The sequence below is a fragment of the Scyliorhinus canicula genome, chromosome 10 (genome assembly GCF_902713615.1).
Source record: "Scyliorhinus canicula chromosome 10, sScyCan1.1, whole genome shotgun sequence".
Lineage (NCBI taxonomy): Eukaryota > Metazoa > Chordata > Chondrichthyes > Carcharhiniformes > Scyliorhinidae > Scyliorhinus > Scyliorhinus canicula.
Genome location: NC_052155.1, coordinates 7,538,145 through 7,610,233, shown reverse-complemented (window position 1 = coordinate 7,610,233; position 72,089 = coordinate 7,538,145). Strand labels below are relative to the sequence as shown.

The following is a 72,089-nucleotide window of genomic DNA, read 5'->3' as shown; positions in this document are numbered from 1 at the left end:
ACAATGTGCAGCGTGTACACACTCCCCACATACTCACTCCCCACATACACACACACGCTCACTCCCCCCCCACACACACACACTCACTCCCCACACATACAAACACCCTCACTCTGCACACACACACCCTCACTCCCCACACACACCCTCACTTCCCCCACACACACTCACCCTCACTCCCCACACTCACCCTCACTCCCCACATACACACACACTCTCACTACCCCTACACACACACACACACACACCCCCTCCCACACAGACACACCCTCACTCCCCACACACACACCGTCACTCCCCAGGTAGGGGTGGGAGTGGGGGCAGTGCCACAATGTGCACCGTGTACACACTCTCCACATACACACACACGCTCACTCCCCCCCCCCACACACACACACTCACTCCCCCCCCACACACACACACACACTCACTCCCCACACACACTCCCTCACTCCCCACACACACATCCTCACTCCCCTCACACACACACACATACTCACCCTCACTCCCCACAAACACACCCTCACTCCCCACACACACTCACTCCCCCCAACACACACCCTCACTCCCCACACACACACATACTCACCCTCACTCCCCACAAACACACCCTCACTCCCCACACACACTCACTCCCCCCAACACACACCCTCACTCCCCACACACACACTCCCCACACATACAAACACCCTCACTCCCCACATACACACACACTCACTCCCCCCCACACACATTCACTCCCCACATACACACACACACATTCACTCCCCACACACACACACAATCACTCCCCATACACACCCTCACTCCCCACACACACACCCTCACTCCCCCCACACACACTCACTCCCCCCCACACACACACTCACCCTCACTCCCCACAAACACACCCTCACTCCCCACGCACACACACACACTCCCTCACTCCCCCCCACACACACTCACCCTCACTCCCCATACACACCCTCCCTCCCCATACACACCCTCCCTCCCCCACACACACACTCACCCTCACTCCCCACACACACACACCCACTCCACCTCCCCCCCCACACACACACACACACTCACTACCCACAACCACTCCACACACCCACACACAGACAAACACTTACCCTCACTCCCCACACTCACACACAGGCAGCCTAACACACACATACACACTCAGACAAACACACTCACACCCCCCCAGTCACACACTCTCACATTCACACACACAGTATTGTTACTTCCTTCGCCAACATACTCAACCTGCTGATATTGAAATGCGCTTGACTTTCGCAAACATAAATTCCATTTAAATCTCTTAACGATGGAACCACATTTATTTCCATTTGGAGATTGCTGAGTGGGTTATCCCTGACATAAATCTCCGGATTATGTGGATTCTCTGAGAGCTGAAGTCCCCGTGTAGCTGAGTTCAACAGCGAGAGGTCAGGGCGAGGAGGAGGGAGAGGGAGAGAGCAGACATTCAACAACCAAGAGAGGAATTATTCCCAATTGTGGCTGAAACACAACCTTGTAAATGTTGCTGTAGGGATTGAAATAGGGTTTGTGACACTGTCTGGCCACTCAGACTGACCTTCACAGTAAGGTGGATGGCAGCAACTTTAAATATTAATCATTGCTGTTTCAATAATTAAGCCGCGTTTCCGCATACTTTCACCGGCCACATAGAGGGGACTGGCATTCCCTGGAGTGTAGCCGATCTAGGGGGGGGTTGCCTGATCGGAGTGTTTGAGAAGATTAAAAGAGTTAGCGAGAGAGGGCGGAGTTTTAGGGCCCTGTTACTGGGGGGGGGGGGGGCAGTGCCACAATGTGCAGCTTGTACTTCAGCAAAACGGGAAGATCCTGCCGAGGGGAGGGACCGGAAGGTTCCACTCAGAAAAACTACTTGGACCATAAGACATATAAGAGCAGAATTAGGCCACTCGGCCCATCAAGTCTGCTCCGCCATTCAATCATTTTTTTAAAATAAATAATTTCGGGTATTTTTTTTTCCCATTAAGGGGCAATTTAGCGTGGCCAATCCACCTACCCTGCAGATCTTTGGGTTGTGGGGGTGAGACCCACGCAGACACGGGGAGAATGTGCAAACTCCACACGGACAGTGACCCAGAGCTGGGATTCGAAACCGGGTCCTCAGCGCCGTGAGTGCTAACCACTGCGCCACCGTACTGCCCCCGCCGTTCAATCATGGCTGATATTTTTCTCATTCCCATTCTCCTGCCTTCTCCCCATAACCCTTATCCCCTTATTAATCAAGAACCTATCTATCTCTGTCTCAAAGACACTCAGTGATTGGCCTCCCCAGCCTTCTGCGGCAAAGAGTTCCACAGATTCACCACCCTCTGGCTGAAAAAATTCCTCCTCATCTCTGTTTTAAAGGATCGTCCCTTTAGTCTGAGATTGTGTCCTCTGCTCTAGTTGTTCCTACAAGTGGGAAACAGCCTCTCCACGTCCACTCTATCCAGACCCCGCAGTATCCTGTAAGTTTCAGTAAGATCCGCCCTCGTCCTTCTAAACTCCAACGAGTACAGACCCAGAGTCCTCAACCGTTCCTCATACGACAAGTTCTTCATTCCACGGATCATTCTTTTAAAAAATGTTTTTTTAATAAACAATTCTATTGAGGTAGTTTTTGGCTTTGTAAACAGTTACAGACATCAACAGAAAGAAAGCAAAAAAGGCAGAAATGTGCAAACATCCACATACATTCAATACTTCAATCGTAACTTACTGCACAAGCCCACTCCTCTCCCACCGGCACTACCCGCCATTTTATCCTCCTACTCTACTGTACACCCCCCCCCCCCCCCCCCCCCCCTGCTGACGCTCACTCTCCCGCAAAGAAGTCAATAAATGGTTGCCACCTCCGGGCGAACCCCTGTACAGATCCCCTCAAGGCGAACTTAATTTTTTCCATTCCCAGGAAACTCGACATGTCCGCAAGCCACAACTCAGTCTTCGGGGGCTTTGAGTCCCTCCACGCCAATAGTATTCGTCGCCGGGCTATCAGGGAAGCAAAGGCCAGCACATCGGCCTCTTTCTCCCCCTGGACTCCCGGGTCTTCCGAAACCCCAAAAATTGCCACCCCTGGACCCATCGCCACCCTTGTTTTTAGCACCCGGGACATGACGCCCGCAAATCCCTCCCAGTACCCCCTCAGCTCAGGGCATGCCCAAAACATGTGAACGGTGTTCGCTGGTCCTCCCGCGCACCTAGCGCATTTGTCCTCTATCCCAAAGAATTTATTCATCCGAGCCACCGTCATATGGGCCCGGTGAACGACCTTAAATTGGATCAGCCCGAGCCTAGCACATGTCGCGGTCGAATTTACCCTACTCAGGGCCTCTGCCCACAGCCCGTCCTCCATTTCCCCGCCTAGCTCCTCCTCCCATTTAAGTTTCAGTTCCTCCGTCTGGGACCCTTCCCCCTTCATGAGCACCTTATAAATATCAGAGACTCTACCCTCCCCTTCTTCCCCCCGAGAGACTATTCTATCTTGGATCCCCATTGGCGGGAGGCGTGGGAAAGATGGGACCTGTCTACGAACAAAGTCCCGCAACTGTAGGTACCTAAAATCATTTCCCCTTACCAGCCAAATTTCTCCTCCAAGCTCCACAAACTCGCAAAGCTCCCTTCCAGGAACATATCGCCCACCCTTCCCACCCCCGCCGCCATGCTCGAAACCCCCCATCCATACTCCCATCCAGGGATCATTCTTGTGAACCTCCTCTGGACCCTTTCCAAGGCCAGCACATCCTTCCTTAGATACGGGGCCCAAAACTGCTCACAATACTCCAAATGGAGTCTGACCAGAGCCTTATACAGCCTCAGAAGTACATCCCTGCTGCTGTATTCTTGCCCCCTTGGCATGAATGTTAACATTGCATTTGCCGCCTTAACTGCCGACTAAACCTGCACGTTAACCTTAAGAGAATCATGAATAAGGACTCCCAAGTCCCTTTGTGCGTTTCCCAAGCATTTCCCCATTTAGAAAATCTTCTATGCCTAAATTCCTCCTTCCAAAGTGCATAACCTCACACTTAATAATAATATAATACATTGTATTTCATTTGCCACTTCATTGCCCACTCTCCTCCTAGCTTGTCCAAATCCTTCTGCAGCCCCCTTGCTTCCTCAATACTATCTGTTCCTCTGCAGATCTTTGTATCATCCCAGACTTAGCAACTGTGCCTTCAGTACCTTCTTCCAGATCATTAATGTATATTGTGAAAAGTTGTGGTCCCAGCACAGACCCCTGAGGCACACCACTAGTCACTGGCTGCCATCCCGAAACCGACCCCTTTATCCCCACTCTCTGCCTTCTGCCAGTCAGCCAATCTCTATCCATGCCAGGATCTTACCCTTAACACCATGGGCTCTTAACTTATTTAACAGTCTCCTATGCGGCACCTTGTCAAAGGCCTTCTGGAAATCTAAATAAATCACGCCCACTGGTTCTCCTTCGTCTAACATCCTTGTTACCTCCTCAAAGAATTCCAACAGATTTGCCAGACGTGATCTCCCTTTGACAAAGCCGTGCTGACTCAGTCCTATTTTACCATGCACTTCCAAGTACTTTGCGATCTCATCTTTAATAACAGACTCTAAAATCTTACCAATGACCGAAGTCAGGCTAACCGGCCTATAATTTCTCGTCTTCTGCCTCCCTGCCTTCTTAAACATCCTCCGCTGGGGAGGGTCCAGAACAAGGAGGCATAACCTGAAAATTAGAATGAGGCTGTTTAGCGGGTGACGTCAAGGAACACAAAGGCTGCTGGAATCCTGGAACATTCTTCTCCCAAAGAATTGAAACTGGAGGTCAATTGAAAATTCCAAAACCGAGGTGGATAGGTTTGTCTTAGGTAAGCGTATTAAGCGTTACAGAACCAAAGGGCTTCATAGAAACCCGATCATGCAGAAGGAGACCTTTTGGCCCATCGGGTCTGCACTGACCCTCTGAAAGAACACCTTAACCTATTCCCTGTAACCCCACCGTAACCTGTACATCTGCGGACACCAAGGGGCAATTTAGCGCGGACAACCCACCTAACCTGCACATCTTTGTGCAGCGGGAGGAAACCGGAGCACCCGGAGGAAACCCACGCAGACACGGGGAGAACGGGTAAACTCCACACAGACGGTCACCCAAGGCCGGAATTGAACCCAGGACTCTGGAGCTGTGAGGCAGCAGTACTGACCACTGTGCCAGGTTAGATGGAGTTAGGGTAGAGGACAGATCAGTCATGTGGTAGAAACAGGCTCGAGGGGTCGGATGGTCTACTCCGGTTGCACAAAGGTTTTGATTTTGGGAACATCAAGAATGAAAATCTTCACAGGAGCCCTGGCCGAGTGAGAAATTTTGGGGAACACCCTGGATTTTGGCTCTATATCTTTTTCATAGAATTTACAGTGCAGAAGAAGGCCACCCGGCCCATCGAGTCTGCACCGGCTCCTGGAAAGAGCACCCTACCCAAGGTTAACACCCCCACCCTGTCCCCATAACCCAGTAACCCCACCCAACGCGAGGACATTGCGGTGGGGCTATGCAGAGAGTCCGTGAACCCAAAGCTGACCCCTAACTTCAGATGGGGTGGGGCTAAGGGATTTGGATTTCCCTGGACCCTAGCCTCCTTACAAGCAGCACCAGGATGTAGTGGTTCCACACACCCGTCCACTGCCCACAACTCCTGGATCAACTCTCACAGCCACCAGTGAAAGCTGCACTGGACTTACGCTGGTTTTTTTGTTCTTTTGTTCATGGGATGTGGGCGTCGCAGGCTGTGCCAGCATTTATTGGCCATCCCTAATTCCCGGTACTGGCTGAGGTTATTCATGAAGGCCCCGCCTTCTCAACCTTGACCCTCGGTCTGAGGTGTGGCGACCCTCAGGTTAAATCACCAGCAGTCAGCTCTCCCCCTCGAAGGAGAAAGCAGCCTGTGGTCATCTGGGATGATGGCAACTTTACAATTTTCAATAAGTCTTTGATTCTGTGTCATTCCACATTCCTGTGTCGTTGCACACCAAGAGGCAGAAAAGAGGATTCAGTTGGATGTTTGACATCAGCTGGCGTAGATGTGATGGGCCAAACGTTCTCCTTCCCCGAAACTACAAAGTTCACACACAACTAGGGAAAAATGCCTTTTTGTGAGATCCACTGTGATCTCCGCCAAGCTCCCCTCTCTGGCTGTTCAACGCTGCCTTTTAATCGTGTAGCAGTAAATTAAAAACAAGCTCGCAAATCCTTTCCTGGATCCAGATGCGAAACAATTGTTTGAGGATTAAGGGCAGAGAGATGATGAAAGGAGCAGATTAATGCAGCATGCAAGGTGGCAGGAACCAGCTGTTTCTCAGTTACAGCCCTCCGGGAACATTTTCAAAGGGAATTGTTCACACGGGTGGACTGTGCGGCTCCCGCATTAGGAGCAAGTCCAGATCGAGGTGAATCATTTTAAAACCCAGATTCCTGCTCCTTCCTGCCTTAAGTCAATTCGCGTTCAACTCCATGATATGTCCTTCCTAATTGAATGATATCCTGGGAAATAGTGTCAGTTACCAGTAAATATTAGTTACCAGTAAATAGCGTTAGTTACTTTAGAAAGTTGTCAAATCCAAATGTGACCAAATGCTCTTGGAATCATAGAATGGGACAGCACAGAAGGAGGCCATTTGGCCCATTGAGTTTGTGCTGGCTGATTCAAAGAGCAAGCCTGTTAGACCCCTCATCTGCCATTTTAGAATAGATGGTGGCACAGTGGCATTATTACTGGACTAATAGTCTAGAGGCCCAGTCCAATGGTCTGGGGACATGGGTTCAAATCCCACCAGAGCAGCTGGTGGAATGTAAATCCAATTGATAAAACATATGGTGTTGGATTCTCCACAGTCCCGCGCCGGAAACGCGGCTGGCGCCAGGGCGGAGAATCCACTTTCACGCCCTAATCGGGCCCGGCACCGGTTCGGCGATTCTCCGGACCCCGAAAATCGGCGTGACCGCGGAATTCTCCGACCCCCCGCAGGGTCGGGGAATCGCCGGGGCCGGTGTAAATCCCGCCGTGGCCGGAATTCTCCGCCACCCCGGAATTGGCGGGAACGGGAATCACGCCCCGCCGATCGGCGTGCCCCCTGTGGCGATTCTCCGACCCGCGATAGGCCGAAGTCCCGCCACTGTCAGGCCTCTCCCGCCGACGTGGTTTAAATCACCTCTGTGCCGGCGGGATTGGCGGCGCAAGCGGGCCCTTGGTTCCTGGGGGGGGGGGGGGCGCGGGGTGATCGGACCCCGGGGGGGGTGTCCCCACGGTGGCCTGGCCCGCGATCGGGGCCCACCGATCGGCGGGCGGGCCTGTGCCGTGGGGGCACTCTTTTTCTTCCGCCGCCTCCACCATGGCGGAGGCGTAAGAGACCCCCTCCATCGCGCATGCGCCGGTGGTGATGTCAGTGGCTGCTGATGCTCCGGCACATGCGCGGACCGGCGAAGGCCTTTCGGCCAGCCCCGACGCCGGGCAGCATGGTGCCAAAGGCAGCCGGCGGAGCGGGAGCCACTCCGGCGCGGGCCTAGCCCCTAAAGGTGCGGAGAATTCAGCACCTTTGGGGAGGCCCGACGCCGGAGTGGTTGGCGCCACTCCGCTATGCCTGGATCCCCCGCCCCGCCGGGTAGAATTTCGTCCTGGGTGGGAGGACTGACATTTGGTCGCTACCTGTACAGGGCTATCACAACCTCACGGTAATTTACATAACCCAGCTTGCTCATCCTGATATTTAGTTCCTTCCCTTCTCAAACATCTACATTGTGTTGAGGGAGGGCTGCACTATCTCTCACACCTTGATAACAACCCATGGCCCTATTTTGAATGTTCCGAAGGGTGGTACATTGGCGAGACCATGCAGACGCCGCGACAACGAATGAACGGACATCGCGTGACAATCACCAGGCAAGAATGTTCCCTTCCAGTTGGGGAACACTTCAGCAGTCAAGGGCGTTCAGCCTCTGATCTCCGGGTAAGAGTTCTCCAAGGCGGCCTTCGGGACGCACGACAACGCAGAATCGCCGAGCAGAAACTTATAGCCAAGTTCCGCACACATGAGTACGGCCTCAACCGGGGCCTGGGATTCATGTCGTATTACATTCACCCCCCACCATCTGGCCTGGGCTTGCGAAATCCTACCAATTGTCCTGGCTTGAGACAATTCACACCTCTTTAATCTGGGGTTACCCCTATCTCTGGATCTGTAAAGATTTAATCACCTGCAAATGCTCGCATTCTGAGCATTGTTTGGCATCATTGACTTTGTCTATATATATGTTTCTGGAACCCACCTCTTCATTCACCTGAGGAAGGAGCAGTGCTCCGAAAGCTAGTGTTTGAAACAAACCTGTTGGACTTTAACCTGGTGTTGTAAGACTTCTTACTGTGCTCACCCCAGTCCGGCATCTCCACATCATGCCTATTTTGAAGGCGAAGGAGGAGATTTCTCACCGATGTCTTGGCCAATATTTATCCCTTAGTCAACAGAACAGATGATCTGGCCATTATTGTTGTTTATGGGATCCTGCTATGTACAAATTGGCTGCCATGTTTCCAATATTTCAACAGTGGCTACGCTTCAAAAGTACTTCATTGGCTGTAAATCACTTTGGGACATCGGGCGCTGGTGAAAGGCTCTTTATGAATGCAAGTCTTTCTATTTATTTATTTTCTTGCCCCCCCGTGTTCATGATTATTTCATAGCCCTCCTCCCCCCCCCCCCCAGGATGTGTCCACGGACCCCCAGGGATCTGCGGACTCCAGTTTGAGAGTTTTGTGACAGGGTAAGATGGGTGGTCCACTTTCACATTTCTCCCAATATTTAGTTGGAGTGACTTTGCTGGTTGGCGAACATGTGACCTGCATTCCAGGCGATCCAGTTGACCATTGGTGAATTCCCAAGCTTGTTCTCTCTCTTGTTGCACCCTGGAGAGTGGAAATCCTGGAAAGGTCTCACCCCTTGTGCAATAAAGCTATGGCAGAAGGATGGAAAGACCCCCACCCCGTTAATGTCCTCCAAAGTGGCCCAGCAAACTGCTCAATTCACAACGATGAAAGAAAGCTCTCATCTCGGGCAGGATTCTCTGATCCTGAGGTTAAGTGTTGACGCCGCCTTAAACGCCGTCACGTTTCCCGACGGCGTCAGCACGGCCTCAGGATCAGCAATTCTGGCCCCTGTGCGCCGCGGGGTCCGCGCATGCGCAGTGGCACCGGCGCCGACACGTGCATGGGCAGTGGGTCCCTTCTCCACGCAGGCCCTGACGCAACGTGGCGTAGGGCTACAGGGGCTGGCATGGAAGAAAGGAGGCCCCCAGCCCGAGAGGTGGACCCCGTTCGCGGGCCAGGCCACAGTGGAGCCCCCCCCCCGGGGTCGGACCTCCCTTCCCCCCCCCAGAGGCCACCCGGGACCCTTCCATGCCGAGGTCCCGCCAGCCAGTAGCAGGTTAGAACGGCGCCGGCGGGACTCGAGTTCTTCAATATGGCCGCTCAGCCCATCCCGGGCTGAAAATCGCCGGGGGGGGGGGGGGGGGGGGGGGCGTAAAGTGGCCCCCGGCCGGCACCGCGCCAACAGTGCGCCAGCTGAGAATCGCGTCCCGGGCTGTGAGAATCCCATCCCTTGTCTCTGTTCTGGTCTCCATCCTCTTCAGACTACAACAGGTCAAGCTCTGGCTTCTGGGTAAAATAGTCCCACGAGTTGGCTACATTCTGCCTGCTGGAGTCACTTTATAACATCCCACTACAGAGTGGTGAAGGCACAGAAACAATCCATTTGGTCGAACGGGGCCTTGCGGGCTTCATTTCCCCTTTATTGTACCTGATCAACATGACCTTCTGCCTGAATATTCATCCAGCTCCACCAAAATGCATCTGGAATGTTCGCCTCAACTACTTCTGTGGAAGCCAGTTTCCACATTCTCACCACTCCCTGGGTAAAGATGTTTCTTTCTTCTGAATCCCCTGCTGGGTTTAATGCTGAGATGGTCATTAAGGAAAATCGGGATGGGACAGGGAAATGGAGTTGGGTTTGGGAGATCAGCCATGATCTTATTGAATAGCCAAATGGGCTCGAGGGGCCGAATGGTCTCCCTCCTGTGCCTACTTCTGATGTTCTTATTCACGGTCTCTATCTAGTTCTGGTGTCCCCCTTCTTCTCCATGTCTTCTTTATCAAAACCGTTTATATTCCTGATGGTCTCTGTTGAACAACCCTTTAGTCTCCCCTTATCTGGAGCCTGTTCAATCTTAGGTTTGACCTCTCCGTTCTGGCATCAAGCTCCTAAATAATTTCTGCACCTTCTCTGGTGCCTCTAAGGCTGGGGTCTTCTCTGGGGAAAGCGGTGTTGAGGCCACCGACAGTAGTGGTGATGCCCCGCTATCAACTCGATGATCCAGTCACTACCCCAGCACACAACTAGCAAACCGGGAAACCATCTTCACCCAGGGTAAGCCCCCGGCACTACACTGGCACTACCCTATCCCCCCCTCCCCCAGGGAGCGCTTACCTCAGAGCCCCCCTGAGAGTATTGATCACCAGCTGCACATCTTCTGACACCAGTCGAGCTTCCCGCTGTTCTGACATCACGCCGCCGCGGGTGGATTTTTTCACGTGGGGCTGATTCCGGCAGATGGGCCTGATAGGATTCCCTAAAGGTAAACATGCAGGTTGAATCTGTGATTAAGAAAGCGACTGCAATGTTGTCATTTATCTCAAGAGGGTTGGAATATAAAGCAGCAATGTGCTACTGACCCTTTATAAGGCTCTGGTTAGGCCCATTTGGAGTACTGTGTCCAGTTTTGGGCCCACATCTCAGGAAGGACATACTGGCACTGGAGCGTGTCCAGCGGAGATTCACACGGATGATCCCTGGAATGGCGGGTCTAACATATGATGAACGGCTGAGGATCCTGGGATTGTATTCATTGGAGTTTAGAAGGTTAAGGGGAGATCTAATAGAAACTTACAAGATGATACATGGCTTAGAAAGGGTGGACGCAAAGAAACTGTTTCCGTTAGGCGAGGAGACGAGGACCCGTGGGCACAGCCTTAGAATTAGAGGGGGTAAATTCAGAACAGAAATGCGGAGACATTTCTTCAGCCAGAGAGTGTTGGGCCTGTGGAATTCATTGCCGCGGAGTGCAGTGGAGGCCGGGACGCTAAATGGCTTCAAGGCAGAGATAGATAAATTCTTGATGTCGCGAGGAATTAACGGCTACGGGGAGAATGCTGGTAGGTGGAGTTGAAATGCCCATCAGCCATGATTGAATGGCGGAGTGGACTCGATGGGCCGAATGGCCTTACTTCCACTCGTATGTCTTATGGTCTTATAGGCGCAATCTAATGGGGGAAAAGAATCGGAGTCCGTTCTGGACAGGATTAGTGGGGGCCATTCCCGGTATGTAGCGGTGGGACCGACCCTGCTATCGGACGGAAATCCTGCTACTTTTTCGGGCCTCAGTGGGAGACGCCCCGCCCAAGGCCTGCACTCAGGGGGTCCTGCTCACCAAAAATGGTGCCCCGATCTCTCAATCCCCCCGACGTGACCCACCCGGACATCCCCAATGCCACAACTCACCTGCTTGGTGGGTGGGGGAGGGGGGTCCTTGAGCGCCCTCTCCCTGTGCCCAACCTCAGACAGGCGGGGCACTCCCAGCCCGATCTCTGACACAGGAAAAATGCCGCCTGGGCACCTTGACACCGCGGCACTGCCAGCCTGGGGCACCCCTGGCAGTGCCACATGGACACCCTTGGAGTGCCAGGGTGGCACCCAGCTGGCACCGCCAAGGTGCCCCAGGCTGGCAGTGGTATGGTGCCCGGGTGGCATCAGCAGTGCCAGGGTGCCACCCTGCCCAGATTCCAACCACCCGGCGTGGGAGACACCCTCCCACAGGTGCCGTTCCGCCTGGTCCCCCGTTCGTGGAGACCAGTGCTGAACAGCACCTGGCTGGGATCTCCTCGGCAAAGTCGGTAGGTCCCGCGGGCCGGTTAGATCTGTCGTAGGCACAGTTAAGGGAGTTTTTAAAACTCACTGAAATGTTACGTCTGGATCATGCCCGCTGTGAGAGGGATCCAGATCGCAACATCTGGCCAGATCTCAGTAGATCTCGAGAGGAGTAATGGCCGTCGGGAATCCCAGAAGAGGCCTAGAACATAGAACATACAGTGCAGAAGGTGGCCATTCGGCCCATCGCGCCTGCAGCGACCCACTTAAGCCCTCACTTCCACCCTATCCTCTCGCGGGATCTATCGGTCCCGGCCCGATTCCGGTAATTTATATAAGAACGCCGGGAAACCGCCCCTCACTGACTGGGGGCCGGGGCAGTTTCTTTCCTGGTTCGATGCTTCTTGCGATATTTTTCGCTTCCATCTCCAAACCCGCCCAATGAGGGCGGGAGGGGAAAATCTTATAAATGTGGGACCAGAACTGTTGCTCTTGAAGGTGGTTTAACCAAGGTTCTTTGCAGGTTTAATGTAACTTCCTTGTTTTGCAATGTAACATTGTAAAGATACATCCAATCGCCACCTATTACCCGGAGGTGCTGCGAAGATTTTATTCGACCACATCACTGTGGGTATGTTTGACTACCTCTCTGGTAGTGTTTACACACGGGCTTTAATGCTCCACGCTGAATGTTTCCCTGGTTCATAGAACAGGATTTGCAGTAGCTGCAGGAATTTGAGCATTTATTTCATAGAATCAGAGCATCGTAGAATAATCACAACACTGCTCAAATTGGCAGGAAAGCTTGTTGTCATTTAAATCCACGGCATTAGGGGAGACTTTGCAGTCTGATAAATCCAGACAGGGAGCACAATAGAAGAAATGGTTCTTAAAAATTCAATTGCTTTGTTGTTTGTTGAAGGGGGGCTTGGGAATTTAATCTCTTACGAAGTAAGGATGGTTGTAGAGGGACTGTAAGCGGCTCAAGAAGGCACCTTCTCCACGGCAACTCGGGATGGGCATAAATGCTGGCCTAGTCAGCGATACCCACATCTCGTGAATGAATACAGAAGGTAAAGTAACTCACTTTTGTAAATTAAGCTGCCCAGTGAACCAAAATGTTAGACTTGTTTAAACTGACAAAATGTAGGTTCTAACTGTTACCGGTGCAGATTAATCAAGTGTTTCTTAGCGTTTCAAATATCTCGGGCTGTGTTTTGGGAAACCTGTTTTTTTTTTCGGTCAGTGACTCATGAGAGGCCTTGTGCAGCTGCGGAACCCGCTGTTCAGTTTAATTGGATCACACTGGCCCGCTATCTTCCCCATGATTCCTGCGTAGAGCGAGTTACTCCATCGCTGGGGGGGGGGGGTTGTGCATCCAGTCCATTGCCCAGTGGTGAGACTGTATCTCCATACTCCTGTCAAGAGTACAGTGATAACGAAACAACTCTCCAAGTTCTGTACAGCTCGGGTCACGATGTGTCAGCGCGAGAGCAGCACACCAACTGGAAACAGATGGGAAATTGTGTCCATTTACTAAGAAATGGACACAAGTCTTGACAACCTCATAATAAACGACAAGGAGGCAACCAGATAGCTTTCCCCTCCCACCCCGCCCCCCATCCTGCATTAAAAGCACATTTCTCATGTCATGCACACTGTGACTAATTCCGGTCTGACATCTTTCAAACCACCTTTGGAACAAGTCTCCATTTCACCAGTACCGAAACAGGGGGTCCACACTATCTGTCCTGCAAGCTTTCAGCATAGTCCAGTTATGATGTAATCCTTCTGAAGGCATTGAAGCGCAGAGTGGAAAGCCCAAGGCTGTGATTGAGCTCCTCCATGCTCCTGTAAACTATCCCAGGCCCCTTCAGTGGGACAAAGAGGCCCCGAAGGAGGTTCACCAGAATGGCACCAAAACTGAGAGGCAATACTCACCAGGAACGTTTGAATGGACTGGGGGCAGGATTTTCCAGCCCTTCCTGCCAGGGATCTTCCAGGGCAAAGATAGGGGAGATGGTAGCATGACCCTAACGTCACAGGGCTAGTAGTCCAGAGGCCCGGGCTAATGCCCTGGGGACACGGGTTCAAATCCTACCACGGGTAGCTGGTGATATTTAAATTCAGAAATTGAGAGCTAGGCTCAATAACGGTGCCAATGACAGCTACCATCAATAATGAAGAATACTTGAAAAATTGAGAGGTAAAGGGAGGACTACTTAAAACAGTCTATATTCACTAGGGTAAATGTATTGGAAAAATATTAGAATTAAAAGTTGGGCTTTTCCTGCTCGAGTCTTAAAGGAAGTAGAAATATCTTGATTTGTGGTCTTCCTAAATTCCCTGGATTCTGGAAAGGTCCCAACAGATTGGAAGATTATTAATATAATACCCCTATTCAAGAGCGGAAGAAGACAGAATGTTCGGGTACACAGAGGGAGAATTCAGAATGTCCAATTCACCTAACAAGCACATCCTTCGGGACTTGTGGGAGGACACCGGAGCACCCGGAGGAAACCCACGCAGACACGGGGAGAAAACGTGCAGACTCTGCACAGACAGTGACCCGAGCCAGGAATCGAACCTGGGACCCTGGTGCTATGAAGCAACAGCGCTAACCCCCTGTGCTAACCGTGCCACTCTAGAATGCAACGGCGGTACATTTATAAAACCAGAATAACATCCAGGCATAGTCGACATGGTTTTGCGAAATGGAGACTGGGTTTGATGAATTTAATTGATCCTGAGGTGACTTGACAAGGTGGATGTGACGAGGATGTTTTCCTCTGTTGGTGATAGATAGGAGAGCGGGTAGTAAAGGGGACTTTATGCGTCAGAAAATGGGTTGAGTGAGTGGGTAAAAATTTGGCAGGCGGAGTATAATGTGGGAAAATGTAAACTTGACCACTTTGGCAGAAAGAATGGAAAAGAAATACTTATTTGACTGGGGGAAGACTGCAGAACTCTAACCTTACAGAGGGACCTGGTTGTCCTGGTACATGGATCACAGAACATTGGTATGGCTAGTGTAGCCAGTGATTAGGAAGGCAAATGGAGTGTTGACATTTGTTTTAATTAATTCACAGGATGTTGGCATCGCTGGCTAGGGCAGCATTTATTGCCCATCCCTAATTGTGTTGCAAGGGGATCCAATATGAAAATAGGAAATTGTTGCTACAATTGTAGAGGGCCTTGTCAGACCGCATCTGGAGTACTGTGTACAGTTTTAGTTCCCTTACTTAAGAAAGGATATAATTGCATTAGAAGCAGTTCAGTGAAGGTTCAATCTCTGATTACTGGGATGAATGGATTATCTTATGTGGAAAAGTTGAGCAGGTTGGGCCGATACTCATTGGAGTTTAGAAGAATGAAGTGATTGTATTGAAACATATTCTGTGGGGATTTGACAGGATGGATGTTGAGAGGACGTTACTCCTTGAGGGAGTGACTAGAACAAAGGCACAGATTGAAAATAAGGTGTGGGATTCTCCGATTGCCGATGGCGAAATCGCGTTCGGGCGATTGTCCGGAGAATCCGTTTATACGCCGACCTCGGGGGCGGCGCCGTTTTGAGGGGGCTATAATCGCTGAGTGCGGCGTACGGCGTCGAGACGTCCTCAGGACGTCACTGAGGCCCTCCTCCGATGCTCCGCCCCCGATGGGGCCGACTTCCCAACGGCGTAGTCGCGTATCCTCTCAGTTTTCAAGGACCTCGCGTGGCAGCTGCGAACTGTGTCCAGCGCCGGCACAGTTGGATGGGGAGGGGTGAGCCATCCCGCTGGCTGGGGGGGGGGGCTCCGAGGGGGCTACGGGGACTGTTAGGGGTTGGTCAGGGGGTGGCGAGGGGGTTTATAGTAGGGGGGGCACTATCTGGCAGGCCGGGTCCCCGCGCGGCAGGCTGCACGGCCCCACAGGTCGCCGCAGGCCGCCGCCATGCATATGGGACGGCCACGGACCCGGCAATTCTTCACCCATAACTGTAGCAAAGCTGGGGCTTTAACGTGGCGCAGCTGCTCCCCCCCCCCACCCCCCCACTGGGCGGAGCATTGGTGTGAGGGTGGGCGCCGACTTTTTCATTGTATAACTAGAGACTTCCTCCGGACATAGCCTCAAAATCGGAGAAATCCAGCCCTAAGGGGAGAATTTATTTCTCTCAGTTGGTTGGTAGTCTGTGGAATTCCCTTCCTCAGAGCGTAGTGGAGGCTGGGTCATTGAATACATTCATGGCGGAGTTACACAGCTTGATCAAAAAAGGGAGTCGACACATATGGGAGGGTTGGTGGGGGGAGCAAGCAGGAATGTAGATTAGAGGCCACAAACCACAAGACATAGGAGCAGAAGTAGGCTATTCGGCCCATCGATTCCACTCTGTCCTTCAATGAGATCATGATTGATCTGATCTGACAATCCTCAACTCCACTTTCCCACCTTATCATTATAACCTTAATTCCCGAACTGATTAAAAATCTGCCTCTCTCAGCCTTGAATATACTTGCATCTTTTCCTGGTGGCACCTTGACAGTGGTTTAGCACTGCTGCCCTCACAGCGCCAGGGTTCAATTCAGCCTCGGGTGACTGCCTGTGCGGAGTCTGCACGTTCTGCGTGGGTTTCCTCCTCCCACAGTCCGAAAATGCGCAGGTTGGGTGGATTGGCCGTGATAAATTCCCCTAGTGTCCAAAGATTAGGTGGTGTTATGGGGACAGGGTGGGGGAGTGCGCTTTCAGAGGGTCAGTGTAGTCTCGATGGGCCGAAATTGGCCTCCTTTTTTGCACTGTCGAGATTCGATGAATGGTGGAGCAGGCTGGAGGGGCCTGAATGGACTTCTTGTGTTCTAGTGCCGTGTATCGTTGGTTTGGAAAGTGAATGTTTTCCAGTATTGATGCTGGGATAAGCTCAATTTCATGGATATTATGCACGGGTAATAAGCCCCATTTCACGTTCTTAGCCTTTTGATTTGCCGGATTTTAAAAATACTTTGCAATTAGCAATGGGGGGAATCACTTGAAAAACAGCGATGCCTTGGAAACTGAAGGGAATATCAACAATGGCACCAAAGATCGGAACATATGAGCCATCTATCATCGACCTGAAGTACTGCCTGTACCCCAGTGTTGTGTAATTATGAATACAATTTATAACCTTATTGTCTCAATACTATAGTACGCAGGCACTTGTTTCTCGTTTGGGTTACGCAAACTCTGCTGTCAAATCCTTTAAGATCTGCGTGCGAAGATTTATTGCAGTCAGATAAAGTGCTGACTCCGGGCATTGTTCTTATTTGAGTCATTTTGATGTAGCAGTGATGCAGAGACCAAAGTTATTTTGACCCACTGGAACTAATTGGCTTCCATTGTAAACCTGTATCAATTTATCCCATTACCCGCTGTGTAAAAGATGACAACTGCAAATTCCCCCCCCCCCCCCCCCCCACCGAATAAACTGGTCAACATTCGTGAAGGAGCTATTCACAAATAGATACCCAGCCACAACATTAGTAATAGCGTAAGCACATCTGCATCCATTTAGCTACGCATTAGCTACACCTCCTCAGTGTGAGAATCATAGAATTTACAGTGCGGAAGGAGGCCATTCGGCCCATCGAGTCTGCACCGGCCCTCGGAAAGAGCTCCCTACACCTCCACCCTATCCCTGTAACACAATAACCCCTCCTAACCTATTTTTATGGACACTTAAGGGCAATTTAGCACGGCCAATCCACCTGACCTGCACACCTTTGGACTGTGGGAGGAAAGCGGAGCACCCGGAGGAAACCCACGCACACACGGGGGAAGAACGTGCAGACTCCGCACAGACAGTGACCCAGCCGGGAATCGAACCCGGACCATGGAGCGCAGTGCTAACCACTGTGCTACTGTGCCGAGAGAGAGGGAGGAAAAACTATGAATGGGATCTTCCACATGGTAAACAGCTGGTTCCATTGCAGATGTGAATACTTGCGATGCCAAGCTGATAAGTCTACAATCTGGGTCCAACCGTAATCGCAAATTGCTTAAAGTACCTGCATACTGGATTCTCTGCTCTGCATCAAACAGCTGCAATAAATATTGCCCCCTTTCTGTCTCCAGCCACAGCCAATTTGCGACTTGACAAGACTTAAATGTCACGCCTTGCCTCTTCTCAATTAACTCCAAACCGCTGCTTCTCACGTTCTCCAGTCTGTTTGCCTGATTTGGAAATAGTTGGGAGGCGTTCACCCTGAGGGACCTGAGAAGTGGAGACCGCGGGGAGACCAGGGGAGCTGGCATTGTCCTCCTCACAGCACAGAGGGTTTAAGGGGAGATTTAATCGAGGAATATTGAACCTTGAAGGGATTTGGTGGAGTAAATGAGGAGAATCTGCTTCCTTCAGCAGGAGGGTCAGGAACCAGAGGATGCGGATTGAAGGTAAGTGGCCAAAACAGCCAGAGTGGAGTTGAGGGGATTGTTTCTGTAAGAGGAGAGTTGTTGCGGAAGACGTTGTCTGAGAGGGCGGTGGAAGCAGGTTCAATAGGAACTTGCAAAAGGGAATCGGATAAATACTTGGAAGGGGAACCATCTGCAGCTGTCAGGGGAGAGAGAGCAAGGGGGGAATGGGACTAATTGCACAGTTCTTTCAACGGAACTAGCAGGGGTATGATGGGCCAAATGGCTTCCTTCTGCTGCTTTAGGTGTTATGATTCTCAGCGTGACTCTACAATCGCAGGAATACCTCAGTCAATCAGCCTAATTACAAATTATTTTAGGTTATCGGGTCTATCTCGCTAATGGGCGTTTTTTAAAAAACTGAGTGAAAACTGAGTACAGCCAAGACGGATGCAGCCTGCAGGTATGTAACAGCTGATTTTCCCAACCAATTGCCATGGGAAGAGTCCGGCTTTCTGTGCAAGTTCACATTGCTCACACTGGTCCCCACCAGCGGCATGCATATGGAAAATCCTCACTGCTGTGTATTGAAAATTGCATTGCTGTAAATTGCACGGTGCACTTTGTCCACTTGAGGCCACCATACCTGATGTACCATCGATTGCACGCGAGGCGAGTGATTTACCAAAGTCTGGCTTTAATTAACTAGAACACAGCTCTGCGATCGTCTACAGTGGAAAGGGACGATCGTCAGGCGTTTGAGCATTTATACCTCGTTAATAGAGGCGTGGTTAACTCAGCCTCTCGGCCAATCAGTCGAGAGGCACATGACCGACCAGGGCCAATGGTAAGCCGACGTTCTGGCCCAATGGCAGACGAGTATGCAGATCATATCATCACAATACCAAAAGATATAGGAGCCGAATTAGGCCATTCGGCCCATTGAGTCTGCTCCGCCATTCAATCATGGCTGATATTTTTCTCATCCCCATTCTCCTGCCTTCTCCCCATAACCCCTGATCTCCTTATTAATCAAGAACCTATCTATCTCTGTCTTAAAGACATACATAGAAACATAGAATTTAAGAGCAGGAGGAGGCCTTTTGGCTCTACGAGCCTGCTCCTCCATTCACCACGATCATGGCTGATCATCCAACTCAATGACACTCAAAGACACTCAGTGATTTGGCCTCCACAGCCTTCTGTGACAAAGAGTTCCACAGATTCACCACCCTCTGGCTGAAGAAATTCCTCCTCATCTCAGTTTTAAAGGATTGTCCCTTTAGTCTGAGATGGTATTCTCTGGTTCTAGTTTCTCCTACTCGTGGAAACATCCTCTCCACAGCCACTATATCCAGGCCTCGCAGTATCTTGTAAGTTTCAATGAGAAGGGGCAGCACGGTAGCATGGTGGTTAGCATAAATGCTTCACAGCTCCAGGGTCCCAGGTTCAGTTCCCGGCTGGGTCACTGTCTGTGCGGAGTCTGCATGTTCTCCCCGTGTGTGCGTGGGTTTCCTCCGGGTGCTCCGGTTTCCTCCCACAGTCCAAAGATTGCGGGGTTAGATGGATTGGCCATGCTAAATTGCCCTTAGTGTCCTAAAAAATAAGGTTAATGGGGGGGGGTTACTGGTATAGGGTGGATACGTTGGCTTCAGTAGGGTGATCATTGCTCGGCACAACATCGAGGGCAGAAGGGCCTGTTCTGTGCTGTACTGTTCTAAATCTAAATCTCCCCTCATCCTTCTAAACTCCATCGAGTACAGACCCAGAGTCCTCAACCGCTCCACATACGGCAAGCTCTTCATTCTAGGGATCATTCTTGTGAACCTCCTCTGGACCCTTTCCAAGGCCAGCACATCCTTCCTTAGATACGGGGCCCAAAACTGCTCACAATACTCCAAGTGGGGTCTGACCAGAGCCTTATACAGCCTCAGAAGTACATCCCTGCTCTTGTATTCCAGCCCACTCGACATGAATGCTAACATTGCATTTGCCTTCCTAACTGCCGACTGAACCTGCACGTTAACCTTAAGAGAATCTTGAACAAGGACTCCCAAGTCCCTTTGTGCTTCTGATTTCCTACTCCTTTTTCTGTTTACACACATGTACCAGCAGAGGATGTCTGCTGGAAAGAGAAGTTTTTTTCAAAAAAGGTTCCACGGTCAACAGTTTATGCAGTTTTAATTCTAAATGTAATCTTACTGAATATGTAACTGTTTCTGTCCGAGGAGCTTAACACTTTATAGTAAGTAGGAATTTACCTTGGGATGTCCAGAAGCAATTTACAGAAAATTTTATTTTTGAATGTAGAAAATGTAGCAATTATGTTGTGCACAGCAAGCTCTCCAAAACAGCAATATAATAATAAACACATCATCTTCTCGTTGTAACTTAGGTAAGGAGATTATCATTGGGTAGAATTCTGGGGAGAACTCACCAGTCGTCTTTGAAATAGTGGCCGTGGGACCATTTGCATCCAGATGATAGGACAGACAAGGTTTAACAACTCATCCCAAAAACAACAGCTCCAACATAGAACATACAGTGCAGAAGGAGGCCATTCGGCCCATCGAGTCTACACCGACCTACTTAAGCCCTCACTTCCACCCTATCCCCGTAACCCAATAACCCCTCCTAACCATTTTGGACACTAAGGGCAATTTCGTATGGCCAATCCACCTAACCTGCACGTCTTTGGACTATGGGAGGAAACCCACGCACACACGGGGGAGAATGTGCAGACTCCGCACAGACAGTGACCCAGCGGGGAATCGAACCTGGGACCCTGGCGCTGTAAAGCCACAGTGCTATCCACTTGAAATGAAATGAAAAATGAAAATTGCTTATTGTCACGAGTAGGCTTCAATTAAGTTACTGTGAAAAGCCCCTAGTCGCCACATTCCACCGTCTGTTCGGGGAGGCTGGTACTTGTGCTACCGTGCTGCCCTAAACACTGCAGCGCTCCCTCAGTTCTTGCCCTGGGAGCGTCAGCCTAGATTTTGTGCTCAACTGTGCAGGGCGGGACTTGAACACACAACCAGATGGCACAGCGGCATTTCTTTTGCCTACACTCATGTGGCAGATGACACATTTCTGGCCGTAGTGAGTGCGCGCTTCCTGACTGCCATATCGTGGAGGCCTCGCTGACCCAAAATATGGTTGCAACATGGTCTAATGTCTAGCCCCCCGTTTTAGTTCTCCAGATATTCAGTACCAAAGTCCTGGAACTCCCTCCCTAACAGCACGGTGGGTGTACCTACACCTCATGGTGAGAGGGGGGGGCAGCGGAATGCATTCTCAGCTGTCGTTTGAAGACATTGTGGAGAGTGGATTTCCCCATTATTTCAGTAGCAGCTACTTGCATTCATGTAGCACCTTTAACGCAGTGGAGAATCCCACGGCGATTCGCTGGAACATCACCAAAATGCCCAGCCACACAAGACGACGCCAAGACCACTGATAGAGTAGGCATCGAGGAGAATCTGAAAAGTGGAGAGAGCGGTGCAGAGAAAGAGTTAATTCCTTTAAGCCAAGACGTGCAACGGGAAACAACTGGAATCTTGTCGCGAAAAGGTGTTTTTTTAGTCAACCAATTTCATTCTCAGCAGTAAGGTGAGTGGAAAATTGTCGCGTCTGTCAAGCACAATTGAACTGATGAGCTCAAACAAATGGAAAGACCTTTCGCTGATTCGATTCTTCAGAACCCTGAGCTCCTTGTACATCAAGGTGCATTAACCAACCTCTTAATTTGAAAGATTTCTGTGGGTAATTGGCACTGTTGTAAAAATGTCTAATTTCACGATTCATGGGTGCGAGGAAAATGGGGATTGAAGTTTTCAAACAGAAGATCCTGGGGGCACCGGGCTTGTGGAGCTGGCAAACAAACCGAGAGCAATTGCCATTCGAAGGGTGACCTACGTTTATTCAATAAGGCCAGAGTTAGGGATGTGAAAACAATAAGAAAACAGCTGTTCCTCTCTTAGCTCCGTCGTGGAGCCAGTGAACCTGGTAAAATTGCGGTTGTCCCCATTAGAGGTATAGGGCTGGATTCTTCCGTGCCGCCGTCGCAAGATCGCCACAGGCAAAACGCGGACAGTGGAAAAGTCCAATGACTTCGGGCGGGATTTTCCAGTCGCCGGCGGGCGTGGCGTAGAATCCTGCCATATGCTATTTATGTCATTTCCCCAGATCAAAGAAAGGTTGAGAAAGAAGGCTTAAAGTACCCATATACTTTTCAGATCAAAATAGAGGTGTCCGAGTGTTATGGGCCAGGGTTTAGAGAACTGAGGGAATGGTGCACTGTCAGAGGGCCAGTACTGAGGGCCAGAGTTGAGAGAACCCCAAAGTGTATCGTGGAGTTCACCTGACCCACAACTTTACTAGATCGTGGCATGGGGAGCACACAGCCCACTCTACAGGTGTGTACAGCAGAAATGGAAAAGTAATTTTTAAACCAAAACAATGTTTATTCTATGAACTCAAGTTAACCTTTTTAAAACATACAGTGAACATCTTAGCAACCATCAATTCAAATACAACCCCCAAAGAATACAACACTAAGTAATCCTTTAAGCTTTCCTTTTAATATCCATAAGACTTAACACACCTTTTAACCAGAAGCACATTAGGTTTACATTCACGACCGAGAACATTTATAATTCTGAATTCACCAAATGATCAAGAGATGGTCTTTTGATGGCAGAGAGAACAGCAGTACACCTGCTTTGTCTGGCTTCAGCTCCCACACTGAAAACGAAACCAAAAGACAGACACACCCCAAGCTTTTCTCAAAGTGAAACTAAAAAGCAGAGCCAGAACTCAGCTCCACCCACATCTCTGACATCACTGCAGTAACATGAGCAGCCAAACATTTCTTAAAGTGACATTCTCATGACACCAGTTCGAGATGGATAGTTTAAGTATTTATGCTTTGTATGTCTGGAGTTGGGCTTCGACCCACGACCTTGTGATTGAGAAGCGAGAGTGCTCACCATTGAGCCACAGCTGGTTCGAAGGGAACGAACATTATCCACCATGAAGTTGATCGTATTTTCCAGAGCTGGCGAATTCACAAAAATGACCACTAGACGGACAAATGGAACAGATACCTGGGAACCCCACCACCTGGCGGTTCCCCTCCCAGTCTCTCACCACCTTGACTTGGAAATATATCGGCCGTTCCTTCACTGTCACTGGGACAAAATCCTGGAACTCCCTCCCTAACAGCACTGTGGGTGTACCTACACCTCATGGACTGCAGCGGTTCAATAAGGCAGCTCGCCACCACCTTCACAAGGACAATGAATGAAAATCGCTTATTGTCGCAAGTAGGCTTCAAATGAAGTTACTGTGAAAAGCCCTAGACGCCACATTCCGGCAACCTGTTCGGGGAGGCTGGTACGGGAATTGAACCGTGCTGCTGGCCTGCCTTGGTCTGCTTTAAAAGCCAGCGATTTAGCCCTCTGCTGGGATAACGAATGCTGATCGAACCATGACCTAATAAACTATTAAAAATCCAATTTGTCTCATTCCTCTCCCTTTCTCAAGACTCTGCAAAATAAAGTTTTTCCAGAATTTATCCACTTCTGTTTTGAGAGTTACCGGTGACTGTGCTTCCACCAGCCTTTCAGGCATCCCCTTCCAGGTCACAACACCCAGGCATAAAAACATTCTCATCTCCCCCTGGCTTTTTACTGATGATCTTCCATCTGTCCCCTCTGGTTCCAGGCCAGAGTCCCATTCCAGAACTTGAGCACAACATTTTGGCTAACACGTCCAGTTTAGTGCTGGCTAACATTTCCAGGCCAGTTCTGAAGGCGGGCTCCACCTTCAGTGGGGCCACCAGCCCTCTCTATTAAATCCCCTCTTAACCTTCTCTATTCTACGTTCTAAGCAAAACAACCCCCAGTCTCCCCACATTAACTAGGGTCCCTCATCCCTGGTCAAGCTGTCTCGAGTGAAGTGGCCAAGCTGTCTCTTTCAATTCAGGACTGTTCATACCTTGGCAGTCCCAATTCCAGGTACATCCATGGGGCCTCACGGTAGCATGGTGGTTAGCATCAATGCTTCACAGCTCCAGGGTCCCAGGTTTGATTCCCGGCTGGGTCACTGTCTGTGTGGGAGTCTGCATGTCCTCCCCGTGTGTGCGTGGGTTTCCTCCGGTGCTCCGGTTTCCTCCCACAGTCCAAAGATGTGCGGGTTAGGTGGATTGGCCATGCTAAATTGCCCGTAGTGTAAGGTTAATGGGGGGATTGTTGGGTTACGGGTATACGGGTTACGTGGGTTTAAGTGGGGTGATCATTGTTCGGCACAACATCGAGGGCCGAAGGGCCTGTTCTGTGCTGTACTGTTCTATGTTCTATGTAAGTAGGGTGATCATTTGCTCGGCACAACATCGAGGGCCGAAGGGCCTGTTCTGTGCTGTACTGTTCTATGTTCTATCCGACCTTTCTTTGTCAGTCAACAGGAATAGAATTAAATGTTAGGATACCCTCTGGAAGCGATCCTCAGGTGAAAGTCCGCCAGATAACATGTTTTTAATTCTTTCACGGGATGTGGGTGTCGCTGGCTAGGCCAGCATTTGTTGCCCATCCCTAAATGCCCTAGAGAAGGTGGTGGTGAGCTGCCTTCCTGAACCGTTGCAGTCCATGGGGTGGGGACACACCCACAGTGCCACAATAAATCTCACAGAAGTCTTTCTTCGGCCGTCAAATAGGACTATTTTTAAAACTTGGACTAAATGAAACTTTGCCCTCACTCTTACGTTAAGTTTAGTGGCAGTACAGATGACATTACAATATTGGTTTTAAGTCTGCGCTGACAATCCAGGTGCTGTACGGTGAAATTAAACCAAAACAGCCCCAGGGTTATGTTCAGCTGTCCGACCTCAGTCCTCAGCTCAGTCCTAAATGATCGCCCCCCCCCTTTTCCTGAGACTGCCCCCCCCACCATCCTGAGACTGCCCCCCCCACCCACCATCCTGAGACTGCCCCCCCCCCCACCATCCTGAGACTGCCCCCCCACCATCCTGAGACTGCCCCCCCCCACCATCCTGAGATTGCCCCCCCCACCATCCTGAGACTGCCCCCCCCACCATCCTGAGACTGCCCCCCCCCCACCATCCTGAGACTGCCCCCCCCACCATCCTGAGACTGCCCCCCCCACCATCCTGAGATTGCCCCCCCCCACCATCCTGAGACTGCCCCCCCACCATCCTGAGACTGCCCCCCACCATCCTGAGACTGCCCCCCCCACCATCCTGAGACTGCCCCCACCATCCTGAGACTGCCCCCCACCCCTATCCTGAGACTGCCCCCCCCACCCCTTTCCTGAGACTGCCCCCCCACCATCCTGAGACTGCCCCTCCACCCCACCATCCTGAGACTGCCCTCCCCCCCACCCACCATCCTGAGACTGCCCCCCCACCCACCATCCTGAGACTGCCCCCCACCCACCATCCTGAGACTGCCCCCCACCCCTATCCTGAGACTGCCCCCCCCCCCCCTATCCTGAGACTGCCCCCCCCCACCATCCTGAGACTGCCCCTCCACCCCACCATCCTGAGACTGCCCCCCCCCCCCCTCCTGAGACTGCCCCCCCACCATCCTGAGACTGCCCCCCCCCACCATCCTGAGACTGCCCCCCCCACCCACCATCCTGAGACTGCCACCCCCCACCATCCTGAGACTGCCCCCACCCACCATCCTGAGACTGCCCCCCTCACCATCCTGAGACTGCCCCCCCACCCACCATCCTGAGACTGCCCCCACCCACCATCCTGAGACTGCCCCCCCACCCACCATCCTGAGACTGCCCCCCCCACCATCCTGAGACTGCCCCCCCACCCACCATCCTGAGACTGCCCCCCCCCACCATCCTGAGACTGCCCCCCTCACACACCATCCTGAGACTGCCCCCCCACCACCATCCTGAGACTGCCCCCCCCCACCATCCTGAGACTGCCCCCCCACCCACCATCCTGAGACTGCCCCCCTCACACACCATCCTGAGACTGCCCCCCCCCCCCACCATCCTGAGACTGCCCCTCCACCCCACCATCCTGAGACTGCCCCCCCCACCCACCATCCTGAGACTGCCCCCCCACCCACCATCCTGAGACTGCCCCCACCCACCATCCTGAGACTGCCCCCCACCATCCTGAGACTGCCCCCCCACCCACCATCCTGAGACTGCCCCCCCCCCACCATCCTGAGACTGCCCCCCACACCATCCTGAGACTGCCCCCCCCACCATCCTGAGACTGCCCCCCCCACCATCCTGAGACTGCCCCCACCCACCATCCTGAGACTGCCCCTCCCCCCCACCCACCATCCTGAGACTGCCCCCCCCACCATCCTGAGACTGCCCCCCCCACCATCCTGAGACTGCCCCCACCCACCATCCTGAGACTGCCCCCCTCACACACCATCCTGAGACTGCCCCCCCCCCCACCATCCTGAGACTGCCCCTCCACCCCACCATCCTGAGACTGCCCCTCCACCCCACCATCCTGAGACTGCCCCCCCACCCACCATCTTGAGACTGCCCCCACCCACCATCCTGAGACTGCCCCCCTCACACACCATCCTGAGACTGCCCCCCCCCACCCACCATCCTGAGACTGCCCCCCCCCACCCACCATCCTGAGACTGCCCCCACCCACCATCCTGAGACTGCCCCCCCACCCACCATCCTGAGACTGCCCCCCCCCACCATCCTGAGACTGCCCCCCCACCCACCATCCTGAGACTGCCCCCCCCACCATCCTGAGACTGCCCCCCTCACACACCATCCTGAGACTGCCCCCCCCCCCCATCCTGAGACTGCCCCCCCCCCCATCCTGAGACTGCCCCCCCACCCACCATCCTGAGACTGCCCCCCTCACACACCATCCTGAGACTGCCCCCCCCCCACCATCCTGAGACTGCCCCTCCACCCCACCATCCTGAGACTGCCCCCCCCCACCCACCATCCTGAGACTGCCCCCCCACCCACCATCCTGAGACTGCCCCCACCCACCATCCTGAGACTGCCCCCCCACCATCCTGAGACTGCCCCCCCACCCACCATCCTGAGACTGCCCCCCCCACCATCCTGAGACTGCCCCCCCCCACCCACCATCCTGAGACTGCCCCCCCCACCATCCTGAGACTGCCCCCCCCCCACCCACCATCCTGAGACTGCCCCCCCACCATCCTGAGACTGCCCCCCCACCATCCTGAGATGCCCCCCCCACCATCCTGAGACTGCCCCCCCACCATCCTGAGACTGCCCCCCCCACCATCCTGAGACTGCCCCCCCACCATCCTGAGACTGCCCCCCCCACCATCCTGAGACTGCCCCCCCCCACCCACCACCCTGAGATTGCCCCCCCCACCATCCTGAGACTGCCCCCCCCCACCATCCTGAGACTGCCCCCCCACCATCCTGAGACTGCCCCCCCCCCCACCATCCTGAGACTGCCCCCCCCCACCCACCATCCTGAGGCTGCCCCCCCCACCCACCACCCTGAGATTGCCCCCCCCACCATCCTGAGATTGCCCCCCCCCCACCATCCTGAGACTGCCCCCCCACCATCCTGAGACTGCCCCCCCCGCACCATCCTGAGACTGCCCCCCCCCCCCACCATCCTGAGACTGCCCCCCCCACCATCCTGAGACTGCCCCCTCCACCCCCACTCGCCGTGGCTTTAGATTCGCCAACCTGCGGAAACAATCCCCCAGCGTCCACCCGATCCAACCCCTTCAGAATCTTGGATGTTTCAATGAGATCGCCTCTCATTCTGCTAAACGCCAGATAATATGGAATTTTCTCAGCCCCTCTTTGGGCAACCCTCTCATCCCAGGGAGCAATCGAATGAAGCTGCTTGTCTATTCTTCCGAACAACGTGAATGGCCTCACATTTCCCCACATCACAGTCCAGCTGCCCGCTTCTTGCCCGCTCACGTATCCTGTCTATATCTCTGTACAACCTCTCCGTGGCCTCCTCGCAGGGTACCCTCCTGCTTAGCATTGCGTTGTCTAGACTTGTACGAGAAGGAAGCTGACACGGGTGGTGTATAAGAGGCACTTGTGATATTTTCTCCTCCTGCAGGAGACACAAAACAGGACGCAACTGGCGGCAAGAAAGTAAATTGAATTATGAGGAAAAAGCATTAACGTTCCACAATCCAGGCCAGACTTTCAAAGGATTGATGGGTGATGACCCGGCACGGGCAGGAATTAACGACGGCAATCGTCCCAGAATTCCGCAGCCTGCAGGACAGCCAAGGGGCAAAATGCGGAGGGTAGGGAGCGAGTAATGTGGTCCCTGCCAATTATTGGCCCCTTAAGCTCATTCAGGGGCCAGCCAGTACAGGCTTGGAATTTGACATGTTTTCTCTGTGAGCACAGATGTATGGCTTGCCGCAGGGCCCCTGGTAATTAACTTTGCATTACTTTCTAAATTTGCTCTGTGGGTCCAGCGAACACGAACGTCAACCCTTCCATTCTCATCCACGACTGCTTTCCGCCCCCTTCATGGGCAGCACGGTAGCACAAGTGGATAGCACGGTGGCTTCACAACACCAGGGTCCCAGGTTCGATTCCCGGCTTGAGTCGCTGTCTGTGCGGAGTCTGCACGCTCTCCCCCTGTCTGCGTGGGTTTCCTCTGGGTGCTCCAGTTTCCTCCGAACTTGCACACTTTTGGGTTGTGGGGGCGAAACCCACGCAGACATGTGCAAACTCCACACGGACAGTGACCCAGAGCCGGGATCGAACCTGGGACCTCAGCGCTGTGAGGCCACAGTGCTAACCCACTGCACCACCGTGCTGCCGACCATGAATTAGTTTTAACAAGAAACATACAAAATTGAGTTATGATACAATACCCCTTTTCTTCAGCCTGAGTTTAACGAGTGGGCACAGATTTTAAGATTAACACAGATTGCAAAGTACAACTTAAGATACAATGGTCTCAGTAACACAAAGTAATAATAATATTTATTATTGTCACAAGTAGGCCTACATTACACTGCAATGAAGTTACAGTGAAAAGCCCCTAGTCGCCACATTCCGGCTCCTGTTCGGGTACACGGAGAGAGAATTCAGAATGTCCAATTCACCTAACAAGCACTTCTTTCGGGACTTGTGGGAGGAAACCGGAGCACCCGGAGGAAACCCACGCAGACATGGGGAGAACGTGCAAACTTCGCACAGACAGTGACCCAAGCCAGGAATCGAACCTGGGACCCTGGCGCTGTGAAGGAACAGTGCTAACCACTGTGCTACCATGCCGTCCTTTAAGCACACAGGTTGGCTGTGGTAACATACACACTCCGCTCTGAACAAATGTCAGTGTCAATGGACTTCTCCTCTGAATTCCCCCCCCCCCCCCCCAGATGCTTGTCGCATGAATTTCCAAACTCTATTTAAAACACACTTCAAAATCACAATAAATGCTTCCGATTAGTGGTTTGCGTTCTGAAATCCAGTCCAGGTTTTCCAAATAGCTCTTTAAAAGGGGCTGCTTAGCACACTGGGCTAAATCGCTGGCTTTGAAAGCAGACTAAGGCAGGCCAGCAGCACGGTTCGATTCCCGTAACAGCCTCCCTGAACAGGCGCCGGAATGTGGCGACTAGGGGCTTTTCACAGTAACTTCATTGAAGCCTACCAGTGACAATAAGCGATTTTCATTTCATTTCAAAACAAAGCTTCCACTCCATTTTCAATAGTGGATTCAGTATCCAGGTTTTGCACCACCCCTTTATGATTTCTTCACCGCTGGACGAACATAATTACTTTAAAGCTCATGTTCCAGACCCTATTAAAATGGTATCACTCTTTTGATTTACCTCTGAACCTGCTTTCCCACTTTAAATCTGGTTACTGCAATTGTCTCTTTAACTCAGAACACTTTGTTTTACTCTTCCTTGAATTCTTCTCAACAATACCTTGGTCTCTGTTCTCTTAACTTCAGTCGTCTTAAAACATTCTTTCTGTCCCACTTTCCTGGTGATCTGGACTGTAACTGGTTCATTGCTGCTTCTGTCCTGACCGACCTTTCTTCTGGCAGAGTTGAGAATTGTTCACTCCCTGGTGTCCTTCTTCAAGTGCAATATATCCAGCAAAGCTAAAACTTAAATGTATTTTTTAAGAGTACCCAATAAAGTTTTTGTACCGTACAAGGCCCCCAATTGCTAAACAACCACTGCTAGTTTATTTACTCCTCACGCCATAACCTTCTCTCGGCACAATAGAATCACAATTGTCAGTTAGCCAACGCCCACACCTTTGTCCAGCATGAATCTAACTATAGGTTTTACCCTTCCAGGCACAGGAAGCTTTAATTAAACCCACCTAAAACTGCACCTTATTTCTAACGTTCACCAATCGAAATATAAATCCATTAAAACTCCCTTTGTTTTCCTAACAGTAGTGTTCAGTTGTTCGGTGTTTGATTTTGCGAGTCTGGTAACTGATCTGTGTTCACAATGCTCGAAATGAAATGAAATGAAATGAAAATCGCTTATTGTCACGAGTAGGCTTCAATGAAGTTACTGTGAAAAGCCCCTAGTCGCCACAAGGGGCGCCACAAGCTCACAAGGCTAAACCGCTGGCTTTTAAAGCAGACCAAGCAGGCCAGCAGCACGGTTCGATTCCCGTACCAGCCTCCCCGGACAGGCGCCGGAATGTGGCGACTAGGGGCTTTTCACAGTAACTTCATTGAAGCCTACTCGTGACAATAAGCGATTTTCATTCATTTCATTCCGGCGCCTGTCTGGGGAGGCTGGTACAGGAATCGAACCGTGCTGCTGGCCTGCCTTGGTCTGCTTTAAAAGCCAGCGATTTAGCCGAATGAGCTAAACCAGCCCCTGGTTGGGTGTGGACTCAGACTGGAGAAAGCAGACACCACGGAAATTACTGGAGGCTGAACTGTAAGCATGGTGCATGCATTGTGTGACTGCAGAGTCATTTTTAAAAAAAGCTTGCATATTAACCTCTTGCACACTTGGAAATTAGCGTAGTTTCTGCATCGCTCCAGGACATCTGAAATGCACCCTGTACTGGAAAACCTCCAATTCCTTCTCTTATCCCCTCGCCGACTGTCACCAGTCTGATTAAAGAGAAGGCCTCACAGGTTGTGGCTTGTTCAATGCTGTTCATTGTGCTCTGAGACTGGGATGTATCGAGGGTGTAGCGAGCCATGGGAAACACACAGGGTAAATGGAGGCAATCGGGATGCACATTGGCAAGGTTACCTGGCCTTTCCCCGCGAATATGACAACGTAGCCCAGACCTTGGAGGAAAATAGCCTGGCCCTTCTAGTTTCAACTTGCTGCCACTGGGAATCCCCAGCGCTCGAAGATCACGAGACAGATCACAGAATAACTACACCTTTGAGTTTGTTTTCTTTTAAAATTAAAATGCTGTCGGCAAAGAACTGCTCCAGGTGAAACATGATATTCGCTGAATTCTTTTGGTGATAACGTCGAGCGAGACCGTGGATCAGGCACGCATGGAGGAGAAGTTTAGACTCGTCGGCGCGACCAAAACTAAGGGACATAAGTATTCAGGAATAAATCCACTGAGGAATTCCGGAGGAGGCTTCTTTACCCCGAGTTTGCTGAGAATATGGAACTCACTCACGCAGGGAGAGGGGGAGGCGAACAACTCAGGTACCTTTCAAGGGGAGGGTAAATAAATAACAATCGGAAGAGAAGGATATGTCGAAGGAGGTGAAATGGAGAAGGGCAGGGTAGGTTCACGTGGAGCATAAACACCAGCGTGGTCCAGGTGGGGCCCCATGGCCAGTTTCAACGCTGTGAAAACTTAGCACATCAGCCTGAACAGCTGAGGGAACTTCCATGTTAAGATGGCAAGACTCATCTCATCTGCCACCTGGTGGTCAGGCAGTGGCACAGCCTCCCCGTTCAGCAATCAACAGACAAACAACCAACTTCCACCGAGAACAGAGATTGATTGATATTTATTGTCACATGTACCGAAGTACAGTGAAAAGTATTTTTCTGCAGCCAAGGGAACGTACGTAGTACGTACATAGTAGACAAAATAGTAATCGACAGAGTACATTGACAATAGAACATAGAAAAATACAGCAGAGAACAGGCCCTTCGGCCCACGATGTTGTGCCGAACCTTTGTCCTAGATTAATCATAGATTATCATAGAATTTACAGTGCAGAAGGAGGCCATTCGGCCCATCGAGTCTGCACCGGCTCTGATGACAATGGTGCATCAACAAATAGTGATTGGTTACAGTGCAGAACAAGGCCAAACAAGAGCAGCATAGGGCGTTGTGAATAGTGTTCTTACAGGGAACAGATCAGTCCGAGGGGGAGTCATTAAGCAGTCATGTAGCTGTGGGGAAGAAGCTGTTCCTATGTCTGGATGTGCTTCAGACTTCTGTACCTTCTGCCTGATGGAAGGGTCTGGAAGAAGGCAAAGCCTGGGTGGGAGGGGTCTCTGACAATGCTGTCTGCCTTTCTGAGGTAACAGGAGGTGTAGACAGAATCAATGGGAGGATGGCAAGCTTGTGTGATGCGTTGGGCTGAGTTCACCACACTTTGCAGTTGAAACGTTGAAACAGAGACATTTACGGCCCCTATTGCTGAGAGGAGGCCATTCAGCCTGTCGTGACGGGTGCTTGCTGACGAGTAGCCAGCCAGCCTAATCCTACTTTCCAGCTCTTGGTCTGGAGCCCTGTAGGTTACGACGCTTCAAGTGCTGTCCAAATGAGATGAGGGTTTCTGCCTCTCTCGCCCTTTCAGGTGGCTATTTCCAGAACCCCACACCCCTCTGGGTGAGAACAATTCTTCACATCCCCTCTTATCACTCCTCCATTGATTTAATCCTGGTTATTGGCCTCTCAGTTAATGGAAATGGCTCCTTCCTAGCCACTCTTTCCGGGCCCCTCATAATTTTATATACTGCAATTAAATCTCCCCTCAGCCTCCTCCTCAAAGAAAACAACTATTCAATCTTCTCCCATCACTAACATTCTCCAATCCTGACAACATCTATGTTAATCTTCTCTGTGTCCTCGCTGGTGTCACCGCTGGTTGGTGTCATACCCGGCACAAAGGAAGATGGTTGTGTTAGTTGGAGGTCAATCATCTCAGCTCCAGGACATCACTGTTGGAGTTCCTCAGGGTAGGGTCCTCGGCCCAACCATCTTCAGCTGCTTCACCAATGATCTTCCATCACAAGGTCAGAAGTGTGGACGTTCGCTAATGGCTGCACAATGTTCAGCACCATTCGCAACTCCTCACATACTGAAGCAGTCCATGTCCAAATGCAGCAAGACTTGGATAGTATCAGGCTCGGGGCTGACAAGTGGCAAGTTACATTTGTGCCACACAAGTGCCAGGCAATGACCAACTCCTACAAGAGAGGATCTAACCATCGCCCCTTAACATTCATTGACATTGTAAGAAGTCTTACAACACCAGGTCAAAGTCCAACAGGTTTGTTATGAATCACTAGCTTTCGGAGCACTGCTCCTTCCTCAGGTGAATGAAGAGGGGGGGTTCCAGAAACATATACATAGACAAGGTCAAAAATGCAAGACGATACTTTGAATGCGAGCCATTGCAGGTAATTAAGTCCAAACGGAGCAAATGCAGAGAGGGATAATCACAGGTTAAAGGTATGCGAATAACCACAGATTTGAGCCAGGGAGGTGGGATGGAAATTTTCAGAAATGGGAGAAGAAGGCCATTAAGACACTAAAAGATTTGTTTCTTCGGGGTCGGTTTGCAGGATTGAAGGAGCTGGAAGCGAAGTATGGGCTGGAGCAGGGGGAAATGTTCAGATGCATGCAGGTTCGAGGTTTTGCCAGAAAGGAGATACAGAACTTCCCCGTGGAGCCGGCCTCCACATTGCTGGAGGAGGTGCTGACGACACGGGGATTGGAGAAGGGGTTAGTGTCAGAGGTTTACGGAGCTATTTTGGAAGAGGAGAAGGCACCACTGGAAGGGATCAAAGCAAAGAGGGAGGAAGAGTTGGGAGAGGATATGGAGGAGGGGTTCTGGTGTGAGGTGCTCCGGAGAGTGAATGCCTCCACCTCGTCTGCGAGGTTGGGGCTGACACAGCTGAAGGTGGTATACAGAGCACACCTCACAAGGGCGAGCCGATTCTTTGAAGGGGTAGAAGATGTGTGTGAACGTTGCGGGGGGGGGGCTAATTATGTTCATATGTTTTGGTCCTGCCAAAGCTAGAGGATTACTGGAAGGAGGTGTTTAGGGTAATTTCTAAAGTGCTGCACGTGAAACTGGACCCAGGCCCCCGGGAGGCCATATTCAGGGTGTCGGACCAGCCGGGGTTGGAAACGGTGCGGAGGCAGATGTTGTAGCCTCCGCCTCGTTGATCGCCTGATGGTGGATCCTGATAGGTTGGAGAGCAACCTCTCCACCCTGTGCCCTGGCGTGGCGGGGGGATCTGTTAGAATTCTTGATTCTTGGGAAGGTTAAGTTTGAACTGAGGGGAAGGATGGAGGGGTTCTACAATTCATGGGCATTATTCATTATGCACTTTCAAGAACTGGATAACATCGAACATTAGTTGGGGCAGGTGGGTGGGGGGAGGGGGACTGTGTGTGTTAATTTAAAAAAAAAAAAATTTAGATTACCCAATTATTTTTTCCAATTAAGGGGCAATTTAGTGTGGCCAATCCACCTACTCTGCACATTTTTGGGTTGTGGGGGCGAAACCCACGCAGACACGGGGAGAATGTGCAAACTCCACACGGACAGTGACCCAGGGCCGGGATCGAACCCGGGACCTCAACGCCGTGAGGCGGTTGTGCTAACCACTGCGCCACCGTGCTGCCCTCTGTGTGTGTTAATGGCGACTATGGGTGATTCCTAATTCCTTTTTGTCATTTGTTTGTGTGAACATGTGAGCTAACGTTTGGGGTTTGGTAGGAGGATGGGATCGTTGTTATTGATATGGGGATTGACATATTTGTTACTGATTATTGTTTATTGTTGATGTGGAGATGCCGGCGTTGGACTGGGGTGAGCACAGTAAGAAGTCTTAAAACACCAGGTTAAAGTCCAACAGGTTTGTTTTGAATCACTAGCTTTCGGAGCACTGCTCCTTCCTCACCTCTGGCATTCAGCTCTTTAGTCCATGTTTGAACCAAGGCTGTAATGAGGTCAGGAGCTGAGTGACCCTGGCTGAACCCAAACTGAGTGTCCATGAGCAGGTTATTGCTGAGTAAGTGCTGCTTGATAGAACTGTTGATGACCCCTTCCATCACTTTGATGATGATGGAGAGTAGACTGACAGGGCGGTGATTGGCTGGGTTGGAGTTGGCCTGTTTCTGGTGTACAGGACACACCCGGAAAACTTTCCACATTGCCGGGTAGATGCCAGTGTTGTAGCTGTACTGGAGCAGCTTGGCTACGGATTGCGGCAAATTTGGGAGCACAAGTATTCAGTGTTATTGCTGGAATGTTATCAGGGCCCATAGCCTTTGCCGTATCTAATGCCTTCAGCCATTTCTTGATATCACGCGGAGTGAATCGTATTGGCTGAAGACTGACATCTGTGATGCTGGGGACCTCTGGAGGAGGCCGAGATGGATCATCCACTCGGCACTTCTGGCTGAAGATTGTTGCGAATGCTTCAGCCTTGTCTTCTGCACGTATGTGCTGGGCTCCTCCATCATTGAGGATGGGTATATTTGTGGAGTCTCCTCCTCCTGTGAGTTGTTTAATTGTCCACCACCATTCACGATGTGTCAGCACGGCAGAGCGTAGCGTTTGCTGTGGAATCGCTTAGCTCGGTCTATTACCTGCTGCTTATGCTGTTTGGCCACAAGTAGTCCTGTGTTGTAGCTTCACCAGGTTGACACCTCATTTTTCAGTATGCCTGATGTTGTTCCTGGCATGCTCTCCTACACTCTTCATTGACCCAGGGTTGATCCCCTGGCTGGGTGGTTATGGTAGAGTGGGGGATATGCCGGGCCATGAGGTTGCAGATTGTGGTTGAACACAATTCTGCTGCTGCGGATGGCCCACAGCGCCTCATGGATGTCCAGTCTTGAGTTGCTGGATCTGTTTGAAGTCGATCCCATTTAGCACGGTGGTAGTGCCACACAACACAATGGAGGGTCTCCTCAATGTGAAGACGGGACTTTGTCTCCACAAGGACTGTGCGGTGGCTGCTCCTACCGATACTGTCATGGACAGAGGCATCTGCAGTATGACCCCCGGACCTCCCATGGGAATACCTAACCATTCCTGAATCCTCATGGAGCTACCCCCAGTATCCCAACCCCCCTCAGCAGTCCCCTCAACTCCCCCGGGAACCCCCCCCCCCCGGCCTATCTCCCAATGGGACTTCCTTGAGCGTGCCCCCTCCCCCCTCTCCATCTGACCGCAGGCCCCTCCACCCAACTACCCTCCTCGGTCCTTCACTGACCATCTGAGCCCCCCCCCCCCACTGACACCCCTCCCCAATTATCACCCCTGACTACCCGACCCCCTCTACCAATGCCCCGTCGGGAAATCCGCGGGCGCGGGACGCTGCTGGCTTGGCGGAGGCTCCCGCCGACGGAGAATCCAGCCGAAGATTTTTTGAAATTTTATTTAAACCAGCGGCTGGGAGGATCTGGCAGTTTGGAGTCTGTGGAACAGGATGTAATACGGTGCACCGTCGCAGCATTGCCAGCAGAGGGGGCCGGTCTAGCTGAAAACAAACTTGACAAAGCAAGCCCGATGTTTTCTTCGGACGATACAGCTTGGGAGAAGGCCATTGGGCCCATCGTGCCTCTGCTAGCTCCTAGAAAGATGTCCAGAGAGTTTCACTCCCTCGGTTTTATCTCTAGTGGCCTGTGATTCTTTTTGCCCCCGATCCAGCACTTATCCAATTTCCCTTCTGAAAGTTCCTGTTGAATCTTCTTCCGCCGCTCTTTCAGGCAGCGCCTTCCAGATCACAACTTTGCTGCGTAACCCCGCTTGCCAGTTACCTTCGATCCATATCGCTCGGTTTGCCAACCCTGCTGTCACTGTCCTGATTGGCCCTGTAGGGAACTCCTTGAGAATTGTGAGCCGTCTTTTCAAACTTTAAAAAAAGAGGTTTCCCTCCCCGTTCTGGTTCCTCAAGCTGGGCGGAGCGAGCGACAGAAACACGGAGAGAAAGAGAGACCTGAGTTCCCGTACCAGCCTCTCCCCCGAACAGGCGCCGGAATGTGGCGACTAGAGGCTTTTCACAGTAACTTCATTTGAAGCCTACTTGTGACAATAAGCGATTTTCATTTTCACCTCAGGGTTTCCCAAAGCGCTGTACAGACAATGAGGTACTTTCTGAAGTGCAGTTACTGTTGCGATGTAAGAGAGAGGGCAGCCATTATGTGCACAGCAAGATCCCAAAAACAGCAATGTCGCGGCAATCAGATAATCTGTTATATGACGTCACTTGAGGCATAATATTTGGACCCAGTTTGTTTATGGGGCAGGTTGCACAGTGGTTAGCACAGTTGCTTAACAGCGCCTGGGTCCTAGGTTCGATTCCCGCTTGGGTCACTGTCTGTGCGGAGTCTGCACATTCTCCCCGTGTCTGCGTGGGTTTCCTCCGGGTGCTCCGGTTTCCTCCCACAGTCCAAAGACGTGCAGGTTAGGTGGATTGGCCGTGCTAAATTGCCCTTAGTGCCCAAAAAGGTTAGGTGGTGTTACTGGGTTATGGGGATAGGGTGGAAGTGTGGGCTTGGGGGTGGGGTGCTCTTTCCGAGGGCCGGTGCAGACTCTATTGGCCGAATGGCCTCCTTCTGCACTGTAAATTCTATGACACCATATTTACAGGGTCACTTCCATTAATAGGCTTGTAGATTATCAAGCTCTGGTGATTTGTCAGCCTTTAACCCATTAGTTTCCCCGACACCATTTTCTTAGAGATTATTTATGTCCTCTTTTGTGAAGAGGGAAGTGCCCCCCCGCCATAGTACCTAAACAGCTCTTATCAAAGTCACAAATGACATCCACCATAACTGCAACAAAAGTAAACTCTCCATCCTACTCCAACCCCTCGCCACTGTCGTCCCATAGATTATCATAGAATTTACAGTGCGGAAGGAGGCCATTCGGCCCATCGAGTCTGCACGGCTCCTGGAAAGAGCACCCTACCCAAGGTCAACACCTCCACCCTATCCCCATAACCCAGTAACCCCACCCAACACTAAGGGCAATTTTGGACACTAAGGGACAATTTATCATGGCCAATCCACCTAACCTGCACATCTTTGGACTGTGGGAGGAAACCGGAGCACCCGGAGGAAACCCACCCACACACGGGGAGAACGTGCAGACTCAACACGGACAAGGCTTAGGTCTCTAGTTTAAGTTAGCATCATTTAGACCCACAGTCACCGTGTGTTAGTTAGTTAGAAGTAGTTAATAAAATTGAGTTGAACCTTCATCAGTGTTGGAAGTGGCTGTTCATTTCTCAAGTCTACACGAGCCAACACTTCAGATTGCCCCGTGATGACACGGGTAGGTTTTCACATGACCACACCCAGCTGTACCTCACCACTACCTCTCTCGATTCCTGCATGGTTGCTAACTTGTTGGATTGCGATTCCGACATCCGGCGCTCGATGAGAGCAAATGTTTCCTCCAGTTAGTTATTCTGGGATGTTTGAAACCATTGTTTTCGGTCACCGTTCCAAACTCCATCCGCTCGCCACCAATTCCATCCCCGGCAACTGTCTGAGACTGAGCCACTCTGTTTGCAAACCTAACATCACATTTGACCCCGATGTGAGTTTCCAAACCTTATATCTGTGCCATCACCTGGGTAAGGGCTTCAGCAGCAGACGAGCTGAGACGGGGGCGAAACCGGGCAATGTTACAGCGATGGAAAGAGAACCCCGTCCTCTTTCCATCTCCGTAGCATCGCCCAGTTTCACCCCAGCCTCAGTTCATCTGCCGCTGAAATCCTCCTCCATGACTTTGTTATTTGCGGACCCCGACTATTCCAGCACACCGCTGGCTCCCACGTTCTAGGCTCCGTCAACTTTACGTTGTCCAGAACTCTGCTTCCTGCACCTTGAGTCACAGCGAGTCCCGTTCCTCCATCACCCCCCCCTCCACTCACTGACCTACCCTGGCTCCCGGTCAAGCAAAGTCTCGATTTTGAAATCCCCCCCCTCCTTGTTCTCAAATCCCTCCGTGGCCTCGCTTCCCCCACTCACTGTAATCTCTCCTCCAACTCCACCACTCTACGAGATCGCTGCACTCCTCTAATTCTGGCTTCTTGCAAAACCCCAATTTTAATCGCTCTACCATCCATGGCCATGCCGTCGGTTGTCTGGGCCTCAAGCTCTGCAACTCCCTTTCTACACATCTCCGTCTCCAAACCTCACTATCCTCTTGAAAGGCCCTCCTTAAAACATGCCTCTTTGACCCAGGGGAGGTTGTGGAAACAAATACATTAACGGCGTTCAAAAGGCATCTTGGCAAACACATGGATAGGATGGGAATAGAGGGATACGGCACAAGGAAGTGCTGAGGGTTCTGGCAAAGGTTGGTATCATGACCGGTACAGGCTTGGAGGGCTGAAGGGCCTGTTCCTGTGCTGTATTGTTCTTTGTTCTTTGTAATATCTCCTTAAGTGGCTGGGTGTCAGATGTGGTTTTAAAATGCTCTTGGGGACATTTCATTACCTTTCGTTTCCTTTTTTTCTAAATTCAGAGTCCCCAGTTCATTTTTTTCCAATTCAGGGGTAATTTAGCACGGCCAATCCACCTAGCCTTCACATCTTTTTTGGATTGTGGGGGTGAGACCCACACAGACACGGGGAGAACGTGTAAACTCCACACGGACAGTGACCCAGACATTTCATTACCTTAAAGTCGTTATATAAATATAAGTTGTTGTTGTCGTGCGGAGAAATGAGCAGGAGACTTGTCATTTGGAAAAACCCATTAATAGAACTTTGGTTTCCTCTTCCCTGGACTCCTGAACTAATCATTGCAAGTCAATCCATTTGTGAGGAGTAAACTGGACCATTTACACCAGTAATGGGAAACGTAGGCGAGTGAGTGGGCCACATTGGAATGGATTTGTTTATTGTCACGTGTACCGAGGTACAGTGAAAAGTATTTTTCGGCGAGCAGCTCAACAGATCATTAAGTACATGAAAAGAAAAGAAAATGCATAATAGGGCAACACAAGGTCCACAATGTAAATACATAGACAGCAGCATCGGGTGGAGCAGACAGGGGTGTAGTATTAATCAGGTCAGTCGTTTAGGAGTCTGGTAACAGCGGGGAAGAAGCTGTTTTTGAGTCTGTTCATGCGTGTTCTCAGACTTCTGTATCTCCTGCCCGATGGAAGAAGTTGGAAGAGTGAGTAAGCCGGGTGGGAGGGATCTTTGATCATGCTGCCCGCTTTCCCCACGCAGTGGGAGATGTAGATGGAGTCCATGGATGGGAGGCAGGTTTGTGTGATGGACTGGGCGGTATTCACGACTCTCTGAAGTTTCTTGCGGTCCTGGGCCGAGCAGTTGCCATACCAGGCTGTGATGCAGCCCGATAGGATGCTTTCTTTGGTGCATCTGTAAAAGTTGGTAAGGGTTAATGTGGACATGCCGAATTTCCTTAGTTTCCTGAGGAAGTATAGGCGCTGTTGCGTTTTCTTGGTGATAGCGTCGACGTGGGTGAACCAGGACAGATTGTTGGTGATGTGCACCCCTAGGAATTTGAAACTGCTAACCATCTCCACCTCGGCCCCATTGATGCTGACAGGGGTGTGTACAGTACTTTGCTTCCTGAAGTCAATGACCAGCTCTTTAGTTTTGCCGGCATTGAGGGAGAGATTGTTATCGCTGCACCACTCCACTAGATTCTCTATCTCCCTCTTGTGTTCTGATTTGTCGTTGTTCGAGATCCAACCCACTATGATCGTATCGTCAGCAAACGTGTAGAAGGAGTTGGAACCAAATTTTGCCACGCATTCGTGTGTGTACAGGGAGTAGAGTAGAGGGCTAAGTACGCAGCCTTGCGGGGCACTGGTATTGAGGATTATTGTGGACATGAGTGACCCTTCTTCATCTCAGTGGCCGCAAGACTGAAGTCGGGCTTGTTCATTAACTATGACCCCTCCCCCACCTGCTAAATATTTTATAAAGAGTTATAGAAAATACTCAATCGTTTATATATTAATAAACTTTCATCAACTTCAAATGGTAAAAGCAAGAGAAATGTGTAACGGCCAACAAAATGTCCCGTGGGCCTCACTCAGAACCCAGATGGGCCTTTTCAAGTATCTATTGCATTCCCTAAACTATATTGCATTCATCATTGCGGTTATTTATAAAGCCATGTAAGTACCATAGAACACCAACCGTACTGGAGAAGGCCCTTCGGCCCATTGACATTGCACTGACCCTCTGAAAGAACTTCCTGCCTGGACCCATTCCCCTGCCCTATCCCCGTAACCCCACCTAACCTGCACATTGTGGACTGTGGGAGGAAACTGGAGCACCTGGAGGAAACCCAGGCAGACACGGGGAGAACGTGCAAACTCCATACAGACACCCAAGGCCGGAATTGGACCCGGATCCCTGGCGCCGTGAGGCAGCAGTGCCAACCACTGTGCCAACGTGCAGCCAACGTAAGACGTGTGTTTTCTTCTGATGCGTGTGAGGCCATAACAAGGGGACAGACTGTTAACAAATGAAACACAATACACACTGGAAATTAGAACCAGAAAATGGGTTTGAAACAACAGAGTAAACGGCATCTGTGAAGAAAGCAAGCAAGTTTCAGAGTTCATATTTTGCTTTGAATAGGCCAAAGCTCTCGAAATATTGGATGCTTTGATGGTCATCTTCCAAGATTCTAGAGGCTCCGAAACAATTCCTGCAAATTGGAGGGTGGCTAATGTTATTCTAATATCTAAAAAGGGAGGTGGATGGAAAACATGGAATTATAGACCAGTAAGCCTGGTGTCGGTAGTGGGGAAAGTGTTGGAGTCCATTATCAAAGATTTTATAGCAGAGCACTTAGAAAATAGTGGCAGGATCAGACAGAGACAACATGGATTTATGAAAGGGAAATTACGTGGACAAATCCATTGGAATTCTTTGAGGATCTAACTAGTAGAGTTGATGAAGGGCAGCCAGTGGATGTGGTGTATTTGGTCTTTCAGACGTTTTTCGATAAAGTCCCGCATAAGAGATTAGCGTGTAAAATTAAAGCGCATGGGATAAGCCACACATTAGGAGAGGGGAATGTGCAACGAGACCTGGGTATCCTCGTACACCAGTCGCTGAAGGCAAGCATGGAGATGCAGCAGGCGGTGAAGGTAAGCATGGAGATGCAGCAGGCGGTAAAGAAGGTAAATGGTATGTTGGCCTTCATTGTGAGAGGATTGGAGTACAGGAGCAGGAATATCTTGCTGCAATTATCCAGGGCCTTGGTGAACTCACACCTGGTATAGTGTATGCAGTTTAGTCTCCTGATTTGAGGAAGGATGTTCTTGCTCAAGAGGAGAAATTTCTTCACCCAGAGAATGGTGAGAAGTCGAATTCGTTACCACAGGAAGTAGTTGAGGCCAAAACATTGCATTAATTCAAGAAGCAGTTAGATATAGCACTAGGGGAGAGGGGGAATCTAAGGATATGGTGGGAATGCGGGATCTGGTTATCGAGTTGGATAATCAGCCATGATCGTAATGAATGACGGAGCAGGATCGAAGGGCCGAATAGCCTCCTCGTGCTCCTATTTATTATGATTCTAATGTCTGCTGTCCACTCGGCAGTGAATCATCCCTCAGGTACAGTTCCACAAATGGTCAATCCCTTCTTGTACCCTGCGCGAGTGCTCCTTCCTGACAATGTCAGTGAACGGGCAGCCGGTATCCGAAACCCTGTAACCGTCGGAGACCTCTGCACACCTGGAACCCTGGCTCCTCGTGCGTCTCCAGTTTTAATCCCAACCATGAATCTGCTTGGGGACAGTTTTTCCTGCATTAATGGTGCTATATAAACGCAGGTCGCTGTGACGCCACTCAGGCATGTCAAAGGTGCACGGGGGGGAAAAAAAAGAGAGGTTTTCCCTCACATTGCCATTGCTTCTTTTCCCAATCGCCTTAAATCCATGTCCTCTGTTACCTGAAACACTGGCCGGGGTTTCCCGGGCCTTCCCACTGGGGAACCTTCCAATCCCGCTGAAGGTGACCCCCCCCCCCTCCCCCGACTAATCTCTCGTGGCGGGTTTCCCCGTGGCGGGGTAGCCATAGAAAAAGTCACAGCTCTCGGCAGGGAATGCCGGCAGTCGTTGGCAGGTTGATTCCGCCGCCGGGAAATACCCTGGCCGAATGGGCGGTCTAAACGTTTAAAGCCGGCAGGAAGAAACAGACCGCTGGTCCTCTGGACACCAAATTGGCTCCTCTTCGATTCCAGGACCATGCTACACGGTACAACGGGAGGCGCACCGGCGGACCTGCTCATGGGCCGTCCAGTCTGGATCAGACTCAGCTGATTGTTTCCCAATCTACAGGGAAATGTGGAGTCAAGGCAAGGAGACCAGAAAAGTAATGATCTTGGCTTTGGACAATGCTCGACACAACATCGAGGGCCGAAGGGCCTGTTCTGTGCTGTACTGTTCTATGGTGGGGGGGGGGGGCAGAAAATCCCACCCACTATAAACCTTTCCCGGACTGGGAACATCCGCCGCAGTACTCCATCCCGTTCTGCGTAGCGTGAATGAGAAACCCCTGACTAATTGCACAGTCGCGGTTACGTGGTTATCTGCCTTCTGTGATGTATCATTCTCAGGTTCCGGTAAATCAGGATTTGTTCTTTGACTCATTGCCTGAGTGACAATCTTGTCAAGATTCATGAAATGTACTCATAACATTAAATATGAAGTTTCCCAAGATCTATTGAAGTCTCTGGGAGACCGCTGCGCAGCCTTATTAACGACCCTAACAATTACAATCCTGTCCCAGTAGCAAGTGTAATTGGGACATATTAACCGCAGCACACTGGGAGAACGTGAACACTCCTTGTCAGCCAGATTTTGTTTCATTTCATTCAATCAGCATCAACTCGCGGTATCGCTTTTATGTCCTTTAGTGCCAAGGGAACAAAATACTTGGCAGAAACCTCTTCAAAGGAGATTGTGCTAATACCTCATGGAAACTGTGTCCAGATGGCTTGTTGTTCTGTGGGAAGCATTGCACGCGTGCAGCTTAAAAGCTCAATTGTCAAATGCCCCATTTGGCAAAAATCGGCCGCCAATGTCGCCAATTGTGCTTTGGAAAGTACAGTGATAAAGCTGAGGTCACATTGCTGATCGCTGGATTGAGTCAGTCCTCTAGAAAGTGCATCTGTACCGTAAGCCGGTACTGTCTTAAATTCATTTATAGGATGTGGACGTCGCTGGCTAGGTCAGCATTTATTGCCCATCCCTAGATGCCTTTGAGAAGGTGACGGGGAGCTGCCTTCTTGAATCTGCTGCATTCTCCGAGGTGCACAGTGCTGTTAGGGACAGAGTTCCAGGATTTTGCCCCAGTGACAGTGAAGGAACGGCCGGTATATTTCCCAGTCAGGGTGGTGAGTGACTTGGAGGGGAACCTCCAGGTGGTGGGGTTCCCAGGTATCTGCTGCCCTTGTCTTCATCTTGAACCGTTCATTTTTATCCATTTTATTTAGTCCTTTTACCGGACAATCCACACAGCTCTGACTTGAATCACTATGGAAAAGAATTTGATTGGATTAACCCATTGGTTTCCGTTACCTTGCAAACAAGGTGAGATGGTGGCACGGTGATAAAGCCACTGGACTTATTGCCCTGGTGACATAAATCCCATTGTGGCAAGTGTTTAAACCTCCAGCTGGTTCACAAATGTCCTTTGGGGAAGGAAATCTGCCGTCCTTACCCGGCCTGGCGTACACGTGACTCCAGACCCACAGCAATCTGGCTGACTCTTAACTGTCCCTTCGAAATGACCCAGCAAACCATTCAGTTCAAGGTCAATTAGGGATGGGCAACAAATTCAGCCTAGCCAGCAACACCCACATTCCACAACATGATTTTATTTTTTTCCCAATGAGCTAACCATATTAGTTATGAGGAGAGATTGAATAAACTCGGTTTGTTCTCACTGGAACGACGGAGATTGAGGGGCGACCTGATAGAGGTCTACAAAATTATGAGGGGCATAGACAGAGTGGATAGTCAGAGGCTTTTCCCCAGGGTAGAGGGGTCAATTACCAGGGGGCATAGGATTAAGGTGCGAGGGGCAAGGTTTAGAGGAGATGTACGAGGCAAGTTTTTTTACACAGAGGGTAGTGGGTGCCTGGAACTCGCTGCCGGAGGAGGTGGTGGAAGCAGGGATGATAATGACATTTAAGGAGCATCTTGACAATTACATGAATAGGATGGGAATAGAGGGATACGGATCCTGGAAGTGCAGAAGATTTTAGTTTGGATAGGCAGCATGGTTGGTGCAGGCTTGGAGGGCCGAAGGGCCTGTTCCTGTGCTGTACTTTTCATTGTTCTTTGTTTGTTCTTTGTGTAGTCTTACAATGTTACAACACAGAATGAGACCATTTGGCCCATCCTACCTGTTCCAGTTGTGAGACTGCTACACAGTTAGTGCTTCCAGTCCCATTCTTCATTCTCTCTGCGAAACCTTCAAATGTTCATCCAACTCCCTCTTTTTGAAAGTTCCTGTTGAATCTGCTTCCGCCGCCCTTTCAGGCCTCCCAGACCACAACAACCTTCGCTGCGCCAAAGAAAACCCAAATCTTCACCTGACCTCTGCTCGTTTTGCCAGTGACCCTAAATCTGCAGCCCAGGTTATCGGCCCTTCCGCCACTGAAAAAGGTTCCTGCTCACTGGGTATAACTCCCTTCCTCTGTTATCGATAGTCGCGCTCTCGTTCCAGATAATCGCTGCTCAACCAAGCAAGACATTTAATTATAAGCTTGTCTTTGTTCCTGTAGCATTTGTACCAGTTTTAAAAGTTTGATGTGTGCCGGAAAGTTTTTATCTCGGGAACAAACTGTTTTTCCATACTGCTCTTCAGTGGAGCAGTTCTGTAATGAACCCTCTCATTACTTCACCCTGATGTTGCTGCATAGCTGGCCCTAGTTTAATAGCCCAGCGGTACTTTAACTCATACTTCCCTGCTAAAGGTGAGCATTCCTACAGAACAATGAGAAATCGATAGTAATGCAACATTAGGTTGAACCCTTATATGTTGACCCCTAAGATGATGTTGAGTTTGAAAACATGGGGTGGTTCCAGTTCCATCAGGGAGTCCGGGTTGCTGTGGCAACACACAACACATGGTCTGTAGCTATGAAAAATGAAAATGAAAATCGCTTATTGTCACGAGTAGGCTTCAATGAAGTTACTGTGAAAAGCCCCTAGTCGCCACATTCCGGCGCCTGTCCGGGGAGGCTGGCACGGGAATTGAACCGTGCTGCTGGCCTGCCTCGGTCTGCTTTAAAAGCCAGCGATTTAGCCCAGTGAGCTAAATCAGCCCCTATCTGGATAATGGTCAAGATTCCAACGTTCTTTCCATCAAATGGCTGACCAGGAATCTCTCCCGCTATCACCACCAGCGCGATGGAGAGATTTTGCAGGACTGGACAGGGTAGATGCCGGAGGGTTATTCCTGATGGTGGGGGTGTCCATAACCAGGGGTCACAGTCTGAGGATACGGGGTAGACCACTTAGGACAGAGATGAGGAGGCAGCACGGTGGCACAGTGGTTAGCATTGCTGCCTACGGCGCTGAGGACCTGGGTTCGAATCCCGGCCCTGGGTCACTGTCTGTGTAGAGTTTGCACATTCTCCCCGTGTCTGCGTGGGTTTCACCCCCACCAAAGATGTGCAGGATAGGCGGATTGGCCACACTAAATTGCCCCTTAATTGGAAAAAATGATTGGGTACTCTAAATTTATAATTAAAAAAAGGACAGAGATGAGGAGAACTTTCTTCACCCTGAGAGTGGTCGGCCTGTGGATTTCAGCACCACAGGAAGTAGTTGAGGCTAAAGCATTGCATGACTTCAAGAGGCAGTTAGATATAGCACTTGGGCAAAGGGGATCAAATGATATGGTGAATGGCGGAGCAGGCTCAAAGGGCCGAATGGCCTCCTGCTCCTATTTTCTATCTTTCTATGCAGGTTGATCATTGACCTGCCTGGCCGCGTTTTTGGACGCACCTTCCTTGGCCATCAGGTTCTGGAGTGAGGTTTGAACCCCGAGATTCTGACTCAGAGCCAAATGCTGACCGTTGGACCATAGGATCTCAAAGTTTAAAAAACGGATATGTTTTGAGAAGTTTAAGGAAAAGTGAAGGTAGAAGATTATGAAATTAGAAATGGTTTAAGTACAGGGACAATGTGGAGAGGAGTCATAGATTCATACAGCGCAGGGAAGGCCCATCGGCCCATCGAGTCTGCACCGACAATAACTACCCCTAATCGTGAGCTAATCTCACTCACCAGCACTTGTCACGTGTCCTTGAATGTGATGGTGTTTCAAGTGCTCCTCCAAGTACTTTTTAAAGATTATGAGGTTTCCAACGTCCACTGCCTACTTAGCACCCACTTAGGATCACAGAATGATAGCACACAGGAAGAGGTCAGTACGGTCTATCATCAATGCGTCGGGTCTTTCACCAGCATGGACTGGTTGGGCTGAGTAACCCACATCTGTGCTGTAAAATCTATGCAATTCTATGTCAGGGTACAAGAACACCAACCTGTATTTGCATAGCATAGCTAGCAGAGTCTAAACTCCCACGGAGGATCAGTGGAGTGTTATCCACCAGGTTTGGTGTTGGGTCACACTCGGAGGAATAGGAGAGGTGAGCAAATGCTTGGTCCAAGAGGTAGAATTTAAGGAACATCTTAAAAGGAGGAAAGAGAAGTAGAGCGTCTAGTTTCATCTTTTTTTCTGGCCGGCACCCACAGAGTGGGCTGAATGGCCTCTTTCTGCACTGTTAACGTTTCTACGGTCCGAGGATTAGGAAGGGGATTCCTGTGCTTGGGTCCCAGGCAGCTGAAGACATGGCCACCGACTGTGGGGTACGGTATAGGCCAGGATTGGAGAAGGTTAGTTGGAGATGAGGAAATTATAGAGATTTTTTTTTTTTTTATAAATTTAAGAGTACCCAATTATATTTTCCAATTAAGGGGCAATTTGACGTGGCCAATCCACCTAACCTGCACATCTTTGGGTTGTGGGGGCGAAACCCACGCAAACACGGGGAGAATGTGCAAACTCCTCACAGACAGTGACCCAGAGCCGGGATTCGAACCCAGGTCCTCAGCGCCTTAGGCAGCAATGCTAACCACTGTGCCACCGTGCTGCCCGGAAATTATAGAGATGAGGGGGGCAGTCAGCTGAGGCCATGGAGGGATTCACAAACAGGGAACCTAAGACAGGGCGCGTACATGTAACCATTGACGGTCTTGTTGGGACTTCTGAAAAACATGAAAAAATCTCCCCTTGATAGATTCAAGGTTTCACTAACCTGCGGAACAGTACGAATAAAAATATCCCACTACCAGGTAACACTGTGAGTGAAGGGTACGTTCACATTAGAAGGTTGACAAATCAGTACGTGGATATTTGAGCACAGTTCAGCGACCTCTGTTCCACAGAGTAACTCAACAAAGTCTTAGATGTCAAATTGTTTTCAGGATTGTGGTGACCTATTGGATGAGGTGAATTTATTTTCTAAGGACCAGACAACAGGTTCTTGCAAGTCATTGGAATAGCTAACAACTTGCATTTTACACAGCTCGTTCACCATATCAAAATGAAGAGTTGCCTCCATCAGAAAATTAGTAGGCCACAGGATGATAGCGCAGAAGGCGGTATTTAATGGTGGCGGTAGGTAGGAGTCTTACCCGCAGTGGCAAGGCACCCTGGGGTGGGAAGATCCGCCTCCAAAAGTTGCCGACCAATCAGATGTTAGCAGCTGTGCATTGCTCAGCAGCGCCACAGGGGGAGGAGTGGCAGTTGCCAGTAATGCACCCACCTGGGCCCAGGATTGTCGAGGGACCCAGACCACAAAGTGGCCATCCAAGTAATCTACAAATACTATTTGTTTCCAAGACACTGTATGAACAATCTTGCTTCCAAGGACAATCTCATAATTGCTGTGGGGAGGCACAGTTGCACAGTGGTTAGCACTATTGCTTCACAGCGCCAGGGTCCCAGTTGCGTATTCCCGGCTTGGGTCACTGTCTGTGCGAAGTCTGCACGCTCTCCCCGTGTCTGCGTGGGTTTCCTCCGGTGCGCTCGGTTTCCTCCACAAGTCCTGAAAGACATGATGTTAGGTGAATTGGACATTCTGAATTCTCCCTCTGTACCCGAACAGGCGCCGGAATGTGGCGACTAGGGGCTTTTCACAGTAACTTAGTGTTAATGAAGATTGTGTCAATAAGATTATTATTATATTATAATGGAACAAGCTGACAAGTGAAATAGTCCACACCTCCCCACTCCCCCATCTCTACTTACCATTTTTTTTGTTATCAACACAATCCAAAGATGTGCAGGTTAAGTGGATTGGCCGTGATAATTTGCCCCTTAGTGTCTATAGGTTCGGTGATGGTATGGGGATAGGGGATGGGAGCGGGCCGAGGTAGGGTGCTCTTTCAGAGGGTTGGTGCAGACTCAATGGGCCGAATGGCCTCCTCCACTGTAGGGACTCGCTGATTCTGTGAGGAGAGAGACTGTTGATGGGAGCTACGGTGAAGGAGCAGGGTTGGGGATGTGGGAGTCTGGAACGTGAGGAAGGGTAGGTAAGGAATAAATAAATACTTGCTTTCCTACAGTGCCTTTGCTCCGGGTGCTCCGGTTTCCTCCCACAGTCCAAAGATGTGCAGGTTAGGTGCATTGGCTGTGATAAATTGCCCTTAGTGTCCAAAATGTTTAGGTGGGGTTACAGGGATAGGGTGGAGCTGTGCGTGGGGTGCTCTTTTCAAGGGCAGGTGCAGACTCGATGGGCCGAATAGCCTCCTTCTGCACTGTAAATTCTCTGACTCTATGACATTAGTATGTCTCGCAGCACAGCACAGCCAATGATGCATCCCTGACATGCCGTCATGTAATAATTTGCACACAGCAATCTCATAATAAATCTCATAATACAAGCAGAAATGTAAAACGTTGCTAATTGACTGTCCAGTCTTCGCACGTTTACAGGCGGGAGAAGATCCAGAATCCATACCAACAGTGGAAGAAGAACTTGCTGGCATCACTCCTGAACAGCTCATTTTCAGGTGTTATCCCCCAACTTCCCCCACACCCCTCCCTTTCTCCCGACAGCAGAGATATCGTAGAATCATCTTCAACATCTCGATCAGATCACCAATATCTTCTCGACTCACCCATGTGCAAACCTTAGTCTTCACAACCTGCCCTCATAATTTAACCCTTTAAGCCCCTTTCAAATGGCCGCAGGTGCTCACGTGGCATTGTGGCCATGTTCACGTCAGGGGCAACACGTGTTAATAAACCGACGCCGTACAAACTCGGGAGCACCAGCTGTCCCTCACATTTACCACCGAGGCGGTGAATCCTCACTGTTCAACTATCTGCCACGGTGTCTCTGTTTCTCAGTCTGGTTCCTGCGTTTGGTCATCAGCCGTTTTGACCTGTTGGGTAGCTGTGAATGAGCTCTGTTTGGAGGACAATTGAAGTGGTACCATGGCTTCCCGGCAATCGTAAACGGGCCCTCGTTCGATTGGCAGATGGAAGGCAGGCTTCAGCAGGCTTCACGGCTGATGGCTCATCTTCCGAGCTTTGCTTCATAATCATTTTGAATAATTAGAGCTGCTTCTGTTGTCGTGGGAATCTTTAAAACCAGTGTTCCCGTTGTAAAAGTTGCATTTGTGCTGACTAATTGTGTCTCTGTAGTCATACCGCTGACAATGGCAGTTTTAATGTGGTATCGGCGAGTCCGGTAGCAGTCGCACACTCACAGTCAGAAGGTCAGGTTCATGTCCTCACGCCACAGACTTGACCATGAAATCCACCCAACATCCCAGTGCTAAGGGAACACTGAAAGATTGGCTGTGTTGATCACACAGGGCAGTACCCCAGAGTGCTGCACTGGTCAAAGGGGTTTGCGTACCCAGGCTTCAAGAGGGTCAGTGCTGAGGGACTGCTGCACTGTCAGAGGATCAGTACTGAGGGAGTGCTGCACTGTCAGAGGGTCAGTACTGAGGGAGTGCTGCACTGTCAGAGGGTCAGTACTGAGGGAGTGCTGCACTGTCAGAGAGGGTCAGTACTGAGGGAGAGCCGCACTGTCAGAGGGTCAGTACTGAAGGAGTGCTGCACTGTCAGAGGGTCAGTACTGAGGGAGTGCCGCACTGTCAGAGGGTCAGTACTGAGGGAGTGCCGCACTGTCAGAGAGTCGGTACTGAGGGAGTGCTGCACTGTCAGAGGGTCAGTGCTGAGGGAGTGCTGCACTGTCAGAGGATCAGTACTGAGGGAGTGCTGCACTGTCAGAGGGTCAGTACTGAGGGAGTGCTGCACTGTCAGAGGGTCAGTACTGAGGGAGTGCCGCACTGTCAGAGAGTCAGTACTGAGGGAGTGCTGCACTGTCAGAGGGTCAGTACTGAGGGAGCGCTGCACTGTCAGAGGGTCAGTACTGAGGGGGTGCTGCACTGTCAGAGGGTCAGTGCTGAGGGAGTGCTGCACTGTCAGAGGGTCAGTACTGAGGGAGTGCTGCACTGTCAGAGGGTCAGTACTGAGGGAGTGCTGCACTGTCAAAGGGTCAGTACTGAGGGAGTGCTGCACTGTCAGAGAGTCAGTACTGAGGGAGTGCTGCACTGTCAGAGGGTCAATACTGAGGGAGCGCTGCACTGTCAGAGGGTCAGTACTGAGGGAGTGCAGCACTGTCAGAGGTCAGTACTGAGGGAGTGCAGCACTGTCAGAGGGTCAGTACTGAAGGAGTGCAGCACTGTCAGAGGGTCAGTGCTAATGGAGTGCTGCACTGTCAGAGGGTCAGTACTGAGGGAATGCTGCACTGTCAGAGGGTCAGTGCAAAGGGAGTGCCGCACTGTCAGAGGGTCAGTATTGAGGGTCAGTACTGAGGGAATGCTGCACTGTCAGAGGGTCAGTGCTAAGGGAGTGCAGCACTGTCAGAGGGTCGGTACTGAAGGAGTGCAGCACTGTCAGAGGGTCAGTACTGACGGAGTGCCGCACTGTCAGAGGGTCAGTACTGAGGGAGTGCTGCACTGTCAGAGGGTCAGTACTGAGTGCTGCACTGTCAGAGGGTCAGCACTGAGGGAGTGCTGCACAGTCAGAGGGTCAGTACTGAGGGAGTGCTGCGCAGTCAGAGTGTCAGTACTGAGAGAGTGCCTCACTGTCAAAGGGTCAGTACTGAGGGCCGCTGCACTGTCAGAGGGTCAGTACTGAGGGAGAGCTGCATTGTCAGAGGAACAGTATTGAGGGAGTGCTGCACTGTCAGAGTGTCAGTACTGAGGGAGTGCTGCACAGTCAGAGGGTCCATATTGAGGGAGTGCTACACTGTCAGAGGGTCAGTATTGGGGGACTGTTGCACTGTCGGAGGGTCAGTACTGAGGGAGTGCTGCACTGTCAGAGGGTCAGTATTGAGGGTCAGTACTGAGGGAGTGCTGCACTGTCAGAGGAACAGTTGGATGGGGTGCTGCACTGTCAGAGGGTCAGTATTGAGGGAGTGCTGCACTGTCAGAGGGTCAGTGCTGAGATAGTGCCGCACTGTCATAGGGTCAGTACTGAGGGAGTGCCGCACTGTCAGAGGGTCAGTGCTGAGGGACTGCTGCACTGTCAGAGGATCAGTACTGAGGGAGTGCTGCACTGTCAGAGGGTCAGTACTGAGGGAGTGCTGCACTGTCAGAGGGTCAGTACTGAGGGAGTGCTGCACTGTCAGAGAGGGTCAGTACTGAGGGAGAGCCGCACTGTCAGAGGGTCAGTACTGAGGGAGTGCTGCACTGTCAGAGGGTCAGTACTGAGGGAGTGCCGCACTGTCAGAGGGTCAGTACTGAGGGAGTGCCGCACTGTCAGAGAGTCGGTACTGAGGGAGTGCTGCACTGTCAGAGGGTCAGTGCTGAGGGAGTGCTGCACTGTCAGAGGATCAGTACTGAGGGAGTGCTGCACTGTCAGAGAGGGTCAGTACTGAGGGAGTGCCGCACTGTCAGAGGGTCAGTACTAAGGGAGTGCTGCTCTGTCAGAGGGTCAGTACTGAGGGAGCGCCGCACTGTCAGAGGGTCAGTGCTGAGGGAGTGCCGCACTGTCAGAGGGTCAGTACTGAGGGAGTGCTGCACTGTCACAGGGTCAATACTGAGGGAGTGCAGCCCTGTCAGAGGGTCAGTATTGAAGGGGTGTAGCACTGTCAGAGGGTCAGTACTGAGGGAGTGCTGCACTGTCAGAGGGTCAGTGCTGAGGGAGGGCTGCACTGTCAGAGGGTCAGTACTGAGGGAGTGCAGCACTGTCAGAGGGTCAGTACTGAGGGAGTGCTGCACTGTCAGAGGGTCAGTACTGAGGGAGTGCTGCACTGTCAGAGGGTCAGTACTGAGGGAGTGCTGCACTGTCAGAGGGTCAGTATTGAGGGAGTGCCGCACTGTCAGAGGGGCAGTACTGAGGGAGTGCTGCACTGTCAGAGGGTCAGTACTGAGGGAGCGCCGCACTGTCAGAGGGGCAGTACTGAGGGAGTGCCGCACTGTCAGAGGGGCAGTACTGAGGGAGTGCTGCACTGTCAGAGGGTCAGTACTGAGGGAGTGCTGGTAGAACTGCAGCCTCACGGCGCCGAGGTTCCCAGGTTCGATCCCGGCTCTGGCTCACTGTCCGTGTGGAGTTTGCACATTCTCCCCGTGTTTGCGTGGGTTTCGCCCACACAACCCAAAGATGTGCAAGGTAGGTGGATTGAACATGCTAAATTACCTCTTAATTGGAAAAAATTAATTGGGTACTCTAAATTTTTTTTTTTTTTAAAGAAAAAAAAAAGTACTGAGGGAGTGCTGCACTTTCAGAGGGTAAGTCCTGAGGGAGTGCCGCACTGTCAGAGGGTCAGTGCTGTGGAAGTGCCGCACTGTCAGAGGGTCAGTCCTGAGGGAGTGCTGCACTGTCAGAGGGTCAGTGCTGAGGGAGTGCTGCACTGTCAGAGGGTCAGTACTGAGGGAGTGCCGCACTGTCAGAGGGTCAGTACTGAGGGAGTGCCGCACTGTCAGAGAGGGTCAGTGCTGAGATAGTGCCGCACTGTCAGAGGGTCAGTGCTGAGGGAGTGCTGCACTGTCAGAGGATGAGTACTGTGGGAGTGCTGCACTGTCAGAGAGGGTCAGTACTGAGGGAGTGCCGCACTGTCAGAGGGTCAGTACTAAGGGAGTGCTGCTCTGTCAGAGGGTCAGTGCTGAGGTGGTGCTGCACTGTCACAGGGTCAGTACTGAGGGAGTGCAGCCCTGTCAGAGGGTCAGTATTGAAGGGGTGTAGCACTGTCAGAGGGTCAGTACTGAGGGAGTGCCGCACTGTCAGAGGGTCAGTACTGAGGGAGTGCTGCACTGTCAGAGGGTCAGTGCTGAGGGAGGGCTGCACTGTCAGAGGGTCAGTACTGAGGGAGTGCAGCACTGTCAGAGGGTCAGTACTGAGGGAGTGCTGCACTTTCAGAGGGTAAGTCCTGAGGGAGTGCAGCACTGTCAGAGGGTCAGTACTGAGGGAGTGCTGCACTGTCAGAGGGTCAGTGCTGAGGGAGGGCTGCACTGTCAGAGGGTCAGTACTGAGGGAGTGCAGCACTGTCAGAGGGTCAGTACTGAGGGAGTGCTGCACTGTCAGAGGGTCAGTACTGAGGGAGTGCTGCACTTTCAGAGGGTAAGTCCTGAGGGAGTGCAGCACTGTCAGAGGGTCAGTGCTGTGGAAGTGCCGCACTGTCAGAGGGTCAGTCCTGAGGGAGTTCTGCACTGTCAGAGGGTCAGTGCTGAGGGAGTGCTGCACGGTCAGAGGGTCAGTACTGAGGGAGTGCTGCACTGTCAGAGGGTCAGTACTGAGGGAGTGCTGCTCTGTCAGAGGGTCAGTGCTGAGGTGGTGCTGCACTGTCACAGGGTCAGTACTGAGGGAGTGCAGCCCTGTCAGAGGGTCAGTATTGAAGGGGTGTAGCACTGTCAGAGGGTCAGTACTGAGGGAGTGCTGCACTGTCAGAGGGTCAGTGCTGAGGGAGGGCTGCACTGTCAGAGGGTCAGTACTGCGGGAGTGCTGCACTGTCAGAGGGTCAGTGCTGAGGGAGTGCTGCACTGTCAGAGGGTCAGTACTGAGGGAGTGCTGCACTGTCAGAGGGTCAGTGCTGAGGGAGTGCTGCACTGTCAGAGAGTCAGTACTGAGGGAGTGCCGCACTGTATTGAACTTGTATTGAACTAGATGATCATAATGAATGGCAGAGCAAGCTCAAAGTGCTGAAAGGCCACCTCCTGCTTCTATTTGCTATGTCTTTATGTTTCACTATTATTCCTGTTGCAAAATCCAAGTGATAATGTTGCCTTCAGAGAGGTAGTTTATTTTGTCCAGTTGATTGACTTCTGTGTCTGAAAAATGTATTTCCATTTCCATTAACCCTTATCTTATCCTCTCCTTTTCTTTTAGTGCAGAGCTACAAGATTCAACAGGTACAAAGTGATAAGGTAATTGAAGTAATTGAACTTTGTGGTTCAGATACATGACGTAGTGTACAGGAATGTCAGGCATACAATCTGTCAGCTGCTTACGTTCAAACCAACCCTCACCATTTCCATGACAAATATGTGATGAATGTTCCCTGGTTAGGCCACAAGAGGTTCTTTCTCCCATTCTTCTCAACGTAAGACCATGAAAAGCCCGCCCTGTTGACTTGGGTTGTTTCAGCTCGGAAGGTGCAGCAGAGATGAGGATTGAGTTGCCAGCACGGTTGCACATAACATAGAACATAGAACAGTACAGCACAGAACAGGCTCTTCGGCCCTCGATGTTGTGCCAAGCAATGATCACCCTACTCAAACCCACGTATCCACCCTATGCCCGTAACCCAACAACCCCCCCCTTAACCTTACTTTTAAGGACACTACGGGCAATTTATCACGGCCAATCCACCTAACCCGCACATCTTTGGACTGTGGGAGGAAACCGGAGCACCCGGAGGAAACCCACGCAGACACGGGGAGAACGTGCAGACTCCGCACAGACAGTGACCCAGCCGGGAACCGAACCTGGGACCCTGGAGCTGTGAAGCATTTATGCTAACCACCATGCTACCCTGCTGCCCCGTGAGGTTTTATGAAACAGCCTCTTGCCACTGACCGCCTCGCGCCCTCACTCTCCCACCATTGGTCACCCAACAGGTCCATCTTCACACATGCTTCAACTTCAGGTCAATCAGTAAGTGACTGGTCACTGCCCATTGTGAAAACGATTCACAACAAGGTCCCAGAATTGGGAACTTCGGTTCCGTGGATAGTTTGGAGAAGCTGGCACTGTTCTCTTGGGAGGAACGAAGGTGATCGAGGCGCTGGGAATCACGAGGGGCCTGGACAGAGTAGAGAGAGAGAAACCGTTCCCGTTGGTGGAATGGTCGCGAGCGGGAGTCCAAAGGTGTGCTGGGTCCCTTGGCTGTTTGTAGTGAATGATTTAGACATGGACTTGGTGGTACGATCAGTAAGTTCGCAGATCACACAAAAATTGGTGGTACAGTAAATAGCGAGGAGGGAAGCCTGAGAGTGCGGGGCGATATAGACGGGCTGGGCAGACGGGCAGGGCGGTGGCAAATGGAATTTAATCTGAAAAGTCTGAGGTGATGTATTTTCGGAAGTATAGCAGGAAGGGAATACACAATGAATAGTAGGGCATTTGGAAGTACAGAGGGTCAGAGGGACCTTTCCAAAGATCCATGGAGCCAACAGACCAGGTGGTTAAGAATGAATATGGGACTCTTGCCTTTATTAGCTGAGGCACAGACTGCAAGAGCAGGGAGGTTATGGTGGAGCTGTATAAAACGCTGGTGAGGCCACAGCTGGAGCACTGTGTGCGGTTCTGGTCGCCACACTGTAGGAAGGATGTGATTGTTCTGGAGAGGGTGCAGAGGAGATTCCCCAGGATGTTGCCTGGGCTGGAGCCTTTCAGCCATGAAGGGAGGCCGGGGTTGTTTTCCTTGGAGCAGAGAAGGCTGAGGGCAGACGAGATTGAGGTGTGTAAAATTGTGAGGGGCATAGTCAGGGTGGATAGGAAGGAGACATTTTCAATGGAAATTCCCATTGAAGCCAACCCACGCCACCGGGAAACCTAGAACAGAGAATCCCGTCACCAACGAACGGCCGGAGAATTCACACCCAGTTGTTAGTGGTGTATATTTTCAATTTGTTACACCGTTTGCAAACTGGAGAGGAACAGTCTTGTCATTTTGTGATTGATTAATAAAGAATATTTATTAATTGGCAAGGAAACACACGACAAGAAGTCAGCGGCAGGGTAGCACAAGTGGATAGCACTGTGGCTTCATAGATCATAGAATTTATGGTGCAGAAGGAGGCCATTCGGCCCATCGAGTCTGCACCGGCTCTTGGAAAGAGCACCCTACCCAAGTTCAACACCTCCACCCTATCCCAATAACCCAGTAACCCCACCCAACCCTAAGGGCAATTTTGGACACGAAGGGCAATTTAGCATGGCCAATCCACCTAATTGTGGGAGGAAACCGGAGCACCCGGAGGAAACCCACGCACACACGGGGAGGATGTGCAGACTCCGCACAGACAGTGACCCAAGCCGGAATCGAACCTGGGACCCTGGAGCTGTGAAGACATTGTGCTATCCACAATGCTACCGTGCAGCGCCAGTGCAGGAACAGGGTCCCAGGTTCGATTCCGGCTTGGGTCACTGTCTGTGCTGAGTCAGCACGTTCTCCCCCTGTCTGCGTGGGTTTCCTCCGGGTGCTTCATTTTCCTCCCACAGTCCAAAGACGTGCAGGTTAGGTGGACTGGCCATGATAAATTGCCCATAGTGTCCAAAAAGGTTATGATGTGGAGATGCCGGCGTTGGACTGGGGTGAGCACAATAAGAAGTCTTACAACACCAGGTTTAAGCCCAACAGGCTTATTTCAAACACGAGCTTTCGGAGCTGTAATGAACTCCAATTGGCTTTATTGGTTGGCCAATTGGAGTATGAGCTCCCTCAATGATAGATCATTGAGGGGGCCCATATAATCACCTGTGTCGGCTTTGTGAGCAGTCTTAAGTTGACTGGACTGCTAGCAGCACTGTTTGTAGCTTCTCCTGTAATATCGTTATTGTAAATAAATATTGGTGTGGTGACGGAACTCCTGCCTCCCGTGGATTACTACAGGAGCACTGCTCCTTCCTCCTTCCTCCTTCCTCATTCACCTGTGGAAGGAGCAGTGCTCTGAAAGCTCGTGTTTGAAACAAACCTGTTGGACTTTAACCTGGTGTTGTAAGACTTCTTACCAAAAAGGTTAGGAGGGGTTATTGGGTTACGGGGATAGGTTGAAAGTGAGGGATTAAGTGGGTCGGTGCAGACTGGATGGGCTGAATGGCCTCCTTCTGCACTGTATGTTCTATGTTCTAAGAAGGATTATAATACACTACAACAGTATACTTAACTACACTGATGGTTACATGGAGTTATCCCTTTATTCCCAACTACCTACCTTTCCTGAACTCTGAGATGCCTCTTTATCCCAAACAACATCCAATATTAGATTACTCTGTGAGCTAAATCCAGCAGATAGTTACCATGCACAGGTTATTTGTTCATGTTTGGGAAAACTGTCTTCAGTTTCAGCAAAGGCATAATCTTCTCAGTTCTAATTTTAACCAGCCGCCGTTTAGCGATAACTTGTTTTCGGGGGAGGCAGTTTTCTGCAGCTGGGTGTGGCTATGATGGTATTGTACTATGGATGTATCATTATTTCCCTTTGCTGTTACCCACCCTGTGGACCCGGCTTTTAGCATTTAAGCGCCAATTACCTATCTCTCCACTTTGAAGACACACCCCATTATTTTCCCCAAGTCACATAGGGAACACTTGCTTTTCTCACTGGTATGCCAATTCACAAAACAAAATACCCCTTCAGACAGCTGCAATTATCAATCCCCTTTTATCCAGAACAAAGAAAAAGAACAAAGAAAAGTACAGCACAGGAACAGGCCCTTCGGCCCTCCAAGCCTGCGCCAACCATGCTGCCCGTCTAAACTAAAATCTTCTGTACTTCCAGAGTCCGTATCCCTCTATTCCCATCCTATCCATGTATTTGTCAAGATGCCCGTTAAACGTCACTATCGTCCCTGCTTCCACCACCTCCTCCGGCAGCGAGTTCCAGGCACCCACTACCCTCTGTGTAAAAAAACTTGCCTCGTACATCTCCTCTAAACCTTGCCCCTCACACCTTAAACCTATGCCCCCTAGTAATTGACCCCTCTACCCGTGGGAAAAAGTCTCTGACTATCCACTCATCTCATAATTTTGTAGACCTCTATCAGGTCGCCCCTCAACCTCCTTTGTTCCAGTGAGAACGAACCAAGTTTATTCAACCTCTCCTCATAGCTAATGCCCTCCATACCAGGCAACATCCTGGTAAATCTCTTCTGCACCCTCTCTAAAGCCTCCACATCCTTCTGGTAGTGTGGCGACCAGAATTGAACACTATACTCCAAGTGTGGCCTAACTAAGGTTCTATACAGCTGCAACATGACTTCCAATTTTTATACTCAATGCCCCGGCCAATGAAGGCACGCATGCCATACGCCTTCTTGACTGCGTTCTCCGCCTGTGTTGCCCCGTTCAGCGACCTGTGGACCCGTACCCCAAGATCTCTCTGACTGTCAATACTCTTGGGTTTCTATCATTCACTGTATATTCCCTACCTGTCTTCCAAAATGCATTACCTCTCATTTGTCCGGAAATCACCTTTCTTTATTTTGTTTTATCCCAATTTCATTTTTTAAATCTTAATTTCCCCCAAAACAGCAATAGCCTGTTATGTGGCACCTTATCAAGTGAATTTTGGAAATCCAAATATACTACATCTATCAGTTCCCCTTTATCCACCTTACTTGTTACATCCTAATTCTAATAATTGAGGCAATCATAATTTCCCTTTCACAAAACCAATTGTATTGTGGTTCACTGTGACAGGCATTAGGCCAATTGGCCTAAAGTTTTCTCATTTCTGTCTCCCTCTTCACGATACTGTTCAAAGTCAAAACTGAGCCTCCCCCACCCCACGCTCCCTTCACATCCTATCCCCAGGCTATTTGGGTTTGATCCTGTGAAGCTGAACACTGGGAACATCCATCAAAGTGTGAAGAAAGAGAGTCTGCAGCTTAAATTCATTGAGCTCCATTTCCCACTGTGCCCGTCAGATCTTGATGGAGTAATTTGGTCTCTGTGGGTGATGAATGTTGCTACACGTTCCATCGCGGGCTTTCTCCCATCATTCTTCAGATTTTCACTTGACTTTAACTTGTTTTATTGTCTCAACAGGCCTGGAGTCAACAAACGAAAACCGCAGGGAAGCTTCGCAAAAGTTTCAAGACCGCAGCAGCGGTGAGTTTGCGAGTTGCGGAATTTAGCAATGGGACTGCTTCAAAGTCCACGGCGCACCCTTTCGGCGAAGGCGATGACTTGCTGAAGAAGAAGTTATCCCAACAGAGGAAGATGAGGAATCTATTGCTGAAGAAACTGTTCGAGCCCATCATCAGCCTGCCAGTGGACCACCTCCTGAATCGGAGTCTGGCGACAGATGACGCCCAGGAGCGAAGGAAACAGTCCCTCGCCGACTTCTGCAAGAAGTATTACTTCAGCAAGCACAGGACCTCCTTGATCAGGCTGGTGTCTCGTCTCTATGTGGAGGACAAGCACAAGATCCTGTACTGCGAAGTGCCCAAAGCTGGGTGCTCCAACTGGAAGCGCGTCCTGATGGTACTGAATGGACTCGCCTCGTCCCCGCACAACATCTCGCACAACTTTGTGCACTACGGGAAGCACCTCCGCAGGTTAGACAGCTACAGCCTGCAGGAGACCTACGAGTTCTTGAATACCTTCACCAAAGTGCTGTTCGTGCGGGATCCGATGGAGAGACTGGTGTCGGCGTTCAGGGATAAGTTTGAGCACCCAAACATCTATTACCACCCCGTGTTTGGCAAGGCGATCCTGAAGAAGTACCGAACCAACGCCAGTGCCGAAGCCCTGAGCACGGGAGCAGGAGTATCGTTCAGAGAGTTTGTTCACTACCTCTTGGACCCAGAGAAGCCCATCGGCATGGACATTCACTGGGAGCCAATCAGCAGGCTCTGCTCGCCCTGCCTGATTAATTACGACTTTATTGGAAAGTTTGAGAATTTGGAGAGTGATGCCAACTACTTTCTGAAGCTGATAGACGCCCCTCTCCCACTGCAGTTCCCGACTTTCAAAGACAGGCATTCCACCGAGGAGAGGACCACCTCTGTGGTGGTTAAACAGTATCTCCTTCAAATATCCCCTTTGGAAAGGGAACAAATTTATAAGTTTTATTATCTGGACTACCTCATGTTTAACTATTCAAAGCCACATTTTTAATGTGAGCCAGACCAAGGAAAGTAATTTATCAGGAAATCTTAATATATTTTGTGATGTAGATCTTATTTTGGTATGTTGACATGCAGTTGGAATCACTTTTGGACATCAATCTCCAACGTATTTGTTACTTTTGTCTTTAGCCTGACAGATGATGGAGAAGGGAATGGTATACTTCCCCCGTTGCTTCATGAATGAAGATATCATACTGTGTGGTGTTAAAACCCAACAGATCAGGCACGATCAGAAACTCGAATCAGCCTCGACTGATGGAGCGATTCCCAGTTTGGGCATTACATTTTTTCTCTCAGCATTCCTCAACTTGGGAAGAGAGGGATTTGCCTCCACTCCATCAGAACACCCGCGTATCAGCGTTGTGGGACGAGGGATTGGTGCAGGTACCGACGCACTGGACACTCCTAACTATCATCAAGAGGTAGAGCCATTTCCACGAGAGCATGGAGACTTCCGGTTCCTGCCGAACTCTGAATAGGAAAGGAAACGGTGGAGAAGATTTAAGCGGGGGAATGAACAATTGTGTTTGGGAATCAGGGTTGTGTTCCTGTCTCCCTGGCTGCATGTGACTCGAAACACATGCAGCGAGGGACAAACAAGGGCCCCTTCGAAATGGGTGCCAGAGCCACCGATGGTAGCTTTGAAAAGCAAACGTAGCAATGCTCATACGATCAGCATGGGAATGCCTTAAGCTGTGATTCCATTATCCAATTTGCAGCCAGCAAGTAAAAGGCGACAATGTTCATAGCCACTTCTTTCCGATTGGGATGGGGTACAGGAAAGGGAGCAGGCATTGAACAGCCTGATGTGTCTCTTTTCCACTTCTCCATGAGCAACTGAAGGGTTTGGGCGAATCTGCCCATTCACAGAATCATAGAATCATGGAATTTACGGTGCAGAAGGAGGCCATTCGGCCCATCGAGTCTGCACGGCTCCTGGAAAGAGCACCCTAGCCAAGGTCAACACCTCCACCCTATCCCCATAACCCAGTAACCCCACCCAACACTAAGGGCAATTTTGGATACTAAGGGCAATTTAGCATGGCCAATCCACCTAACCTGCACATCTTTGGACTGTGGGAGGAAACCGGAGCACCCGGAGGAAACCCACTCAGACACGGGGAGAACGTGCAGACTCCACACAGACAGTGACCCAAGCCGGGAATCGAACCTGGGACCCTGGAGGTGTGAAGCAATTGGTGCTAACCACTGTGCTACCGTGTTAACCGTTCGATGTGCACCAATCCGTTTGCTACTCTCTAGCAGGGTTTTTTCTTTAAACTCAGGAAACAGGAAGGCTGATTATTAGCCGACTGGCTAGAAATTGAGAGAGGGGACGCTGCAACGAGACCTGGGTGTCTTTATAAACCAGTCGCTGAAGGTAAGCATGCAGGTGTAGCAGGCAGTGAAGAAGTCAAAATGGTATACTGGCCTTCATTGCTGAAGGATTTGAGTACAGGAGCAGGGATGTGTTGCTACAATTATACAGGGCCTTGATGAGGCTCACCTGGAATATTGTGGGCAGTTTTGGTGCCCTTATCTGAGGAAGGATGTTCTTGCCGTAGAGGGAGTGCAGCGAAGGTTTACCAGACTGACTCCAGGGATGGCTGGACTGACGTACGGGAATTAATAGGTTTAATGTGCGAGCGGCAAGGTTTAGAGGAGATGTACGAGGCAGGTTTTTTACACAGAGGGTAGTGGGTGCCTGGAACTCGCTGCCGGAGGAGGTGGTGGAAACAGGGACGATAGTGACGTTTAAGGGGCTTCTTGACAAAAATGAAATGAAATGAAAATCACTTATTGTCACAAGTAGGCGTCAAATGAATTTACTGTGAAAAGCCCCTAGTCCCCACATTCTGGTGCCTGTTCGGGGAGGCTGGTACGGGAATCGAACCGTGCTGCTGGCCTGCTTTGGTCTGCTTTCAAAACCAGCGATTTAGCCCTGTGCAAAACAGCCCCGAACCTGAAACATGAGTAGGATGGGAATAGAGGGATACGGACCCCGGAAGTGTAGAAGATTTTAGTTTAGACGGGCAGCATGGTCGGCACAGGCTTGGAGGGCCGAAGGGCCTGTTTCCTGTGCTGTACTTTTTCTTTGTTCTTTGTTCTTTGATTGAGTCGGTCAGGATTGTAGTCTCTGAAGAATGAAATGAAAAAATGAAAATTGCTTATTGTCACGAGTAGGCTTCAATGAAGTTAAGGGGGGCTTCATAGAAACTTCAGCTCTGTCGTAAACAGGTTACCTCCAATTCCTGAACTGTCTCCACTGGTTCTGGTCTTTCCCAGTAGTAGAAACACCTCCCCAGGTTTCTCCCTTATCAAACCCCTCAGGATCCTAAATACGATGAAACAAAAAGTAGGGATGACTCCTTTTCCAAATGGCAGGCAGTAACCCGTGGGGTAGTGCAGGGATCGGACCCCCAGCTATTCACAAATACATATTACTGATTTAGATGAGGGAACTAGTAATGAGCGGGATTCTCCGGTCCACTAGCCGCGCTGCCCTTGGCAACCTTCCTGCCAACTTCAGTGGGATTTCCCATTGTGGCCACCCCACATCATCAGGAAACCCGCAGACGTGGGAGCACGCATGGATGTCTAACTCAGCTTTATCCGTATCCCATGGCTACACTCTGGGGAAGAGAATTCCAAGGTGAGGATATGAGTGCAGGAGAAGGCATATCTTGCTGCAATTGTGGAGTGCTGTGTACAGTTTTGATCTCCTTATCTGAGGAAGGATGTTCTTGCTCTCAAGGGAGTGCAACGAAGGTTTACCAGACTGATTCCTGGGATGGCGGGACTGACAAACGAGGAGAGATTGAGTCGGTTTGGATTGTATTAACTGGACCCCATAGAACCTGGAAAATTCTAACAGGACTGGACAGTGTAGATGGTGGGAGAACGTAGAACCAGGGGTCACAGTCTGAGGGTTTCAGACTGTGATCGGAGCCAATTATTCACCCAGAGCGGTGAACCTGTGGAATTCTCTACCCCAGAGAGCGATTGTGGTCAAAACATCGTCTGCGGGATTCTCCATCGGCGGGATCCTTGCTTCCCAGGCATCCCCGCGGGAAGGGGCAGCACGGTAGCACAAGTGGTTAGCACTGTGGCTTCACAGCGCCAAGTTCCCAGGTTCGATTCCTGGCTTGGGTCACCGTCTGTGCGGAGTCTGCACGTTCTCCCCGTGTCTGCGTGGGTTTCCTCCAGGTGCTCCGGTTTCCTCCCACAGTCCAAAGACGTGCAGGTTAGGTGGATTGCCCGTGCTAAAATTGCCCTCGGTGTCCAAAAAGGTTAGGAGGGGTTATTGGATTACGGGGATAGGGTGAACGTGAGGGCTTAAGTGGGTCGGTGCAGATTCGATGGGCCGAATGGCCTCCTTCTGCACTGTATGTTCTATGTTGCCCGACAGTGTGGGATGGACACAATGGGAAACCCCATTGGCCGGCTGCCGGAATGGAGTATCCCGCCGCTGGAGGGGGCGTGCTGTACCGGAAAACGGAGCTGGCGGGGCGGACAATCCCATCCTGTATGTTTTCAAGAAGGAGTTGAATATAGCTCTTGGGGCAGAATCGATCAAAGGGATACAGGAAGAAAGCGGGAGCAGATTACGGAGCTGGATGATCAGCCATGATAACAATTAAGGGTGGAGAAGACTCGAAGGGCTGAATGGCCTCCTACTGCTCCTCTTTTCGATGTTTCATGCATGGGATGTGGGCGTCGCTGTCAAGGCCAGCATTCATTGCCCATCCTGAACTGCCCTTGAACAGTACTTTCTGGGAGACTGCAGAGGGGTCGTTAAGAGCCAACCACATTGCTGTGGGTCTGGAGTCACCGTGTAGGCCAGACCGGGTAACACAGCAGATTTCCTTCCCTAAAGGATATCAGTGAACCGGGTGGGTTTTTGCAAAAATCTGCACGTTACATGGTCCCCATTACTGATACAAGAGCAAAGTTACTGAAACCAACCTTTTTTCTTGATTCACTTAATTGTCAGAGCTTAGCTGACGCAGTGGGATTCGCCGGACAGCGCATGCCGACGTCACCACCGGCGCATGCATGGTAGGGGGGAGTCTCTTCCACCTCCGCCATGGTGGAGGTCGTGGCGGCGGCGGAAGAAAAATAGTGCCCCCACAGCACTGTCCCCGCCCGCCGATTGGTGGGCCCCGATCACGGTCCAGGCCACCGTGGGGGCACCCCCCCCCCCCCCCCGGGGTCCGCTCGCCCCGCGCCCCCCCCTCCCCCGGACCCCGGGGGGGCCCGCTCGCGCCACCAATCCAGATTTAAACCACGTCAGCGGGATTGGCCTCTCAGCGCCGGGACTTTGGCCCATTGCGGGCCGGAGAATCGACGCGGGGGACACGCCGATCGGCGGGGCGTGATTCCCACTCCCGCCGATTCCCGGGTGCGGGGGGGGTCGGAGAATTCCGCCCATGATCCCAAAGATCTAGGCCGCTGAGGGATCAAATACTAACAGAAAGTGTAACAGTACTGCATCTAAATAGGCTTTTAAGGTTCAATTGTTACTGTTTTATCATGTTAGAGTATAACTTTGTGTTGCTGGGCGCAACCCTTGCGTCCTGGAAGGTCATGGAAGGACTATCATCTGCCCTCATGACCTCTGGTTCTTGGGTCAGGACTGAGTACTAAAGCTCAGCAAGGCTCCAGATTCCACACCCCTGTCAGCATCAACGGGGCCGAGGTGGAGATGGTGAGCAGTTTCAAATTCCTAGGGGTGCACATCTCCAAAAATCTGTCCTGGTCCACCCATGTCGACGCTACCACCAAGAAAGCACAACAGCGTCTATACCTCCTCAGGAAACTAAGGAAATTCAGCATGTCCACATTAACCCTTACCAACTTTTACAGACGCACCATAGAAAGCATCCTATCGGGCTGCATCACAGCCTGGGTATGGCAACTGCTCGGCCCAGGACCGCAAGAAACTTCAGAGTTGTGAATACCGCCCAGTCCATCACACAAACCTGCCTCCCATCCATTGACTCCATCTACACCTCCCGCTGCCTGGGGAAAGTGGGCAGCATAATCAAGGATCCCTCCCACCCGGCTTACTCACTCTTCCAACTTCTTCCATCGGGCAGAAGATTCAGAAGTTGAGAACACGCACGAACAGACTCAAAAACAGCTTCTTCCCCACTGTCACCAGACTCCTAAATGACCCTCTTATTTACTGACCTCATTAACACTACACCCTGTATGCTTCATCCGATGCCCGTGCTTATGTAGTAGTTACATTGTATATCTTGTGTTGCCCTATTATGTATTTTCTTGTATTTTCTTGAATTGTGTTTAATTCCCTTTTCTTCCACGTACTGAATGATCTGTTGAGCTTCTCGCAGAAAAATACTTTTCACTGTACCTCGGTACACATGGCAATAAACAAATCCAATCCAGGTGACGGAGTAGATCATCCTGAAAGGGACAGGAAGAGTCCGAAAGACCCCAGAACCTTTTTGTTTCGACAAATGCCTTTGGCAGGACAGAGGATTTGAACAGGCTGAGGTTTGGGGGGCATTATTGGAAGAGGGCTAAGCCGCTGTTGGACATTATGGGGGTGATTTTGAGTCCACACGCGCCCCCCCGTGAAAAACTCAGCACAGGCTCAAAATTGCATTTTGGAATTTCCAGACCCCCCCCCCCAAGGGGAGTAGCGCGATTCGCTCCATGGGAACGCCGGAACCTCATTTTAATATATTAACATGTCATTAGCGAGCACTCCCTCCAGACCTTCTCCCTCGCGTAATATTCAGCAGGTGCTGCCGCGACCTCGCGCGGCATTATTTACAACATGTTTGGCCAGGCGTGGGGCAGTCCAGTTTGGCCCTTGTGGAAGGTAGATGTGGAAGAGCAGCACGGTAGCACAGTGCTTAGCACAGTTGCTTCGCAGCTCCAGGGTCCCAGGTTCGATTCCCGGTGTCGGTCACTGTCTGTGTGGAGTCTGCACATTCTCCCCGTGTCTGCGTGGGTTCCCTCCGGGTGCTCCGGTTTCCTCCCACAGTCCAGAGATGTGCAGGTTAGGTGAATTGGCCACGCTAAAATGCCTCTTAGTGTTCAAAAAGGCCAGGTGGGGTTGCTGGGTTACGGGGAGAGAGGGGATAGGGTGGAGGCATGGGGCTCGAGTGGGGTGCTCTTCCCAGGTGCCGACTCGATGGGCCGAGTGGTCTCCTTCCGCACTGTAAATTCAATGATTCTATGTACATGTCTGGGCAGTGCGTTCCCAGGCACTCCCAGGCTGGCACTGCCAGATTGGCACTGCTGAGGGTTTTGGGCAAGGATCATTTTTTAAAAATAAATTTAGAGTATCCAATTATTTTTTGTCCCATTAAGGGACAATTTAGCGTGGCCAATCCACCTAACCTGCACATCTTTGGGTTGTGGGGGTGAGACCCACGCAAACACGGGGAGAGTGTGCAAACTCCACACGGACAGTGCTAACCACTGCACCACCTGCCACCCCCAAGGGTGGCATCAGGACCGGTACAGGCTGAGAGAGCCGAAGGGCCTGTTCCTGTGCTGTATTGTTCTTTTTCCTTTGACACAGGCAGGTTGGCGGTGCCTACCTGTGGAGGAGCAGTGCCATAGTGCGAGCCCCCAGAGGGGGTATATGTGTGGTTGGGGGCGGGGGGGTGTGTGCGGAGAACAGATATTGAGGGGGAGGGGGGGGGTTATTGGCGATTAATATCGGTGGGGGGGCACAGGAGAGCCAACTCCCTTTTGGCAAAGAGGCTCAAAATTCCAGGAACTACCTCGGCGACGGTGGGGGTGGGATGCGCGCAGATTTTCTCACCGGAACTGGCGGTTCCTGGGGCAGGGATATTGTGCAGTGTCCCACCAATATTCAAGAGTGGAGGGGGCAGGGGAGGGAAAATTAGGCTTCCCAGTGAGGGCAGAGAGAGAGAAAAGAATCAGAATTGGGACACCCTCTTTGCTGCTTCCAATTTGGGGACCAGGTCGTGGAGGAGAAATCTCGGTCCAAACGTGACTGTACAATTAATTTCAGTGCTTTGCATTGCAATCCTGATGGTAAATGTGCAACTTATGCTGAATTTTTTCGGGGTTCAAATCTAATCACAAATATGACGTTTTATTTGGTCTCAATGCCAGTGTTGATTTTGAAATAAAATTAATTATATTTTCATATCGTGTAATTGGATTCGTTCTGTTGCTTTTCAAGCTGAAGTTATCCACAGCAAATGATGTGGGTCAGGAAAGGAAATGCGTGCAAAATACCTTCCTTCGATCATGAGGTTTGAAGTGGGGATGTTCGCTAATGGCGGCACAATGTTCAGCACCACTCTCGACTCCTCAGTCACTAAAGCCGTCCATGCCCAAATGGAACATGATCTAGGCAATATCCAGGCTTGTGCTGACAAGTAAGGAGTTACATTCGTGCCACACAAGTGCCAGGCAATCACCACCTCCTACAAGATAGAAACTAACTATCGCCCTTGACATTCAATGGCATTGCCATCGCTGAATCCCCACAATCAACACCCTGGGGGTTACCATTGACCAGAAGCTGAACTGGACTAGCCGTATAAATACTGTGGCTATAAGAGGAGGTCAAAGGCGAGGAATCCTGTGGGGAGTAACTCACTTCCTGACTCCTCAAAGCCTGTCCACAATCTACAAGTCAGGGGTGTGATGGAATACTCTCCACTTGCCTGGATGAGTGCAGATCCAGCAACACTCAAGAAGCTCAAAGCCATCCAGGACAAAGTAGCTCTACGCACAAACATTCACTCCCTCCACCATTGAGCCACAGTGACAGCTGCGTGTACCATCTAGAAGATGCACCGCATGAACTCGCTAAGATTCCTTAGACAGCACCTTCCAAACCCACAACCACGACCATCTAGAAGGACAAGGACAGCAGATACCTGGGAACCCCACCACCTGCAAGTTCCCTTCCAAGTCACTCACTATCCTGACATTGGGCGGCACAGTGGTTAGCACTGCTGCCTCACAATTCCAGGATCCCAGGTTCAATTCCGGCCTTGGGTTACTGTTGTTATGAGTCAGGTGTGGTACAGCAGAAAAGGATAAGTATTTTTTAAAACAAAACAATGTTTATTCTATGAACGCAAGTTAACTTTTTAAAAAACAAACAATGAACATCTAAGCAACCATAAATTCAAATATGACCCCAAAGACTTCTGCACTAAGTAAACCTGTAAGCTGTCCTTTTAACATACAAAAGACTTAACAAACCTTCAAACAGGAGCACATTAGGTTTACATTCAATACCGAGACCTTTTACAATTCTGATTTCACCAAATGATCTATAGATAGTCTTTGGATGGCAGAGATCAACAGTACAGCTCTACTTCAGATGCAGCTCACTGAAAAACAGACACACCCAAACTTTTTCTCAAACTGAAACTGAAAAGCAAAAGTAGAACTCAGCTCCACCCACACTCTGACATCACTCCAGTAACATGAGCAGCTCCATTTCTTCAAGGTACATGTCTTAAAGGTACTCTCACATGACACTGTATAGAGTTTGCACATTCTCCCCGTGTCTGCGTGGGCTTCCTCCAGTATCTCCGGTTTCCTCCACTGTTCAAAGATGTGCACGTTAGGTGGATTGGCCATGAGAAATTGCTTTTAGTGTCCGAAAGGTTAGGTGGGGGGTTACTCGGTTACAGGGATAGGGTGGAGGTGTGGGTTTAAGTGGGATGTTCTTTCCAAGGGCCAGTGCAGACTCCATGGACCAAATGGCTTCCTTCTGCAATGTAAATTCTCTGATTCTATGACTTATCGCCGTTCCCTCACTGTCGCCGGGTCAAACCCTGAAACTCCCTCCCTAACAGCACGGTGGGTGCATCTACGCCATAGGGACTGCAGCAATTCAAGAAGGCGGCTCAACCACTACCTTCTCAAGGGCACTTAGAAATGGACAACAAATGTATTTTTTCTAATCAACATTTTATTGAGGTATTTTTGGTATAGTAATAACAACCAAATAAACAATATACATGGAACTATAAACATAGTGCAAAAGCCGTTTACCTATCATATAGGTCCCTCACTTATTGACCCCCTACATTAACCTAAACTACTCAACCCCCCCCCCCCCCCCCCCCCCTCCCCCCCTGTCTGCTGGTGATTAATTTTCCGCGAAGAAGTCGACGAACGGTTGCCACCTCCGGGCGAACCCTAACAGTGACCCTCTCAAGGCGAACTTGATTTTCTCCAAACAGAGAAAGCTAGCCATGTCCGATGGCCAGGTCTCCGACTTCGGGGGCTTTGAGTCCCTCCAAGCTAATAGTATCCGTCTCCGGGATACCAGGGAAGCAAAGGCCAGAACGTCTGCCTCTTTCTCCTCCTGGATTCCCGGATCTTCCAACACCCTGAAAATCGCCACCTCTGGACTCGGTGCCACCCTTGTTTTTAACACCGTAGACATGACATCTGCAAACCCCTGCCAAAATCCCCTAAGCTTAGGACATGCCCAGAACATATGGATATGGTTCGCTGGCCCTCCTGCACACTTTACACACCTGTCTTCCACCCCAAAGAATCTGCTCATGCGGGCCACTGTCATGTGAGCCCGGTGAACAACCTTAAATTGTATCAGGCTGAGCCTGGCACATGTTGCGGATGCGTTGACTCTACTCAACATGTCCGCCCATAGACTATCCTCGATCTCTCCTCCCAGCTCCTCCTTGTGCTTCAGCTCCTCGGTCTGTGTCTCCTCTGACCCCATAAGTTCCTTGTAAATGTCCGAGACGCTCCCTTCTCCTACCCACCCACTGGAAACTACCCTGTACTGAATCTCCCTTAGCAGGTAGGAGTGGGAAGGTTGACACCTGTTTACGTAGGAAGCCCCACACCTGCAGATACCTGAATTTGTTTCCCCTCGCCAACTCAAACTTCTCCTCCAGCGCCCTCATACTCGGCAAGCTCCCCTCTATAAACATATCCCCCATCCTCTCAATCCCCACTCTCCGCCATAACCGGAATCCCCGTCCATACTTCCCGGGGCAAACCTGTGATTATTACAGGTTGGGGACCAGACCGATGCTCCCACAGTTCCAACATGCCGCCTCCACTGGCCCCAAACTCTCAGGGCCGCCACCACCACGGGGCTGGTGGAGTACTGTGCCGGCGGGAACGGCAAAGGCGCAGTTACCAACGCCCCCAGACTGGTGCCCTTACATGAGTCGCCTCC

At 50.8% G+C, this 72,089-nt stretch overlaps 1 protein-coding gene across 1 annotated transcript; it reads left to right on the top strand.

Annotated features, from left to right (window-relative positions):
* Window positions 1-18,293: 18,293 nt before the first annotated feature.
* LOC119972213 (carbohydrate sulfotransferase 9-like) lies at window positions 18,294-62,855 on the top strand. The gene is made up of 3 exons (XM_038808580.1): window positions 18,294-18,378; window positions 55,928-55,965; window positions 60,813-62,855. Exons 1-3 carry the CDS (start codon window positions 18,366-18,368, stop codon window positions 61,884-61,886), a joined length of 1,125 nt encoding a protein of 374 aa, XP_038664508.1. The 5' UTR covers window positions 18,294-18,365; the 3' UTR covers window positions 61,887-62,855.
* The last annotated feature ends 9,234 nt before the right edge of the window (window positions 62,856-72,089 follow it).

What these genes read in the sequence shown, in the direction of transcription:
- LOC119972213 (XM_038808580.1), top strand. An exon ending in AACAGGTACAAAGTGATAAG is followed by an intron (nt 55,966 to 60,812) that starts GTAATTGAAGTA and finishes TTGTCTCAACAG; the next exon opens with GCCTGGAGTCAACAAACGAA.